Source organism: Gouania willdenowi, chromosome 22 (assembly GCF_900634775.1).
Source record: "Gouania willdenowi chromosome 22, fGouWil2.1, whole genome shotgun sequence".
NCBI lineage: Eukaryota > Metazoa > Chordata > Actinopteri > Blenniiformes > Gobiesocidae > Gouania > Gouania willdenowi.
Window position 1 is genome coordinate 4,662,055 of NC_041065.1, and position 72,089 is coordinate 4,734,143.

The 72,089-nt window shown below is 39.9% G+C and overlaps 1 protein-coding gene and 3 pseudogenes across 3 annotated transcripts; all 4 read left to right on the top strand.

Annotated features, from left to right (window-relative positions):
- Positions 1-25,585: 25,585 nt before the first annotated feature.
- LOC114456987 (uncharacterized) lies at positions 25,586-25,720 on the top strand (annotated as a pseudogene).
- A 1,467-nt stretch (positions 25,721-27,187) lies between these two features.
- Positions 27,188-29,940, top strand: LOC114456285 (uncharacterized; annotated as a pseudogene).
- A 209-nt stretch (positions 29,941-30,149) lies between these two features.
- On the top strand, positions 30,150-30,328 carry LOC114456992 (uncharacterized; annotated as a pseudogene).
- Positions 30,329-36,701: 6,373 nt separating this feature from the next.
- Positions 36,702-54,368, top strand: LOC114456492 (zinc finger protein 525-like). 3 transcript variants are annotated; one of them, XR_003672832.1, is made up of 3 exons: positions 36,702-37,205; positions 52,600-53,569; positions 53,658-54,368. XR_003672832.1 is itself a non-coding variant. In XM_028438276.1 (2 exons), the coding sequence occupies exons 1-2, from the start codon at positions 36,963-36,965 to the stop codon at positions 53,431-53,433; spliced, it is 1,077 nt and encodes a 358-aa protein (XP_028294077.1). In that variant the 5' UTR covers positions 36,702-36,962; the 3' UTR covers positions 53,434-54,368. The 3 variants fall into 3 exon arrangements, 1 of the variants encoding a protein (XP_028294077.1); XR_003672831.1 differs by having other exon boundaries at positions 53,661-54,368; XM_028438276.1 differs by having other exon boundaries at positions 52,600-54,368.
- Positions 54,369-72,089: the final 17,721 nt, after the last annotated feature.

The following is a 72,089-nucleotide window of genomic DNA, read 5'->3' on the forward strand; positions in this document are numbered from 1 at the left end:
CACATCCTCTTTGTTCAAGCCAGAAGAATGCCACAAGTGTCAGATCATTGCCGAATGCGGCTCACATCCATATGCTATCTATGATATCCATTTTTGGTCCGGTTTTCTTCCAATCGGCCCGTCCACCCTGACGAAAGAACTCATTCTCGCAGTTTGGGTCATTTCTCAAAGCTCATGACCATAGGTGTGGGTTGGAACGTGGATTGACCGGTACAAAGAGTGCTTCACTTTCTGGCTTAGCTCTCCCTTTTACCAAATGGACCGGTTAAGGTCCGCATAACTGCAGACAGTTCAATCAACTAGTTCCCTCACTTTTCAAGAAGACCCTGAGATACTTGAACTGTTCCACTTGTAGCAACACCTCTCCCTGGACCTGGAGTTAACAATGCACCCTTTTGTAATTGAGTACCATATCCTCAGACTTGGAGGTGCTGATCTTCATCCCAGCAGCTTACCACTCAGTGGATAACCATCCTAAAAGAAGCTGAAGATGTTTGTTCAACCGGATCAAGAGAAAAACATTGTCCACAAACAGCAGAGAAGTTTATCGCTCATTGAGGTCGCTTTGATTCTAGTGAACAGCCTCTTTGATTCTACTGATATCCACATCTAAAGATAATGTCTACGAAGTAAAAGCTTAAGCGTTTTTTCCTGCAGCAGCTATGCACATTTTTTTACGCAAATTCTCCCATCCATACTCCTTACACGTCTACCACCAAATATAAATAAATAAATACTGATAAAGCACACTTTTAATGTGAAAAGGCCTTATCTGTTTATGAACAATGTCAAAGGTTTATTTGATAAGATTATTGCAGTGTGCAGATCGGCCGCATTTTTATGTCCAAGCCACAGTTAAAATCTCATAGTATAACTTACAGGAAAGGTTATTTTTTAGTTTTGGGGATCCCCGTTACCTTTTTTCATAAATTATCCTGTAAGGAAACAGATTTACCATCAAATAGAATGTATTCATTGTTTGTGTGTTAAAAAGCTTTATTGGTCTTGGACACACCCACACACACGCACAAGGAGACAAACACACTGTGCCTCAGGTGTTAAAGGTTTAAACCAACAATGGTCAGTGCGTTTTCAGTCACTCCTGCTGCTGTTTAAGGGTTTAATGAATATACTTTGGTTTCTTTTTTTCAGACAAAGATGTTAGGAGCTGTTTTTACTTTACATGTTTTAATCGTCGTGTGCAGTCTTCCTCAGATGCGTTAATTATTGCTACGTTGTCCCTGTCTATGATGTGGTTTTGTCATTTGCAGTGGTCCAATATTGTTGATTTGATGTTTTCCTGTTTTGCCTTTTCTTTTCTTTTTCTACATGTCTTTGTGAGCTGTCCTGCTTTCTCCTTCTTGCATTGTTTTACATCAGAACCCTTCCCAACCCACAGACCTAAAGCAGAATTGAATAAAGCCAAATAAACTGGTTTTCTATGTAAACCTCAATTTGGAATTACTGTTACCAAACACGAAACAGAACACTTTAATTTTGAATAATTTAATTAAGAATGACTAATTCCCAATTTAAAAACCTCATGTAACCATTGCCAGAATGTGTGCTCTCAGGAGGGATAAGATACATTTCTTTAAGGTAGTGTTTAGAGGGACATCGTGGATAAAGAGGGAACAGTGAGACCCAGAACAACAGCGAAAAGGACAATGTAATAGGTCATACCAGTGGATCTCCCTCCCTTCTTTCTCCCCTTTCAAACTGAACAAATGGCCTGCCGGAATTTTACAAACCTTGTCGTTCCCTCCACAAGCCAGAACCACGCTTTGCTGCTCAGACTTTTCTTCAACAACCTGTCTCCATACCTGTCAAGTTTTGGATTTGAAAATAAGGGAATCTTTCTGGCTCCCACTACCAGCCGTCCCACCTGCCCAACCAAGCTCCAGTATCCCTTATATTATAAGATAGATGCACAAGAAATCTAAAACACCCACTTGTCAACCACTTACTAAATACAATGATGTGATTAGAATCTGGTAGGTCGACCTTTATTAACATTGAAATGCTGTGAACATTCCTACTAGGGCTGGTGATATGGACCAAAACTCATATCTCAATATATTTTCTCAAAATGGTGATATATGATATAAATCTAGATAATTTTATCAAATAAAGTCTGACCAGAAAAACAATTCTGGGTTAAATTTGCTGATGCAAAAATGCTACACAGGAACATTTATTAACAAATAGCTGCACAATATGTGACACTCATTACGACTCCTAAAACTAGTATTTTGATAGATAATAAGCTATATATATATATATATGAAACATTATAGTTTTCTATATCGCCAAAATAGGAAGCTTGATACATCTTGAATCTCGATATATCGCCCAGCCCTAATTCCTAAATTATAAAACAGCCTAAATAAAAACATAAATGGGTTTATGAAGCACATATGTTTATTTAATTTACTTACAGTTTATATACAAGTCAACACGTTGCATATTTACTGTTAATTTCACGTTGCTTGTCTTTAAGTGAGACATTTTATTTTCATTATATATTTTCTTTTAGTTTGTCATACTCACTCATGTGATTCTCTGGTATTCACTAATGACTTATTAGACACATTTGTTGCAGACTTTACATCCTTTAACACTTTTATAAAGCAGTGTATATTTGTGTTGCTTGTGATTGGTTGATTTTTCATGGTGACTTACGTGGTTCCTTCCTCTGTGGGAGACGTTAAAATCTCAGTGATTAATCTAACAGAACGTGTAATTGTGTCCCATCCTGCTGCTCTTTAGGAAGATAAACTATCTGTCCCATTTCACAACAGATTTGCACAAGTTCTTTGTTTTTTTCAACATTCAGCATCTCTTTTCTGAGTTGTTTCCGCGAGAACGGGAAAATACAAATATGGGAAGATGGCGGGAAAGAGAGGTAAAATACGGGAGTTTCCCGGCCAAAACGGGATACTTGACAGGTAGGGCCGTCTGCCACAAGAGACGGACCACCAACCATGGACTCATCAGAACTGAGGTATCTTGGATCTCAAATTCCGATTTGGCTTAAAGTAACTGCAGTCACATGGCTCCATCTCCACATTCATTTTCTCATAACACACACAGCTCTGAAATTCTCAAGGATTTACTCTCTCAATAAATTTTTGTCTTCGGCTTGTGCTGCCTTTTCACTAAATTTTATAGAAAATTTCCAGCGTCATCTTTTTAGAGCAGATGGACTGTGTCTAAACAGGCTGGAGTGAAACTTTTCACATCCAACTTGTTTTACTTCACACTGCTATCAGTCCTGATAAAGAAAAATGAAGCGGTCAACTCAACCCCCACATCTCAGGACCCACCTGCTTCACCCCAAAATTCACCTACTTCCACCTCATCCAGCTTCTCTCCTACCCCTGCCTTCTTGGATTTAACTGCCCAGATGAACGAGCTGGTTCTGACTGGCACAAGACTGACACCCCACCCTTTATCCCACCATGGTCCCATCTTATCTCCTCGAAAGAACCAATCAGCACCACCCATCCCTCCTCGATGATACCAGGCCCAGGATCACTCTTCTCCTCAAGCCAGCTGTGTTCATCTTAGAGCGACATAGGTCTGACGTGTGCTGGGTCCGGACTGCAATAGCTCTATTTTTAGGAACAACCAGAAAAAGTCAAGGCCCTATGGAGTTAATGCAGCTTCTTTAATTCCTGTGGTGACAGGTAACACAGGTAAAAAATACTTTTCTGAAATGATTGCCAAAATTGGACTTTGGACTTGATTTTTATATAGCGCTTTATCACCACACTGAAGCAGTCTCAAAGCGCTTTACATATCAGCTCATTCACCCATTCACTCTCACATTCACACACCAATGGGACAGGACTGCCATGCAAGGCGCTAGTCGACCACTGGGAGCAACTTAGGGTTCAGTGTCTTGCCCAAGGACACTTCAACACATAGTCAGGTACTGGGATCGAACCCCCAACCTCTCGATCAGAAGACGACCCTCTACCACCTGAGCCACGGTAGCCCCTGATTTACTGTCAGCTGTAAAATGCAATGAATTTACTGTATATTTTAATGAAAAAATACAATCAATAAGGTCAAACATCAGAACAAACCAGCAAAATAACAAAAAGCTTGACCAGTATTAACCACTAAAGGATGAGTCAACTACAATGCTAGAGTTTATTACAGTGAACCCAAAAACAATAGAGGAAATTGTTCAGCAGCTGAATTAATCAAACTTCTTTAAAACTATTGTAAAGTCAATTGTCACTGATTTGTGTCAGATATTTAACTGATCATTCCAATCAGGCACCGTATCAAAATCCCTGAAAGTAGCTGCTGTGAAACCTCTGTTAAAAAAGAGAAGACTGGATGCCTCTATACTGGCTAACTATAGACCAATCAGAACCTTCCATTCACAGTCAAGATCATTGAGAAGGTGGTCTTCAACCAAATGAGTCAATTCTTAACATTCAACAAAATATTTGATAAATTTCAGTCAGGTTTTCATCCTCATCACAGAACAGAAACCGCTCTTATCAAAGTGATCAATGACATAAGAGATCGGGCGTTTTCAGGGTGGTATGGCCGTAAGCGAGAGAAGCTGCCACTAAAGGCCTACTTCTAGCTCCGTTTAACCCACAGCTGTGCTGTGTGTCTGTGGCACGGCTCACATTGATCCTTTTCAAACACTGCCTTTTTCCCTCACACAAAGTGCGCCTGCGCTCACAATTGCTGCTGCTTCCTCCACCTTCCCTCTGCACTGATCAAACTGTACGCCTGTGTTTTTCAACCTTGGGGTCGTGTCCCTTCGTGGGGTGGCCTGGAATGTCTAAGTGATTAATGAAAGAAAAAATACTGGTTCAAAACTTTTTTTGGAATTTTTTTAGGATATTATTGTTTTTCAAGTTTAAACACATCACACATTCTCAAACAACTGTATTCTATACGTTCACTGGCTCAAATAAAAATGTAGTTTAAAAGAAAACAGTGAAAAAATTAAATCATTAATTAGTTAATTAGATAAACAAAAATAAATAAACTATATTTGTATTTCTTGAAGAGTTTTATTCTTTTTCAAATTAAAACACCATCACACAATCTCAAAGAACTGTATTCTATACGTTCACTTCTTCAAACCTAAATCTAGTTTTAACATCACTGAATGCCCCTCAGTAGGAAATACAACTGAGCGTCTGTCCTCCATGGGTTGTCAAAGAGTTTTTGTTTTCCAGGCAAAATGCAAACCTGGAGTAACTTTTTACATAATTCCTGACCATCAAGGAATACCAGGAAAGAATGAACCCTAATCCTAACACTAACCCTAACTCAGGATGCACTAATTCTTTGCTTTTCAAACCATAAAAAATACCATTGTTAAATGTTCCCATGAATTTGCCATCTGTCCACAATAAATATATTATAGATTATAACTAATCTACATTCAATTAGTTGGACTGACAGTAAGCTTAAAGTATAGTTAAAATCGGGAATCAGCATTAGGTGCAAATTAATAATAAATTTGATTCACTTCCTTTTTCAAATAATATCACGGGAATAATATGGCAGAATGACAAAATAAACGTATTTTGATAATGTGCCAAGCTCATAAATAATATGACAAAAATATATCATTATTATTATAATGTTGTTGTTGTTATTCACTTTTAAGCAAGTATTTAAAGCCATACTATTGTATTGCATTGGCACAGAGTATTCCAGTATTGGTTTTCCATGAATCTTTTGAAATAGCTGTTAACAGCATATCTGAGAAGGCCACTGTAGGATGTGGTTTGTTCTTTTTCTGTGCTGCCATGGAAAGGTCTTTGAATGTGTCACTCACCAGTGTGCCTAAAAAACATACGTACAGTATTGTATTCATGAAATTTTCAAGACAAATTAATATTATCCCATGTTTAATATATTGTTTTTTTTGTCTATAGTTTTACCTGTAATGAATCGATTCATGTGTGAGTGGAAGTTCTCCAGTGATGTTGAACCACGGGCACTGCGGTATGTGGGAAGCACATGCCCACCCTTGGTGACTGTGCCAGTGAGGATGTAAAGCTGGAAGCCTGGTGAGTGTTGAAGGCAGTTAATGTGCCAGCGTTGTGCTTTCTAGATCTCTGCCATTCTGGCAGAGTTTATCAGTGGCACACCAAGAGAGTTGCAGCAACGATCTATGTACATCATAGGCTGCAAGTAACTGTACCAACATGACTTCCATCTTTTTTGTTTGACGCACAGCTCTCTTGCAATGGCGTTGCATCTCCTTCTTTGTGATGCTATTCATCACGTCATTCACAGACGGATGCAAATGACAGGCCTCCAGCTCAGCACGCTTGGCTGCAATGAGCTGCTGAAGATCACTCTGGTCCCACACAAACATGCAACAGCTCAGCGGAGCCATGAAGCCACTGTAAAGTGCATGCGAGTCTGTGGTACAGCCAACGGCAATCCTCCTCATAAAATGCCACACATCCAGCCAAATGCACAGGTTTGACCAACCTCTGAAGATCTTATGTACAGTATATATATATATATATAAGTATGAGTTTTTACAGCAGTCCGGATCTGTGTAAAGTACTTGTGGGGGAGCAATGTTTGCCTGTCTGTATCTGTTTACAAGACCCTCTGCCATTTTTGCAAGTCCCCAACCTTCACTTGATGTGAGCACAGTAATGACTACATGTTCATACTCATTGCCAACATTTGTAGCCCAGGCAGCAGTATAACAAGCAGAGCCAGCTAGTTTCCTCACTATTTTTTTTGTTGAATCCAGTTTCAGTACCTGTCCAAACTGAGATGTGATGGAAGCTTTTATCTCACCTAACCTGCTCAGGACATCTTGTGCATAAACCTGCATTAACCAGTGGTGCTTTGGCACAGTAGGCGTAAGTGGCAGATCAACAAGAGGAACAGGTAAAATGAGTCTGCTCGCAACAGCCTGGACAATTCCTTTGTATTGTGTAAGGATTTTAGAAGTGCACATGCACTGCCTGTTACAGTCGCTCCTGCTTTTTCAACCTTTAACTTGTTTTAAGTGGTTTTTCTTCAGTTACTTCCTTATTTTGACTTGCTTACCTACACTTTTTAATAGTTTTTGTTTAAGCAATTTCCCCTGGGATTAATAAAGGAATTCTGATTCTGATTCTGATTAATTTGCTGCTCGAGCCACCTCTCTGCATGCTGCTCCTGAAGTTGTCTTTTAACCTGACTGCCGCTGTTTCTTAAACCTCTCTGTCGCATTAGACAGACAACTTCAGTGTCACACCCTAGATTTATTGTCAGCTGACAGGGAAACTGAATCCAATGGCCAATGTTAAGCTGTGAAACAATGGGAAGGCTCCAAACAATCACCTTCCTTTTGCAAGCTTTACAGGCAAGGGCATCTGATGCCATGTAATAACAGTTGCATAATGATGGGCGAGGAGGATACAACCCCATTCTGTCCACTTTATCAAGGTCTAGCTCTGGCTGATTAGTGCTAAACCAATGAAACAGTTCCTTGCAATCCAGCGCTGGTCAACTTCTGGCAATGTAGTTTGCCATCCAGCAGGCTGGCAAACTCTGGGTCCTATAGAACAAAATACAGATCAGTAAATCATGTGAAATGCAAAATGTTATGCAGTAGTGGAAAGAAAGTAATAAAAAAACTCATGTTAATGTAATTGATCATTTGCCTTACCTGTGTATCTGCTTCCTTTAAACGGGACAAACTAATTGACTTTTTAAAATAAAAGTTTAAAAGTATGCATCAAAAAGTAGCAAATGTATTAACTAGTGATTTCAGTAGTATTTTTATGTATGATTGTTAGTTTTACTCAACTACATAGTTGGAAGCAGTACAAAATTAAACTAAATAAAATTTAAACTGTAACATTTCACTTTTCTTTACCTCAGTATAGATTTTTAGAAAATCAAATATAGCCAGAGCTTATTTAGATATGACCAAAACATACACATCATATGTTGTTCCTCCACCTGAGCAGCCTCTTCCATAAGTTCAGCGTCATCTTGCTCTACATGGATAGACTCTGAGGAGGGCACACAAGAAGAACAACCTGCTGTAGCGCCACTTAATGAGGAAGGACCTGCCATGGTGGAGGAAGGCATGTTGGTTTGTGACTGCCTTGTGCGCACACTGGCCAAAGCTAAAAAAAAAACAACACACATTTATAGATTACATAATACTGTATGTATGCATGTATGTGCACATACACACAGTATAACATGTACTTACATGATGTGGCTTTACTTGGATGAATAAGCCTCTTAATGTCTCGAGACAGATTTGGGGAATCTTGAGACTTCCCAACTAAAAGGAAGCGGAGCGATGAAACTGGAGCCGTCTGATGGCTTGGCACTGTAGTGGTACTGGGCTGCCTGGCAGTGGTTTGAGGAGCAGTGGTACTGGGCTGAGGAGCTGTGCTCCTGGGCTGACTGGCAGATCTGCTGTGCTTTTAAATCAATTGCCATTCTCCCATAGCCAAACAGTTCCACATATTCTTTAAATAATTCTTTATTGCTAAGGATGTCTCCTTTTTTTTTTTTCCTTTTTTGGTCTTGCCAGACTCAGACTCCCTTTTCATTGAATTAACCAGAAAGGCTAAGTCTGCCCCCAATAAATCCCAAATAAAGTTTTCTGTTATTTGGGTCTCCACTGTTTTGTGCAAGTGATTTTTTAGCCCTACCAAGGACATCCTGAGAAGAAAGTGGTTTCCACCATGGTCTGTTCTCACGTTTCACTCTTATGGCTTCTGAAGTATCAAAGAGGCTTGGTGTGCCAATAGATGTTTTACAAAAGTGTGGCTTCATGTTGAATGCCTAAAGATGAAGAATAAATAAAATGTCATTTTATGTCATTTGCATTACATATATAGCATGCATGACACCAGTGTTGGGAGACTGGAGTAACTACTTACATTTGTAACTAGTGTTAGAGTTTTGAGCTAACTCTCATGTTCAGTACCTAAGATTGCATACAGAGAGACCTAGTCAGAGAATTTGCTTTGTTGAATCAATCAATCAATCAATCAATCAATCAATCAATCAATTAATCAATTCATTACAGATGAACAGAAAATAAATAAACAAGTCATATCAAGTCAATAGGAGAAACAGGCACTTATCTAATGCACAGCTATGGGCATCAATGTCCGGCTCACTCCCTGCTCCCTGATTGGTGATTTCTTAGCGTTTTTATCTCATTTTGTTATCTAGTGTTTCTTCTCTCTTTGCTGGTACATTACCACAAGGGTTTCCAAATACCACAAGTGTGTGCATCCGTTATTTTAGAGTAATTTGGTGTTGCAAATTGTTCAAAATGTTAATTTTAAGATTACAGCACTCTTGGTAATGAACGCGGTTTTGAACGTGCAACTTCCCGTTCCGGGTCATGACGTCACTGTGTCGCAGTTTGTTTTGGTTTAAAAGCCAGAACAGAACATTGCACTTGAAGGAGACGTTCCTAGACTGTGGGGTGATGTCAGCCATTAAGGAGTGGATCAGTCCTCTACCTGATAAGTCTCTGCCTATTCTGAACATCAGAGAGGAGATGCTGAAGATCCTACAGCAGGTCTCACTCATCTATCTGATGCTCCATCTGATCCCTGTGCCTCTTTGTGACCTTTAACCTTTAACCCCTCCTCTCTGTGTTTAGCTTACCAGCGTTAGCCAGCAGACCCTAAAGCACAGCGGCATCGGCAGAGCCGTCATGCTTCTCTACAAACATCCCAAAGAGACCAGATCCAACAAAGAGCTGGCCCTCAAACTCATCCGTAAGCCCCGCCCACGCTCATATCAATCAATCAATCTTTTATTTGTATAGCACCAAATCATAACCAATGGTATCTCAAGACACTTTACAGTAGAGCAGTCTTAAGGATGGACTCTTCATTTTATGGATACTGTCATGGACCAAACAGCAAAAGCAGGAACACAAGTGTAGCTTTCAAAAAAGATGATTGAATTTATTAACAAAATATTTAAGTTTAACAAAAATTCACCTATAAAGTCAATTCAAACAAAACTAATGAACTGAGGTGAACACAGGAACTTTACCTTTCCCCACTGACCTCCCAATGACAAATATGGTGCTCTTTATAAACACAGGTGACTGGCCAACAAAGATAATTAGGGGGTGGGAATTTACAAACATACAGTGGTGAAAACCTATAATTAAACTAATAGAAGCAATGTATCAAACTAAACTATAAACATAATAAACCAATCCAATATAACTCTAAACTAACATTTCTAATTCACTATTAAATCACTAAACAAATTAAACAGACAGCTTCCTCCCCCCCCAGTGGCTTCCCCAAGATGGTAGCTTCTGCTTTAACTCCGCCCTCCTTTAGCAGCCATCTTGGATGATGCCACTCTTATTGTTCAGGGGAGAGCTGCAAACAATACAAAACAAAACATGTTGAGTTTCAACTGAAAGAAATATTGATGTGAAGTAACTGAGAAAATAACTTAACTTAAGTGGAGCTACATAGTGTGGCCTCCACACACTCCCCCTCCTCTGAACTCTCGCTGTGGAAGCGAGAGAGATAGTCTGCTGTAGCATTCCTCTTGCCTGGTACGTGATGGACTTCATAGTGGTAGGGCTGCATGGCCAAGTACCAGCGGGTAATCCGACTGTTGGCATCCTTCATTCTATGTAGCCATGTCAGGGCCTTGTGATCGGTTTCAAGAAGAAACTCCCTCCCAAGAAGGTAGTATTTTAGTGAATCCAAGGCCCATTTGACTGCAAGGCATTCTTTTTCAATGGTGGAGTACTTCCTTTCTCTTGGAAACAGCTTCCTGCTTATGAAAGCCACTGGATGACGATCATTTACAGGTCCTTGAAGCAGTACTGCTCCTAGCCCACGGTCAGAAGCATCAGTCTGTAAAATAAATGGCTTCCCAAAGTCAGGACAATGCAAACATGTGTCACTGGTTAGTGCTTGCTGAATGTCCTTAAATGCCTTCTTTGCCTCCTCAGTCCAGCATAGCAGCTTTGGATGTCGTAGGCTCACCATATCTGTAAGCAGAGCAGCTCGAGCAGAGTAGTTTGGAATAAATCTGTGGTACCAACCTGACATGCCAATGAATGACCTCAGCTCAGTTCTAGTTCGTGGCAAAGGGAAGGATTGAACTGCCTTCATCTTCTGAACTTGGGGTTTAATGACACCACCTCCGATGACATAGCCAAGGTACTCCACTTCTGTTTTCGCCAGCATGCATTTAGCAGGGTTGATGGTGAGGCCCGCTTTCCTGAGACACTCAAAGACAGATTTAAGATGTTCCAAATGCTCTTCCCATGACAAACTGTAAACGACAATATCATCCAAATATGCTGAAGCGAACTCTGACAGACCATTCAGTACCTTGTCCATTAACCTTTGAAAGGAAGCTGGTGCTCCATGCAATCCAAAGGGCATCACTGTAAAATGGAAGAGGCCCCATGGTGTGCGGAAGGCGGTGAACTCACGGGACTGCTGAGACAAAGGAACTTGCCAATAACCCTTAGCAAGGTCAATGGTTGTTAGATATCGGGCCTTTCCCAGTTTGTCGATCAGCTCGTCAATACGTGGAGTTGGATAGGAATCAAATTTTGAGATGGTGTTTAAGTACCTAAAGTCAATGCAAAATCTAAGGGTGCCATCTTTTTTTGGTACGAGAACGATAGGGTTACACCACTCACTCTGAGAAGCCTCAATGATTCCCATGGACAGCATCAGATCAATCTCTTTCTGAAGTGGACCAAGCAACCGTTCAGGGATTCTATAACTCATACGCCTGATGACCGCATCCTCCTTTAATGTGATGTGATGCTGCATGATGTCAGTGTGACCTGGGTTGGCTTGGAAAATATCAGGTGTGCACAATGCCCTCACCTGTAATTGCTGGATTCCAGATAAATGTCCAAGATCTGCAGATGAGGAACATTCCTCTGGCAGATATTGTTCTTCCACTTCTTCATCTGTAACATTCCTGATGAGTAGAACACTGGAAGACTTCGCTGGTCTAGGGACCCACTCCTTTAGCAGGTTGACATGCAGGGTCCTCATAGGACGATGGTGACCTGGGATTGAGATTTGATAGGTTGTAGGACCTAGCTTTTTAATTACCTCATAGGGCCCCTGCCACTTGGCCAATAGCTTGCTCTCCTTGGTTGGCAACATCACAAGAACTTTTTGGCCAGACTCAAAACCTCTTTCCCGAGCTTTGACATCATACCAAACCCTCTGCCGATGCTGTGCCATTAACATGTTCTCCTGGGCCAGAGCAGTCATCTTCTCCAACTTTTCCCTCATCTGGAGAACATATGACACAACATTAACAGGTTCTTTGCCAGTATCGTCTTTCTCCCAGATTTCCTTCAACAGTGCTAAAGGGCCCCTGACATCATGACCATAAAGAAGTTCAAAAGGTGAAAAGCCAGTTGAAGCTTGTGGAACTTCTCTGTATGCGAACATGAGGTAGGGGAGCCAAAGATCCCAATCAGAGCCAGTGTCGTTAACAAACTTACGGAGCATCTGCTTAAGAGTTTGATTGAACCGCTCTGTGAGTCCGTCAGTCTGTGGATGATAGGGAGTTGTTCTCAAACTTCTTATGCCCAGCAGCTTGTACACATCCTGCAACAGTCTGGACATAAAGTTAGAACCCCTATCTGTCAGGATCTCCTGGGGCAACCCAACTCTTGAAAAAAAATGTACAAGACACCATGCAATTGGTTTCGCCTTGATCGTTTTAAGTGGAAACACTTCAGGATATTTAGTGGCATAATCTGTTATTACCAACATGAACCGGTTTCCTGTCTTGCTCTTATCCAATGGGCCCACAATGTCCATTCCCACACGCTCAAAAGGTGTTTCTATTATTGGCAGAGGTTGGAGTGGAACTTTGGGCGGAAACCTAGCTGAAGTTTGTTGGCATTGAGGGCAGCTCCTACAGAACTGTGATACATCTTTGCGCAGACCAGGCCAGTAAAAATGACGTTGGATACGGGCTGAGGTTTTATGCTTCCCTAGGTGGCCAGCCCAGGGAATTGAGTGACCCAGTGTCAGGATTGCATCCCTGGCATCTTGTGGAACCATCAGTTGCCTGACTGACCCATTGCAGCGGTAAAGAACACCATTCCTGATATCATAGCCCACAGTCTGTTCCGAACCCCCATTAACCTCAGCATTTTCTTGGGCCTCCCTTAGATACTCAGCTAAGCTTTCATCCTGCTGCTGCAGCATCCTAATGTTGTCTGGGAGTTCAAAACCCAGTGGCAAGTCAGGGGCACCACAGGGCTCATTAACAGTGTGCCTAAATTTTTCTTGGCGTCTCTGCTGTCGGGTTTTTGGAGTCTTTGTGGGGTTTATTTGGATCTCTGCATTATAAAATGGTAGAGTACTCAAAGTTTGACCCACATCATTTACTTGTTTAGCCTGGGACCGTGTCAGAGCTACGTTACAGTGTTTCACTGGGGCAATCAAATCCAAAAGGACTGGGAGATCATGTCCCAAAATGACTGGGAATGGCAGATTGTCTGTTACACCCACTCTCAACAGGTAAGTGTTTCCTTCAACTTTCACATAGACGTTGGCTGTAGGATATGGTTTTTCATCTCCATGAACACAGCAAATTGGAACCAACTCAGTACTACAAATAACATGTGCAGGAACATACCGACGATGCATCAGGGTTTGGGTACTCCCAGTGTCAATGAGTGCTTGGAGAACTTTCCCATTCACCTCAATTGAGGTCACTTTCAGTGATTGAGGTCTTTTTCCGGGCTCACACTTTGCTCTTGGAACGTAACACATTTGTGTTAAAGTCACAACATTTTGTGGGCATCTTGGTTTTGTATGACCCTCTTGCCCACATAGATAACAGATTATGGGTTTAAAGTTCTTTGCAGACACATTAAGAAATGGTTGATTTTCTTTCACAGGAAGCTTACCGACCGTAGGGGCTGGCACCATGGTTGGCGGAAGAGTTCCTGGTTTTGGAGTGTACCTGGTTGGTTTCCAGGATGTAGAGGCCCATGATTGGTGCCTCGGACGTGCAGCCACAAACATATCGGCCAGCCCAGCAGCCCTAGCTGCTGTCTGCGGGTCCTGCTCCTTGATCCAAACCTGGAGCTCAGGAGATAACATTCTCAGATATTGTTCAAGAATAATCACCTCACCAATTTCATCCACTGTTTTGTTTCTTGGTTGTACCCATTTCCCATATAGATCTTTTAGTCTTACATACAGTTCTTTTGGTGTTTCATCAGCCTCCACCTGCAGAGCTCGAAATCTTTGACGATATGACTCTGGATTGATGTCATATTTCCTAACAATTACAGCCTTCACCTGGTCATAATTAAGGCTTTCATTAACATCCATGTGCACAAAGGCACTCCTTGCTTTACCCGTTAACAAGGGAATTAGCTGAAAAGCCCACTCTGACCTAGGCCACATGCAAGCAACTGCAATACGTTCAAAAGTTATAAGAAAATGTTCAATATCATCAGAATCTGTTAGTTTTTGCAGTTTAGGATCTCTAAAGAACCGTGACTGACCTTCATTAGCTTCAGCAGTTGCTGAGGGTAGCGGACTCTGTGCTGGTGCATTAATTGGATGGCCATCCACCTGGTGAGAAATTGACTGAACAGATTTCTGTCCAAAATCAGCTCGGGTGGATATTTCCTGCTGGAGAAGAGTAAATTGATGCTGCAAAGACCTGAATCTATTATCTTGCATAGCCATCTCTTTGTTCCATTGGGCATCTCGTACTCCTTGCTGTTCCATGAAGACTTGAAACATTTGAGCTAGATCCTCAATTGATTTTCCTCTGTGTACCTCTTCATCCGTTGCTCCACCAATTGCACCAAGCTCCTTTCCATCAGTTTCTTCTGGCTCCTTCATTTCCAATAGCTGCTCTCGGTTGCACTCTTCTCTGGCTCCTTTTCTTCCTCTACCTCTCATTTCTCAACCTCCAAAAAAAAAAAATTTTGGAGGAAGAAAGCAATACACCTGGTTCTTTACTGGATCATCCCACCACTGCCACCAATTATGTCATGGACCAAACAGCAAAAGCAGGAACACAAGTGTAGCTTTCAAAAAAGATGATTGAATTTATTAACAAAATATTTAAGTTTAACAAAAATTCACCTATAAAGTCAATTCAAACAAAACTAATGAACTGAGGTGAACACAGGAACTTTACCTTTCCCCACTGACCTCCCAATGACAAATATGGTGCTCTTTATAAACACAGGTGACTGGCCAACAAAGATAATTAGGGGGTGGGAATTTACAAACATACAGTGGTGAAAACCTATAATTAAACTAATAGAAGCAATGTATCAAACTAAACTATAAACATAATAAACCAATCCAATATAACTCTAAACTAACATTTCTAATTCACTATTAAATCACTAAACAAATTAAACAGACAGCTTCCTCCCCCCCCAGTGGCTTCCCCAAGATGGTAGCTTCTGCTTTAACTCCGCCCTCCTTTAGCAGCCATCTTGGATGATGCCACTCTTATTGTTCAGGGGAGAGCTGCAAACAATACAAAACAAAACATGTTGAGTTTCAACTGAAAGAAATATTGATGTGAAGTAACTGAGAAAATAACTTAACTTAAGTGGAGCTACATAGTGTGGCCTCCACAGATACACACATATGCATATATACGTATATACACATACATATGTATCCCACACCCAACATGAATTCATCATGGCGGCAAGGAAAACCTTCTGTTAAGCAGCAGGAACCTTGTGTCCCATTCCTATGATGAACAGCCATCCACGTTATGCTGTGTTGGATGTGTGCAGAGGAAAGGCTGGAGACAGAGTTGTTGAGACTCTGTAACTCCACACTGAGGATCCCACGGACCTGCAAGACAAAAGCGAGAAGGAGTACAGGAGCAAACACACAAGGGAAGAAGCAGACATAGAGGGAGTGTTAGAGAGAGGAATGGGACCCTCTCCAGTCCCTCTCTAACCTAAATGACCTCTCTCTTAACGCCCTCTCCAACCTCTCTCCAACCGAGCATGCCAGACCCCCCGGCAGTCTATGCCTATTGCATCTTAACTATGAGCTATGAGCTGGTTCCTAACTAAAAGCTTTACCAAAGATAAATGTTTTGAGCCTAACCTTAAAGGTAGAGAGGGTGTCTGCCCCCCGAACCGTGGTTGGTAGATGGTTCCAGAGAAGTGGGGCCTGATAACTGAAAGCTCTTCCTCCTATACTACTTCTAGAGACAAATGGAACAACGAGTAGGCCAGCATTTTGAGAGCGTAGTGTTCTGGGGGGATTGTATGGCACAACAAGCTCCTTGAGATAGACTGGTGCCTGTCCGTTTAGGGCTTTATAAGTGAGAAGAAGAATCTTGAATTCTATTCTATATTTTATGGGAAGCCAATGCTAAAAGAGAATTACAATAATCCAGTCGAGAGGTAACAAAAGCATGGACTAGCTTTTCGGCGTCGCCCTGAGACAGGATAGATCTGATTTTAGCAATGTTACGGAGATGAAAGAAGGCAGTTCTTGAAGTTTGTTTTATGTGAGAGTTGAAGGATAAATCCTGATCAAATAGAACCCCAAGGTTTCTAACAGTTGTGCTTCGTGCCAGAGTAATGCCATCTAGGGCAGTTAGGCTAGCATAGGTTTCTCTAAGGTGTCGTGGGCCCAGTACAATGACCTCAGTCTTGTCTGAGTTAAGAAGAAGAAAATTTTGGTCCATCCAGGCCCTAATGTCCTTTAGACAGGCCTCAAGTTTAGATAGCTGATTTGTCTCGCCTGGCTTCATTGATACATACAGTTGGGTATCATCAGCATAGCAGTGAAAGTTAACAGAGTATTTTCTCATAACATTACCAAGGGGGTTCATATAGATACAGAAGAGGATTGGACCTAGCACAGAGCCCTGAGGAACCCCGTAGCTTACTTTAGTGTACACAGAAGACTTATTATTCACGTGTACAAACTGGTACCTATCAGATAGGTAGGACTTAAACCAGTTTAGGGCAGTCCCTGTGATTCCAAGTAATTCCTCTAATCTCTCTAGTAGAACATAGTGATCTATAGTGTTAAAAGCTGCACTAAGATCTAATAAAACCAGCACTGAGAGTCGTCCTTCATCTGAAGCCCAGAGTAGATCATTAGTTACTTTAACTAAAGCAGTCTCTGTGCTGTGTTGAGCTCTAAAACCTGACTGGAAGTCCTCGAACAGGTTGTTGTTTTGAAGGAAGTCACAGAGCTGAGCCGCCACAACTTTCTCAAGAATCTTTGAAATAAAAGGAAGATTAGATATAGGCCTGTAGTTTGCTAAAGTGCTGGAATCAAGAGTAGGTTTTTTGAGAAGGGGTTTGATTACAGCTACTTTAAAGGACTGTGGCACGTAGCCTATTGACAGGGATATATTTATTGTCTCCAACAAAGATGGGCAGACTAGGGGAACAACTTCTTTAAACAGCTTAGTTGGGATCGGATCTGAAAGGCAGGTCGATGGTTTGGAGGATGAAATAATAGAGTTAAGTTCCTGAAGTCCTATATGTGTGAAACAATTTAGTTTAGGCCTATTTACATTTAATGGTACAGCAGGCCCAGGTGAAGGCAGGGAGTGGCTAATTTTATCTCTAATCTTATGAATTTTATCATTAAAAAATGTCATAAAGTCCTCACAGCTGAGCGCTAGAGGAATCATGGGCTTAATAGAGCTCTGACTTTGTGTTAGCCTGGCTACAGTGCTGAAAAGGTACCTCGGATTACTTTTATTTTCTTCAATTAGTGAGGAGTAGTATGTAGATCGAGTATGTCGTAAGGCTGTCATGTATTTACTATGGCTTTCTTGCCAGAGTATTCATGACTCCTGTTTTATTGGAGCGCCACATTCTCTCTAATTTACGGGTTGTTTGTTTGAGTGTGTGAGTTTCAGAGCTAAACCACGGAGCTTTCCTCTGACGTTTAATAGTTTTTTCCCTCAATGGGGCAATTGAGTCCAAGGTGGATTTAGACTAGCAGAGCTATCGACAAGCAGATCCAGTTGAGAGGGGCTATAATTAATATCATAGTTATTTATTGGATGGTGCACTGAGTTTAAGGCAGCAGGAATGGCCTCTTTAAATTTAGCCACAGCACTATTGGACAGATTTCTACTCGGAACTATTTTATTGCACAGTGCGAGATCCTCTAGGATAATGTTAAAAGATATTAAAAAGTGATCTGATAGCAGAGGATTTTCAGGGTAGACTCATGCCTGTGTACGGTGTACGGCTTCAGCTGGTCATCATGACAGATCATGGTTCCTTCCTTCCTTTCAGACGAGTGGTCACGGCCCATCTTCGGTGTGACTTCCCACATCAGAGAGATGACGAGGGAGGACCGACAGCAGAGAGATCTGGACCAGCAGATGCCTCAGAGAAGCTGCCTCAGGTAGGACCACAACCACATCCAACATGTTGGATCACAGCGGGACATCCAACCAGTGACCAGCAGGGGGCAGCACACACCACTGATCCTCTCCATCATTTCCTCCTTTATCATCCTGTTGATGTTCTCTGTACTTCCTGTTTCATTTCCTGTTCCACGTCTGAATATTCCCTCCTATCTCCTTTCCTATCCACTTTTCCTTAACCTCGTGGATGAGGTCATGGGGTTAAGGAAAAGTGTTAGGAGACTTCCTAAAGGAGTTAGGGAAAGGCCATCACGTTGTTTTGACAATCAGACGCACTTCCACTAGGTGACGTAATACTGTAATCCAACGGCTGTGACGGTGAAAAAAACTACACATTTCTGAAAATGGGCTAAGTTATGACAATTTGTTTGCAGATTTTTTAGGATTAAAACAAGGGCTGCTACACCGTAATTTCAGGAATGTGAAAAGATGGTGGGTGTGCTTGAAGCTTCATAGGTCAAAAACAGTTAAAGATAGAGAAAATGTGAAGATAGAAGTTAGAAGACAACAGATTTGTGAAAATTTTAGAAGTTGAATGGTTTTAATCGGTTTAAGAATGGCTGAACAGTGGAACTGGAGGGTTGAAAGTTGAATTTTCTCAAAAGTGGATGGCAAAATGAAAAGGAAAGTGAAAAGTGAAAAAGTTAAATCGTTTAAAAAGTTACAAAGTTACAAAAAAGTTGAAACAGCAGAAGAGAGAAAAATTAGCTCAACGTTTTGACACTAAACTTGTTAAAATCGGTTGAAACCTGTTGGAGTTATTTGCAACGTCGGAAGAATAACTACTACTATAATAATAAAGTTTAACAATTACAATAGTGAGGCTGCCAATGCATCCTCACTAATTATGAGGATGTATGCAGTTGAGCTAATGTATTTTGATGACAGGAAGTGGAAAAGTTTATAACAGCATCCCTTTAAGCACAAACCCATCTACATCCTGCAAATGAAATGTCTGCATGTTGGAGACACTGTATAGGAAGACCTTTATCTTGATGAAGGATTATCTTGTTCAGCATATTGTAGCTGCTGAAATCTCTATTTCATTATGGCAGCTATTTTAAGTTAAAAGCTTACAATTTCAAAGTATAATCCCCCTGGCAAATTACCTGAAGTGATGCTAGTGCTTCGTCTGTAACGCTCAACCCTTGGTGCTTTTATTAATAAAGTAAAAACTGTTTTTTGGAGAATCAAACATGTTCTGAAGAATATGCAAATAATTCTTTCTAATACATATATGTGCATGTGTTGGTTATTTACAGATCACAGTGGATCGACCAAGACTTGAAGCTCTTAGGCACAAGGTATCTGAGACTAAGCATTTTATGATTTTATTTACTTTTTTATCTATTCTAGAAATTATTTATCGCTCAACTGGTGCATTTGTAGAATCATGACATGAGCACCTCCGACAAGCACCGAATTTCTTTGCCAGATATTCTCATGTACAATTATTCACACTAAAAGACTTTAAAGAAATATCGTTCTTATTAATAAGAACAATATTTGACCAGTATTTGTCTGGTCAGTGTCTGTTTGGTGAGTATTTGTTTTGTCAGTGTTTGGTCTGTGTTTGTTCTGTCAGTGTCTGGTCTGTGTTTGTTTGGCTTGTGTTTGTTGGTCAATGTGATAGTTAGCTGCTGTTGTAGTTAGCTGCTGTTATAGTTAGCTGCTGTTGTAGTTAGCTGCTGTTATAGTTAGCTGCTGTTGTAGTTAGCTGCTGTTGTAGTTAGCTGCTGTTGTAGTTAGCTGCTGTTGTAGTTAGCTGCTGCTGTAGTTAGCTGCTGTTGTAGTTAGCTGCTGTTATAGTTAGCTGCTGTTGTAGTTAGCTGCTGTTGTAGTTAGCTGCTGTTGTAGTTAGCTGCTGTTGTAGTTAGCTGCTGCTGTAGTTAGCTGCTGTTGTAGTTAGCTGCTGTTATAGTTAGCTGCTGTTGTAGTTAGCTGCTGTTATAGTTAGCTGCTGTTGTAGTTAGCTGCTGTTATAGTTAACTGCTGTGATAGTTAGCTGCTAGTTTGTTACCGTGCTAGCCAGCAGAGGGCAGCAGCTGGAAGAGTCTGCTTGTTGAAATTAAACACCTGAAATGTTCAGTTTGATCAGAAAAACATTGGTTTGGTGTCTTTTAACGTGTCTCATACGATATATTTCTCTACCAATTGTATTCATGTTCCAATGTAACCACATGAAGCACATATATGAGTGTAAACCTTTGATAAAGAGGTAGAGGAACTGATAAAGCAGCTCATTGGGCCTCATGTGTGACATGTGTAATCACAGAAATACATGATGGGAAACCTGAACACTTTCTTCATGTTGTAACTATTATGATACGCCGATCTGTCATTAAATCAGTCAGTTTTGTGAACATCTGATAAGTGTTGTTATTGATTTCTGTCTATGGATTACAATGAAACTTGTTGCTGTGTGACCGTGAGTCTCTTGTGTCTGTCGGTGAATGACCTCCCTAAGTTCTCTGTGTACAACTCATACTTACCTGGCAGGGGAGACACCTTGATCATGAAGGAGGGTCACCTGTTGTCCTTCTTTGTCAATGTTTCGAGCATACAACCTGTTCCTCTACTGGAAATCTACTGAACAAAACTCACCTTGCAACGATGGCATTGACTGGTTCTAGGAGGAATGCAGTTCGGTTTGAGCTTCAGGGAGACTTGGAAATGGATCGACTACAATTCAGCCACCACATCGTCCAGAAAGAATTGGGATTCATCCCTCTCCAACTTGACTACGCGTTCGCCCTACCAGGAAAAAAGACATTTGAGGTAATTTTCACAACCTTCAGCTTGTTTGAACAATGCTTGGAGCGGTTTCACCAGAGAAAGGACAGCCCAAGGCTCAGTAAAGTGCTTCTCATTCCACTTTCTGAAAGAGAACCAAAAACTGTGACAGTGCTCATGTATTCTGAAAAGGTGGTAACGGAAGACATAGCCACATGGTTGTCTTTTCACTGCACTGTTTTAAAGAGTATGGACATGAGAGATGAAGATGGGATTCGAACTGGGGCCAGGCGCTTCTATGTGCGGCTAAAGAGAGAAGCTAATTCAGAGCTACTTCATCATCTGCCCTCCACCATTCAGCTGGGCCAACTCCGAGGTCCTGTGTTCTATGCTGGGCAACCAAAGACATGCAGAAAGTGTGGCTGCTCCTCTCACCTCGTAGTCAACTGTGATGCCACCTACTGCAGAAACTGCAAAAGTTCAGCACACAACACCAAGGACTGTAACCAACCAATGAAATGCAACCTCTGTGGGTCAGATGCACATACTTTTAGGAAGTGCCCTGAATCCTATGCCAACAAAACAAGACAGCCAAACACAGGATGGGATTATCATGTGCCTCCATTAACAGAAAAACGTAATGACCCAGTGGAGCCCACCAAGGCAAACCAACAGGATCCAATTGACCCAGAGCATCCTGAAACAGCCAGCTTATCGTTTCTGCAGACAAACACCCAACAACACCTCGACCATACACCGCCAACCTCTCAGGAGGTACAGCAAACCCAGGGAGACCTGCCATCAGGCCAACCTTTGGCGACGGACCCCCACAGTGCCACCTTGTCAACGAAGGAGTGCAGAGATCTTTTGAATCTGATGCTGACGGAACTACCATCCCCCGTGACTACAGGCAACCCCCTTCATCTGACCAACCAGGATCAAGTTGGGGACAACGGTGCAACTCCTTTGTCTCCTCTGTCCATGGATGTCCCCTTACCTGACACACCATGTTGGAAAAGGCCTCAGGAGACATCTGAGGACTCCTTCACATCGGGCCCAGATTTAGGGAAGTGGCTTGACCCTTTGTCTACCTCATCTCCCTTTCTCAACCCAGAGAGCCTGACAACCTTCTCTACTGCCACTCAAATGAGTGGAGGTGTAGAAAAGATGCAGGGGAACTGGACACTCCACAAGAAAAAGAAGAAAAAGAAAAAAGATGCCCCCCCTCTAACAGACTGAGATATGCCTTTCATTGTGTAGCAATCTAAATATTCTTAACCCAAGAACAATGTCAGCACTAAAAATTGTCACCATAAACACCAGAGGCCTTAACGAACCTGTTAAATGCCGGTCGGTTTTTGATCTTCTAAAAAGTGGTGGAGGGGACATATTCCTTCTTCAAGAATGTTCCATTGGTTTTAGGGAAAACTACAAACGGTTTGAAAATCGATGGACATATGGACAGTCCGTGTGGTCGGGAGACAATAAAAATAGAGCCTCAGGGTTGGCAATCCTTTTTAACAATCACCAGCTCTAGATCCAGAGGGTGGAGAAAGTTATAGATGGAAGATTAATGGTTGTGGATATTGACGGGAGAGGGTCTAGATTAAGAGTCATAAATGTTTACTGTCCCACAGAAACTCAAGATCACCAGTTGGTCATACAGACGATCCAAACTTTGGTTCACTGTGGGAGAGAAGTAATAGTCGGAGGAGATTTCAACTGTATTGTAGACATAGCTGAAAGAAGATCAACATCATAAGATAAGTCTACTAGATAACCCACAGGTTGCATCAAGATACAGAGAGACACTCAATCAGTGGTCTACCTTGCAGCCTTTATTTAATTCAGTGGACAAATGGTGGAAGGACATTAAACAAAAAACAAGAGTTTTTTTCATGGCAGAAGGAAAAAGGGCAGCTGCAAAAAAAGAGCTTTCCAAAAGAGAATGCAAGGAAAATTACAGCGATACTACCTTATGTTACTGTCAGGGTTTGATGTGAATGAAGACATTTTAAAATTAAAAAAGACATGTCTAACCTGTTTAATGAGAAAAGTAGAGGGGTGCTCACAAGAAGTAGAGTACAACACTTGGAGGAGAATGAAAAGTGTACCCCCTACTTTTTAAAAAAAATTGGTTAAGTCCAGACACTGTATTGAAGTTGTCTTAGATGAAAACAGACAAGAGGTTAGAGACCCTCAAGTTCTCAAGTTTATTTCGTCATTTTACAGTGACCTATACCATGTAAAATCGATATCCGAACAGTTGATGGTTTACTTCTTGTCTCATCTAACCTCAAAACTTAGTGACGTAGAAAGAGACATGCTAGAGAGAGACCTGACCATCAGTGAGATATCCAAGGCCATGCAGAGTATGCAGAATAAAAAATCTCTAATCACTAATGGCCTCCCGAAAGAAGTTTACAACACCTTTTGGGAACAGCTAAAAGAACCATTACTGCATGTATTTAAAGAAAGTTTTTTCAAAGAAACACTACCCCCTCTTTAAGAGTAGGATCCATTTCTCTTCTATTTAAGAATGGAAATAAAAAAGGTTGGCTGTGACGTAAAGATACTGTCCAAAGCCCTGTTCTTTCGTATGCAAACTGTAATGGACAAGCTCATTGGGATTGATCAGACATGTGGGGTCCGTGGTCGGTCCATGACAGATAGTTTGGCCCTTGTTAGGGATTCTTATCTCTATGCTCAAGAGCACCATCTCCCTCTCTGCCTGTTGGGGTTAGATTTGGAGAAGGCCTTCGACAGTATTAGCTACCTATTCTTTCAGTCTGTTTTATCAAAATTCAATTTTGGCACCAATTTTAGAACATGGGTAGATTTGCTGTATTCTAATATTTTCAGTACAGTCTTAGTAAATGGAAGCAGCAGAGAACCAATCAGTGTGAAATCAGGGGTACGTCAAGGCCGCCCACGTTTCCCTTCATTATTCATTCTGGCAATAGAACCCTTAGCACGTGCATTACGGCCTTCCAATTCCAGGGGCAACAGGGAAAGAGGCTAAGCTAAGTCTTTACATGGACGACCAAACTCTCCTCCTCAACGACAATAAGTCAATAAGTGAGACTTTAAATATCTGTGATGATTTCACCTTGGCATCTGGTACAAAAATCAATAAAAACAAATGTGAAATATTGTACCTCAACTGCAGAGAACCCATTGAAAATCTCGGCATCCTCCAAAAAAATTAAACAATCAAAGTGTTAGGAGTTCAGATAGGAAAAGACATGGAGAAAATTAACTGGGAGTCAAAATTACAAAAAATTAGAGGTAAACTCCTCCAGTGGAAAGACAGGGACTTATCAATGATTGGGAAGTCCTTGTTGTAAAGGCTGAAATCATCACCTCCCTTACACATTTGGCGGCAACCTTGCCCATTCCCTATGGTTGTATGGCATCACTCAGAAAGATTATCTTTCAGTTTATGTGGGGGGGACAACATGAAAAAATAAAATGAGAAATAATGTATAGGCCATTGGAAAAAGGAGGCAGGGGTGTCCCAGTAATTGAAAGTAAACTGAAGGCCATGTTTGTGACGCCAATGTTGAAAGCATGTCTGACCCCACAGGGAGGCTTAAGTTGAACCTTTTTGACATTTTCTGGGTTGGCAGGGGTGTTATTAATGCGTGGGGGAAAAGACCTCCCCAAAAGAGACCTTATGCAGAAACCTGCCCCAAAATGTATAATGTAGTTTTCCAAGTACTGGGAAAATGTGCAATGGAACTCCCCTCTGACAAAATCACAAGAAGAGGTGTTGAAGAGATTCTGTCCCCTGAACTTTCAAGGTTAACTCCTGCAGGCACACTAACCGAAGTAAATGCAATAAAAGTTTGGTCAAATGTTAACAATCCCATACTATTAAATAAGCACAAAGACTTGGCTTGGAAAAGGCTTGGAAAATAGTCCACCGGGTTTTGCCCACACGAGACCTTTAAAAAGACGAGGGTGCTGCAGCAGTTCCAAATGTCCAAGGCCTACCTGTGGAGACAGAGAAACTGTAAAACATCTTTTCTGGTCATGCCCCACTGTTAAAGGAGTTTGGTTTTTAGTATCACCATGGTTAAAAGCTTTATATAGAGATCCACTCTCTTATGATGAGATTGCTATGCAAAAAAAAAAATGGTGGGCAGTCATTAACCGTGTAAAAGAAAGTATTTGGAAAGCAAGAAATGTATATGTTTCAAGAAAGTACTGCATGCCAAATGATGTTGTCATTAAGTCCATGTTAAATGTTTTTAATGACTATTTGTTAAAAGACATGTGGGGACACAGGGAAAAGAAAACCATGTTGTGGAAAGTACCAAAAACCAAAATATTTCAATAACTGAAAGTATTTCCCCAGTTTTTTTTGTCTTGTACTATTGTGACTTTGCACTGCTCTTGAGAGCAACCCTGCTTTTGGAAAATAAACGTCTAAAAATTGAATTGGTTCACCGAGGACGAGGCTTAGCCATTGCACTGCGGCTGCGCTGACTTTTACGAATTCCCCAAATGTGGAAATCTCGACTGCATAATTTCTGGTAGTGGGGGACTGCGTTCGCGCTCTCCCCTGATCAATATGTCAACATAACTTGAAAGAAGTATCTCTGTTATGTTGTCCATCAGTAACGGAAGTTGACTGCCAAAGACGTCAATTGTGTTTTTTGGCATGGGTTGCTAGGAGATAGTGTGACGAAGCTCTCCTGTGAATATCGAGCTTGTACCATGATGTAGTGACCAACTGGTGACATGTAGGTGGCAGCAGCGCACCTTTGGATGAGAGATCACCCATGTTGGGCAGAGCTCAGAGGAAGAGAAAAAAAGTTAACAAGACAGAAAATGGTGCTACGAGTCCACTGTGTCTGTTAATGTGCATTTTTTATTTTTTTTTTAAATAAACATAATATAATTTTTAAAAAATGGAAATTTGGTTGAGCTAATAAGAAATGTAAAATTCAGCCAAATTAGTGTTGTTCTTTTATATTACGTTTATCATCATATTTACCTTTTTGTCCATCTGTTAATAATTCAAATACTTTGTTCATTTGAGTTTTCTTGCAAATATTCAGCTGTTTTAAATACAAGGGCAGGAGCTACATTTATTTGTTGTGATACCCATAAATGTCTACTTGTTAGAGACAAATCCTTGTTAGGTTATACAATGGGAGTTGTTTCTATGAAGTTATATTTCAAGTTCTCCATTCACCTGAGGTTATTGTGAGTGTGTTCGTGTTTAGTGAGTGCCTTTTTAGACATATTTACGCCTGAATATTACTTATATTACACATTGGTTGCTTTAAGCAGCTACAGCATTGTTGGTTGTCCACTACATGGAGGCAAAACACATCACAGGCGATGAAGACTGGACAAACTAGCATCACTACATTCCATCAGATAAGTTATATCTGTGCCCCACAATCCACATTAAAGTCGTATTATGTACCATCTACGTTGGTGTTGTACTATTTCTCTTGTGTTTATGTATCATGAGAACTCTGTTTTTGTAGCTGATGGCTCCTATGCTTTCCATTGGACGAGATTTGGTCACGTCATCTCACATAAACTTGATCAAGACGTGATTTTTGTCTCAGTTACCGGCAGAAACGAAGGAAATCAACGCATCCATGTTAAATAATTACCGTATATGTGGTGTTGTGACTCGGAAGGTGATGGCGTTAATCTTTCACCGCGAGAGTAAAGGAGGTTTACGGGAATGATTTTCCCTGTTTGTGACTGAGCCCAGGTATCGCTTCTCGGCCCCTTGGCTAATACAGCGATTGCCTCTTTAAGGTGGTGACAGTCTTTTGCCCTTGTGGTATTGACTCTGCCAGGTGTGAGGAGGTATATTCTCTGTCTGTTCAATAATTGTAGTAAAGCCAGCTTCTTCATAGTTGGTTGACACCATTTTTGAACACTCATTTTATCTTTCCCCCAACTTTTAGTTTTAAGTGTTTTTATCTTTTCTGCATTTGTAGTTATTTTAATTATTTATTGGGTTTTAAATTGGTTTTATTCCGTTTAGGCCTGTGGTACCTCCACCATGTCGGTCAACCATGCCGGCATGCGGAGGTACCACAGTCTACGTTTTACCTTTAAAGAAATTGATGGAAAGTCTTTTTCTATGTCTCGTTTAGACTTCTCAAGGAAGATTGTCCAGACCATACTCGGATTCACACCAAAGGAATTGAACTGCATCCTGACCCTTCCTCTCAACAAAGGTTTTGACGTGAGTTTCTGCTCTGCTGCTCTGCTCAAGCAGTTTTGGCTTAAATATGAAAGTGTGAAACCCCAGCTGTCTGCATTTAAAGTGGAAAACTTGACTGACAATTCTATGAAAACAGTAATTGTCAGGATGTTCAATGAAACGGTGAATGCAGAAGACATTTGCTTGTGGCTGGGTAGATTCTGCACTGTTAAAGGCCAGGCTACCAAGGTGAGGGATGAAGATGGCATCTGGAATTGTGCTTGGAGGGTTCCTATCCAGCAATGGCAGGACCGCCAAGGCTACCAGGGCCTGAAGCATCTCCCCTCAATGATAGTACTGGGAGAAAATAGAGGCTACATCCATTACCAGGGACAGCCAAAACTGTGTCGGAAATGTGGGGAGCATGGGCACCTAGCAGAGGCTTGTGTTATCACTATGTGTGGGAAGTGTAGAGAAATTGGGCACACTTTTGAACAGTGTCCCAATGGCAGAAGTGCAACCTCTGTGGTGAGGCAAACCACCTTTTCAGAGATTGTCCGAAATCTTTTGCCAACATGTTGAAAAAGAAAAAAGAATTGGTTGTGGACAGAGTAACTGAAAAAGAAAATGGACAAGAGCAAATTGGAGAGGCGAGGCCAGAAAATTCAAATCTCCCTCCAAAGCCTGTATTTGGAGGAGAGAAATCAGGAGAGGGGGAGGGGCCTATTGCCTCCTCAACACTGGAGAGTCCTGAAGGTGGTGAGGTGAGGCAGGTAGAAGATGGAGAAATAACACAAACTGAGATGAAAGATAAAGCCCCTCCCCCAAATGGCCAGCCTCATAAGAGGCCAGCGTCTGAGTTGTCCCCTGGGACCCCAGTGGCCTCAGAGGGGAAAAGGGGAAGAGCTGAAAATCTCTCCAACAGATGGTCTGTGGAGGATCCCAGAGTCTTCCCGCTCGACTCACCCAACGAGGTCTCTTTCCTAGAAATAGCTCTTCAATCAACCCCAAAGGGCGTAAGGTTAAAAACTAGAAAGAGGCAAAACCTGCAGGTCCTGGTGGGGAACGGAGCTCCCAACCTTCATTCTTCACCAGTTGAAGTTGAAGAGAAGCTCTGTTTACAAGACATCACATGAAGCTCTCGTTTTTTTTTTTTTTTTTTTATTGCAAAGCCTGTTTTACAAAGTAGTCTTTTAAACTTTTATACCTGTCATATTTAACATATATATACTCATGGCTCTCACCTGCTCTACCATCAATGTGAGAAGCGTGAAGTCGAGAGTTAGAGCCCAGAGTATCTTAACCTTTCTTAGCTCTTTTAAGTCAGACCTGTTTTTATTGCAAGAGTGTAATCTCCCGTTTTTAAAGAAATACACACTGTGGGAGGAGATGTGGCCACACCCATCAATATGGAGTGGCTCAAATGAAAATAAAAATGACGGTGTGGCCATTTTAATAAACAACCCCCATCTCGTGGTGAAGGGCAGCACAGTGGTGAAAGACGGATGGGAACTTTTAGCAAACCTGACTTTTAAGGGGCAAGATTTTAGGCTTTTGAATATTTATGGTTTTAATGACAAACGAGACAGGTCTGTTTTTATTCCCCCCAAAAGAACCCTGCTGGAGGTAGAGAGAGCCATTTTTTACTTCCTCTGGGGCTCCAAGTGAGAAAGACTGACAAGGGCCGTAATGAAGAAAACCAAAGAAAAAGGAGGCAAAGGAGTCCCAGCAGACCTCCTATTGTTTTTAGGCAGTAAATATACAGCACTCCACTTTAAAAATGCCACTGACAAGGAAAAAAACCCCAAAGTTGTAGCTTTTACCAGATTTTGGATGGGCACTTATTTACGAAAACTTAAACTTTTCTTTTAAAATGCCACCGTTTTATCTATTTATTGAAACCTTTTTAAAACGTTTTATTCTGGAAAATGAAAATCTTGAAATCTTAAATCAACACAAATCAATTGTGTCTCTTGTGCAAGAGCGGGATACAGTGAGTCCAGTGCGCGGGCTCGCACTTGGTGAGCCCTCAGTTGTTTGGTGCAACGCAAACCACCCTGCCCTCCCAAACAGACTCCGGGACCTGTCATGGATGGTGGCTCATGAGATCCTCCCAGTCAGGGCTGTGATGCACTCCCGGGGCATGACAACGCACTCAACCTGCCCTCGACCAGGCTGTAGAGCACCTGAGTCGGTGAGGCATCTGCTCTGGGAGTGCAGCGCTGCACTAGACCAGTGGGCAACGGCCGGCTCCTTACAATTCCCGTACTTACCAGCGGGGGAGGTCCTCACTGCACAACTCGTGCTGTACGGGGTGGGCCTGCCAAGAAACAAGGAAACCTTTGGAAAGCAATGGCTCACCCTGGCCGCCATCAACGACGCTGTATGGACCTCCAGAAACCTGCTGGTAAGAAAGCACATGCAGATCCCCCCCGTGGCTGTGCTCCGTAAGGCCGCAGCAACCATAAAGACGGCAAGAGCTGCAGGCGGCAGGCCCTAGGACACAGCCACAAAGAACAATCGCCTCTGTGCCCATTCGGATGAAGGAGCCGGAGCCACACGAGAAAGGTCGAACCGGCAGCAGACTGGCAGGCGGAGGAGGTATCTGAGCACCTGAGACATGCTTCTGGAGTCCAAAAGTTTGGGAGGCAGAGGTGGAAAATTTTAGATAAGACTCACCCCGCTCCTGTACAATGCTCCAAAAAAAAAAAATTGACAGTGTAAAGTGTTTTCTAGATCATTTGGATTTTAACCAATTCTTGACTTTTTACTGTTTTAAAATGTGTGACTGCTGTATATTTAAGTAAACAGTGACAATAAACTTTTTTCGAAAGAAAAAAAAAATCTGTTCTCATCAGTTTAAAATCTGATATGTCCCCTATCTGGGGACCATATATTAAATTGATTTTTGGAACTGGGAGATGGAATAGGGGCTTGCTCCATCCACTCCATGCATTGACCTGGTATTGCAGTATCTCCAGGAATGGTGCACCCCCTCACAGTGGGAAGAGAATACAACAAATGTACTCTCAAAGAAGTAAGACAACATAAGCACTTAGTAAACTAATATGTGGGAAAATCCACTTTAAAACAATTCATCAATTCATCAATATTATTTTTCCAAATCTTTGTTGTACATTGATGAGTGTTAAGGATTTGAGTATTGTACTGAATTATAGCTCATTCTTGAGCCCAGAAGGCACACTTTTAACTTGAATACTTTTTTTTTTATTATGAGTTCATTATTTGATGATTTGAGGTTTTATTATAATATTTCTGTTACATAAAAACACAATAAATGTTGTGAAAACAGTTGAACGGAACTCCTGAAAAGGACTAAAGCAAAATCAGTGAAGGTAGATAACATGATAGAAAGAGCAGTCTATTGTCCAGACGTTGTATTAGGTGGTGTTGAAATGCAATCCAAGCATCTTAAAGACTCTTTTCTTTTTTTTTTTTTTAGAACTTTATTTTTCTCTTTTTAGTGGTAAACATGTGAAATGACGTTACAGAACGTTCCTCTACAGCAAGACAGAATATACATAACAATGTAAAAAAAAAATTTAAATAACAAATTTGAATAGTACATTATGATTACAAAGGATAATCAGGACTGCAGAAAAGATCATTGGTGTTGATCTGCCCTCCATCCAAGACTTATACCTGTCCAGGGTCAGGAAACGGGCAGGTAGCATCACTGCAGACCCCTCACACCCTGCACACAATCTGTTTAAACTCCTCCCCTCCGGCAGACGCTACAGATCACTGTACGCCAAAACTACCCGCCATAAAAACAGTTTCTTCCCCCAGGCTGTCACTCTGATCCACACTAAACAGTCATAGAGTGTCAGACCTGTTTCTCTTACTGTGAAATAACCATGGAACTAAACATAACAACCCTGGATCAACCTGTCACTGAGATTGTTCATGGACATAATATTTTCATTTAAATGTTCACCTGCACTACTTATCAATGCACTACTGCACTATTATCTTATTATTATTATTGTATTTTTATTTCATTTCATTATTATTATTATTATTATTATTATTATTATTATTATTATTATTATCTTGTTATTTTATTTAGTTTGCACATATTAGTCTAACTACTCTTTACATTTATGTTAATACTTCTTTTTTTATTTCTTTTTCTTTTTTCTTGTTGATTGTTATTATTAGTCTAACTACTCTTTATATTTATGTTATACTTCTTTTTTATTTATTTTTCTTTATTCTAGTTGATTATTTAACGTTTACACTATCAGAGAGAGCACAGTTCACCAAGACAATTTCTTCGTGTATATTCAATACATTACTTGGTCAATAAAGTTGATTCTGATTCTGATGAAATAAAATAAGGAAAAACATGTTGGATCCCAGAAAACCGAACAAAGCCGACATGAGACAAATACACAAATAAATTGATGGCCAATCAAAACATCACAGAAAAGTGTAGGTGACCCCTCAGTTACACAGGTATTTCTCTATGGGTAACCATCTCCTCATGAAGACCTCAGACTTCAACTGTAACTTTGCTGTTAAAGCCTCCATTCTATACACCTCTCTCACTCTTTGTTTCCATTGTTCCACTATTGGTGGCTGTGAATTCCTCCACTTTATTGTTACCATTTTCCTAGCAGTCATCAGGAGCACATGTAATAGGTGCCGTTGATCTTTTGTAGAAATGTTTTCAGGAGTCAAATCAAGAAGAAACTGGCTTGGCGTGTATAGTAAATCAACTCCCAGAACCTTATCTATCTCCATTTTTACACCCCTCCAGAAAGGAATCAAGATTGGGCAGTCCCAGAATATATGAGAATGGTCACCAACCATTCAACATCATCTCCAACATTTTCTTGCATCTGGATGGTCAAAAAATTTAGAAACCACCAAAGGTGTGTTAAAGAACCTTTTCTTTGTCTTCCAATCAAACTCCTTCCACATGTTAATAGTAATTCCTTTATGGCAACCACTACAAATTGTTTCCCACTCTCCATCCTCTATTATAATATTCAACTCCAGCTCCCATTTATTTTTAATATAGTGAGTATTATCTGATGTGTCCAGTAGCAGGTTTCTGTATAAATGGGAAACATGCTTTTTGTTGGGCAGATGATGTTTTATTATATTAATCAGGTAAGTTTCAACATATGATGGGGTAGTTTTAATTGTATTCCATTTTTTATGGTTTGTGATATAGTGTCTAATCTGAAAGTAATGAAACATATCACTTTGGGGTAAAGAGAACTTGTCTTGGAGATTTGAGAATGGCTGTAGAACGTCATCACAGAACAGCTGATCAATAACCTTTAGGCCTCTTCCCATCTCTTAAAGGTTGTGTCCACTGTGGAGGGGGGGAAATCTGGATTTCCGATTATCTGCATTGCCCGTGAAAGACCGGCTCTCTCTTTAATTCCTTTCTGTACTGTTGACCACACTTTTAAAGTGTGCTTTATCCAAATATTTTTTATTTCCAGTTTCTTCTGGGACTGCTTGCCCAAAAACACTAGGGTGGACAGTGGTGTAGCTGGCAGTGAGTTTTGCTCAATGTTCACCCATCCTGACTCCACGTCATTGTTAACCCAGGCTACCACTGCTGTTAGTTGTGCTGCCCAAAAGTAGTATTTCATACTAGGAAGGCCAAGTCCACCCTTCCTCTTTTCAAGAGTAAGCGTTTTAAGTCTCACTCTTGATCTCTTATTTTGCCATATGAATCTAGATATACAGTAAGTCTGTCCAGCATTGTAAAAGCTGATGTTGGGACCCAGACTGGGAGAGACTGGAACAGGAACAAAAGTCTGGGAAGTAGGTTCATTTTAACAGCTTCCACTCTACCTAGAAGAGATAACGAGAGCACATCCCATCTTGCCAGTTCCTTTCTAAAAGTTTGTTTGGTTCTGCGATAAGACACTGTGTCACTCAGCTGGTCAGGCCACACCCCTGACACCATCAATGCCCCTGATTTGTTAGGGTTAACTTTATAGCCAGACACTACACCATATTCATTAAGGTTTTTTAAGAGAGCAGGGATTGAGTGAATGGGATTTTTAATGAACAGCAATATGTCATCAGCATATAGAGCTATTTTATGTTGGTTTCCACTCTCATCTCTTATTCCTTCTATAAGGGGATTGCTCCTGATCAGTTCTGCAAGGGGATCAATGCTAAGAGCAAAAAGGGCTGGTGAAAGTGCATCCGCCTGTCTTGTCCCCCATCCCACCTCAAAAAATTCGGATCATTGCCCGTTGACCCTGACTCTTGACCTTGGATTCATACAGAACAGTCCAATCCAGTTCAGAAAAGTTTCGTTAAACCCCATACGAGCTAACGTTTGCTCTAGAAATGTCCAGTCTAATCTATCAAAAGCCTTCTCACCATCTAAGCTGAGAAGCATTGATGGAGTCCGTCTATTAGAGGCAATAAATTGTAGATTTAGAGCTCGTCTAACATTATTAGTGCCTTGCCGTCCGGTAATGAACCCTGTTTGATCCGAATTAACTAATTTCCGAATGTGTGTTTGTATTCTGTTTGCCAATATAGAGGTCAATTTTTTTCAGATCCTGAAAAAGCAAACTTATAGGCCGATGTCCCATACATTGAGTGGGATTCTTTTCCATCTTTGTGTATAACGGAGATAATTGCTTCTGACCAGGTTTTTGGGGGGTCCCTGCCATCTAGTGTGTAGTTGTATACCCGGCATAAAATTTGGGCTAACTCGTTACCTAAAACTTTGTAGTATTCTTCAGAGTATCCATCAACACCTGGAGATTTGCTGTTCTTTAACTTACTGATACTATCTGTTACTTCCTGTATTGTAATAGGGGAGCTCAACCTCTCAGCCTCATCCTGTGTCAATCTATTCAGTTGGACCAAATTCAGAATTTCTGTTATTTTCTCCTCCTTCCCTACTAATTCTTGACTTTCATAAAGTTTCTTATGATATTTAGCAAACACCTCTGCAATTTCTTTTGGTTGGGAAGTAATTCTATTTGTGTCAGGATGTTTAATTTTAGGTACCACCCGGCTTGATTGAGCCTTCCTTAACTGAAACGCTAATAATCTACTTGCTTTATTACCCATTTCATAATATTTTCTTTTCACAAACCGGAGCATTCCCTCAGCTTTATACGTGAGTATATCGTCTAATATTTGACGCTCCTGTTTTAGTAATTCTAATACATCCCTTCTTCTCGATATTTTGTGTTCCTTTTCTAACCTCACAATTTCAGTCTCCAGAGCAAGTGCCCTGGCTTCCCTTTGCTTTTTTAATCTCGATGTAATTTGGATTATATGTACCCTCATAACAGCTTTGGCCCCATCCCATAAAGTAGACTGGCTAACCTCCCCATTATCATATATATCCATGTATTCTTTTAGTCTGTCACGTAGTTCCTGCTGGATTAGGGGATCGTTTAATATTGAGACATTAAGTCTCCAGTATTTGAATCATTGTTCTTGACCCAACTTTATTTTAATCTTAACAGGGCCATGATCCAACAAGGTTATGGGTTCTATGTTGCTCTCTAACATTCGATGTCGATCAGCCTTTGAAACCAGAAACATCTAGTCTGGAGTAAGTCCCATGAACCTGTGACCTATACGTATAGTCTCTGCCTCTGGGGTGATGATATCTCCACACATCAATCAATCCCAATGCATCCATCATTCCCAAAACAGCAACTGATTTACGAGTTTGAGGTCTCTTTTCAGTAGGTAGTCGGTCTACATTCGAGTTCAGTACACAGTTATAATCCCCTCCAACCACAATGATTCCCTCCCCTTCCTCTGCCAGTCTGGATGCCATTTTCTTGAAAAAAAGTGGACAGTCCTCATTTGGTGCATACAAGTTACAGAATGGAAATCTATTCTCCCCAATAGTACCTACCACCATGACGTATCTGCCTTCTTTGTCTTTCAGTACCCTTTCGCAGTTAAAGAAAACACTCCTACTTATCAAAATGGCAACCCCTCTTTTTCTCCATTTTTCATGAGATGCGCTGTATATTTGCTCCACCCAGCCTCTCCTTAATTTCAAATGTTCCACCTCTGACAAATGTGTCTCTTGTAACATTGCAATTGAACAGTGCACTGCACTTTTTATATTGTATATTGATTTGCCTTATGGAATCATATAGCGTTTGATCTTGTAATTATTTAAATATTATAAATGCAAATTTAAATAAAAAAAATAAAAAATAACAATAATAATAATAATAATAATAATAATAATAATAATAATAATAATAAATAAACCAAGCCTGCTCTGAACTCATTCAAAAGCTCCAAAATAACATCGCTGGGTAAACCATATGGTTCATAAAAAGACAATCTCCAACTCATGTGTTTACTGTATTTTTTTTCTACACGTGAACATTCATGAAATCATGCCTGCAAAGAAGAAACATATCCTCACAGTGCCACCTGCTGGTCATTTTTGTTTTAACTACGTTCGTGCGTGCTGGTTGCTAGCATCAGCTTAATCCATCCATCTTCATACCCGCTTATTCCCGTTTTATCAGGGTCGCGGGGGTCTGCCGGTGCCAATCTCTGGCTCTCATAGGGCGCTGGGCGGGGGTACACCCTGGACAGGGCGCCAGTCCATCACAGGGCAACACAGACAGAGAACCACTCACTCATTCATTCACTCCTATGGGCAATTTAGAGACTCCAATCAACGCATCAGCTTAATTTCATGTCAAAATAAAAAAAATGTATTTACTTTATGTAGCTTTTGTAAACCTTTTTAATGATCTATCACCCTCTGTGATAGATCATGTACCTGCTTTATATTCTCTCTCCCTCTATGCTTTTATTCTGACACAATCACTTCCGCATGTCGGCTGAAAAAAAACCAGACCACGTGACCTCGTTTTTCATTTCAGAGTTCAGAATGGAAAAAGGAAACAGCTGATTTTCTATTTTCAATTCTAAAAGGGGAAAGGAGAATGGAAAACGAAAACTGCTGTTTTTCAGTTTTCAGTTGTAAAAAGGAAAAGGAGAAAAGGACACACGTCAATCGAAAAAAGGGATAGTATTAGTTTATTTTATGTTTTTTTTTTTTTTATTATTAAAACGGTAAAGCGGTTTTCTTGTTTTTTGTTTGAAAAGGAGAGGAAGAAACACCGTTCTTTTTTTTGGTTCACAGATGAATTAGGGATTATCCAATGATACCCAGACCATCTTGGTCCATACATGACAGTCACTACTTTATTCACTGTAAAATCACGATTAAACGTTTTTTTTTCAAAGGATTTTGACAATAAAGTTATTTGTTATTTTTAAATGATTGTGACGTCAGAGGAACTTTGAGCGTGGTTGCCAAGTTGAGTATTTTCTCGTTGCTTGTGAGATTTAAAAAGGAACTTAATTAGCAAATAATGAATAAGTTGGTCAAAGGTGATATTTATGTTGTTGTTTGGACGCTGAACGGATGGTTTGGGGGTCATTTCCGTGGTTATCAACATATTTCATGCGGAGAATGGCTGTATCTGGCAACTAGTGTAGTTCCTGACAACAGTGAGATGGCGGACGGCCAAAGACGGAGGCGCTAATGGTCGCTGTCTAAAAGTTCTAAAGATTGTAAAGTTAGCATCAGGACAGCTGCAAACACAGTGGGAAAGAAAACACAATGGACGCTAATGCACCAACGAGCTGGATGATGACTGCCGTCAAAAAGGAAGAAGAAGTGTTGAGGGAGCAGAGCTCAGTGAAGCGGAGTGAGACGGACAGTGATGAAGGCTGCAGGAGGAAAGCTGTGCCGGTGGAGCTTCTATGGGACGGAATGTTTGCTCATAACGCAGAGAAAAGCTTCAAAGAAGAAACTGAGGAGTTTCCGTCCAACGCCGCAGATCAATACTCTGTGAAGGAAGAGGTAAGAGTGCTCCTCACAACTAGTTTAAATACAGTCATTAAACAGCTCAAAGTTTAACGAGGAGACAATATATATATATACATTGATACGTGTAAATGGATGCATTTGCATTAACATGATATGAAACGCCATGATAATCAGAAGTGATCAACAACATTACTATAGGGACGGTCGGCGTGGCGTCACTTCCGGGTTATGTCAGTGACAGCTTGGTGAAAACTAGAGCCGCATAAAGAGTTTTTTTTTAATTAATCAAAGGTACAGAATATATACATATAACTAGGCACTTGAATGTCATAGACAACGTTCGGAATTACAATAGATAGAATACTAAAGTCAAACCCACAAATTCAATCTCTACACAGAGGAGCAAAATAGAAAGAAAGAGAGAAAAAAAATCACACAAATAAAGACAAATATAAAATAAACAAACACACATACATAGGGGCTTTTAAAGGGAATAAATCAAAGGTACAGTAGAATACAGATTTAATGGGGGCTATGGATTTTCTGTCAGTGTAAATTCTTCAATCATGTTTAACAAATGATTTGCTTTATTATTATTATTATTATTTCCATTTTAAGGGATTTAAAATATCGTGAAAAGTGAGGTTTGATTTTTAAGCATTTTGCTTTGTGTATAAAAAAGAATAATGATATTTATAAGGAAGTCATGGTATGAGTTTTGCATTATAAGACCAAAAATAATATCCTTTTCTGAAAATTTTTTTAGTTGAGAACCAGTTATGAATATCAGACCATAGAGCTTGTGAGAATGTACAGTGGAAGAAGATTCATCATCAAAGTGGGAACGCGTCATCAAAATGTAGCGAGGTGTTTGAGCTCGCCCTGCAGTAAGAAAGGAGCAAATCACCCTCTAACTAACGATTGAGGTAATCAATGAAAAAAACACTTCTATCATGTTTAAAGCACAGGAAAGTTGATTTCGCGCAACATGGGCCTTTTAAGTTGACTTCATTTATTTTATTTTGACAGTTTACAATTTTCCCAAAATTCCCTTATTTTGAACTTCAACAATTCCCAATGAGAAATGTAAGTCAACTGAGTCATCTTTCATAATTTTCAATATTTAAGTTGTAATCCTATTACAGGGGTGGCCAATCCTGGTCTTCAAGAGCCACAATCCAGCATCTTTTAGATGTTTCCCTCTTGCAACACACCTGATTCTAATGATGAACTCATCATCAAGCTCTGCAGAAGCCTGATAACGATCCTGGTCATTTCAATCAGGTGTGTTGGCAGAGGGAAACATCTAAAACATGCTGGATAGTGGCTCTTGAGGACCAGGATTGGGGACCCCTGTCCTATTACAAAAAGTCTCATTCAATAAATTTGCATTGAATTTCCTATAGCTTCTGTTTCTGGGTTTGAAGATTGGAGGTTTGAATGTCAGATTAATTTCACAATGGTCTGTGAGAGGAGCTGCTGAGTTGCTACACTCAGACACACATGATAACAAAGAGCAAGAATTTAACCAGAAATCTATTCTTGATCAAGTAGAACTGTTGGATTTATGCCAAATATACTTTTTGGTTTCTGGAAAATTGAAGCACCAGGGATTAAGTTGAAATTGCTACATAAATTAGCAATAACGGGATTAGAAGAGTTTTATTTTTTATGACCTTTTGTGGGAAATCTATCTAGGCATTTGTTATCAACCATATTATAATACCCACCTATAATTATATTTTCTGAAAGAAATTTAATTTGTAGTTCCTCAATAACTCGGGAAATATTCCCAATTAATTATTCATTTTGGAGCAAGTTACTGAAACCATAGACATTAACCAGGAAGTAATGGAGATCATCAGTAATAAGCCAATGTCCAGTGTTACTAAAGTTTAAAGTTTTAAGTTTTCCAGGAGAATTACAAAACAGAATTGCTAAGCCAGCAGATATATTAGAGCCATGGTTGAATCTTATTTTTATTTCAAACTTATTTTGTCTAATTCCACATTGTTGGATGAAATGGCATTAATATAACTGAACCTTGAGGTTAACGCTGTTACTTTATCCAATAATGTGAGCAAATCCTTACCCGTTATCTGCTATTTATCCCTTAAAATCTACTTGTTTAGTGGTGGGATAATCCACTAACATGCTTTAATGAACACGTTAATGAATTTATATACATTGATAATAATAATAATAATATCAATATGATTATTTAAATGTCTTACTGTTCAAAATAGTGTCACAAACTCTCTCTCTGCTGTGGCTTCAATAGGCTTCATCAGTGAACTGATAACTTCCGGGGAACAAATGCGAGTCAGCATGAACTGCCATTGCTGTGAAAAAACTGAACCATTGGAGTGAACGGAGTTGATGCAACTCTCTCTCTATACGGCTCTGGTGATGACAAACCACTGTCAGCACTGAGGGGTATTTCGTAAAGCGGGTTATGTTCATACTCTGAGTATATGTTCGGCCTCAAATGAGGGAAACTCTGAGTATCCCATTCCTGAATGCGAGGTATGTTCTTCTCTGAGTTTGTCACCATGGTGACATAGTTCATGAACTATGTCACCATGGTGACATAGTTCATGAACTAAACCTCCTCGTTGACAGGATTTATCATAGAAACCCTGGGTTTCAACCTGGCTCCGCCCACCTGAACACCGTTTCCTAAGGAACGCTTTAATTTACCTCGACACTCTTATCTGACACACATTAGTGACATCACACACCACAGACGTGCTCACATCATTACAAATGATTTTTTTTTGCAATCAGTAATTTTCTGTATAGCTTTGTGGATGCAGATCATTTAGGGAAAGACACTGAGGTTGATCTGTATTAAAACATCTAATGACATTTGTAGTAAAGTTCTCTGGGTACAAACCTGTGGCAAATGTAAAGGGGGAGGTGACAATTTAAATTAATACACATTTAGGGCTCAACATTGAAATTACTTTGTTTCATACTGTAATACAGCTTGATGTCTGGCCATTACTGTGGCGCTGTGAGTTAAGGCGGTGCTCTTTGGAGCATTAGGTCAGGGGTTTATATTTAGGGTCAGTCATCTTTTTTTTAGACGTCGAGTAAGGGTGCAACAATTAGTCGACAAAAAGCAATAACAGAATGAGTCATTTGTCGACAATTGTCGGTTACGTCATCACCGTCTTCTAATTGCTGTGGATGGGCTGGACATTGTTTTTTCATGAGGAGTGGCTCATCCCACCGTCTATTTATCTTTGCTCTGAGAGATATGTCATCAAAAACATTCCCACTGATAAGAATATGCCCCTCTTACCAGGAGCTCAGCGCTGTCGACGCTGCTCACACACGTAGCTCTGCTACCTGGTTAAGACCAGAAAACCCTCCAACAAAGTGAACTCCATCAGATCCACCCAAAGTTCCCACAAACACAGTGACAGAGAGGAACCTGCAGCAGCACTTACCAACTGGAAAGAGGACTAAAGCTAACTCACCGACACAGAAGACTGGGCTCAGAGCTAATGCTAACCACTTAATGAAAGGAAGAGACGAGTAAAAAGTTCACATCTTACTGTCATTACAGGGCTCTACACAAACTTTTCCAGTGGTAGCACTGGTGCAACTAACCTTCTCAGTTGGTCGCACCAGCACAGAATTTGGTCGCACCATTTTTTGTTTTAAAGCGGGGGGTTGTACAGCATAGCCATGCATGCTGATGAATAGTTCACTTAACTGGCGTACCATAGTTTTGTATGACGTAAATATTGACAATGACTTGAGATATTTGCAAAAGGTTTTAATGTTTCAGTGACAATATTACGTTTTCTGGCAACAAGCAGTGGCTGAAATAACAGGTCATTTCTTTTGTATAATTTTAAAAGAAGATGCATTGCTTCACCCCATGGAATTAAATTCAGAGGATCCAATTCTTATAGTGGGTCTACTAATCCTCTTCCCCTGGTCAGGGGTCTGCAACCTTTACTTTACAAGTAACCATTTAACCTCATCTCACATGGATTAAAGTCTTCCTGGGAGCCAAAAAATACCTTATCAATGAAGACAATACAGTGTATTAAATTCTATACAGTCAAAATTATATAGAATCATGTTTAATTTAAATTGACTTGATTTTCATTGATCATGTAGATGGCAATTTAAAAACAGTTTACATGAACACAATGTTATATCAAGAAGATTTTTTTTTAGTTAATGTATTTGAAAAGCTACAAAAGTAACTTGAGTTTATTAACACATGATCATATGATCAACACATGCTAATTACTCTTTTCTTGCCACACATAAAACATACATATTTAACCTGTACATTGGTGGTTAAATGAATCTGTTCCCACACAATTAAAATCTTTATTTTCTTCCAGAATAGTGTTTATGTTGGTTTAGTTTCTTACCAGTGATTTAAAACTTAAGGTTAGTCACAGGTGCAGGAAAGTTGATGGTCTGTAGATGTTGCATGAGGTGAAGTAGGAAGGTGCTGAGTCATTGTACAAAGTGATTTATTTTTAGGTTAACCAATTGTTATATCTTGATTTTACTTGTCATTAATCATTAATAGCCTCTTTAACAAAAATAATAATAATTTTTTTATTTTAATAGTTTTTTTTTTTTTAAAGCTATTGGGAGTCATTGCATAAGAGTCAAAGAGCCACATGAGGGTCCAGAGCCGCAGGTTGCAGACCCCTGCCCTGGGAGAACCACAGCTGAGCATCTGGCCTTGTATCATAGTCCATCAGTTCTGGTCCCTCCATGATGATTCTGATCACAGCACATTCTTCCTTTTTACTGCTACCCTCAATGTGAGCGTTCACTCAGTGAAGGGCTCATTATGCCTGGCTCCGTGAGAGAGAGAAGTGCGCCGTCCAAAATAAGGTCATCCATATGAACTCGCACAGATGCGACCAGATGAAATTTTCACTCGCACACACTGAAAAAATTGTCACCCCTGTATCATCGTCCATCAGTTCTGACCCCCCTGATGATGTCCTCCTCTTTGGTGTGGAATCGTGTATGCACTGCGAGTATATGCTCTTCGCATTCCACACTCGGCGCATTTGTTACGACCCGAAAGGAATGAACATATTTATAAAGGACACAGGAAAACCAGGATATACAATTTTAACATTTTTATTTATGCATTGCCAGGATTTCTGGGTTTCCACTGCTTCCTGAGGAAAAAGGAGCAATCAACAAAGCCCTAAATCCCATGTCCCAAAACTAACAAAAAAACAAAGAAAGACAAGGTAACGATTTACAAAGTAAGAACTGAAAGTTGGACCTGACGAGTCAGCTAAACAGAACAAAAAGGTGCAGTTCCAGGTTAACCCTGTACAGGGCCTGCAGAGCTGAGGCCACACACAAACTAAGAAACGAAAACCAACCCCGTCTAAACCCACCCAAAGAAAACATGAAAACAGTACTACCAATCCCGCCAGGTCTAAACCCAAAACATAACCTTGTAATCAAAAGGATCCAGCAGTGTCCAGCCAGTCAAGGCGCGGCTGTCAAACTCTGAACAGGCGAGCACACGCCCGCAGACGAGGCGCGCCGCCGCCAGCAGAGCGGAGTGCAGCTGAGTGGCTATCTGAAGATGGGGAGGGGTGAGTTACCCTACTGCCAGCCTATTTATAGGCAGGATAGGTGCGCTGTGCGTAACAGCATTCTTCCCCGCCTCCCCCCAGGTGCGATAAACACGCCCCACATGCGCTCTGTCACTATGCTCGGTGAGCTCAGTGCTCTCTACCTCCCCTCAGATTGAACTTATGGAAGGATAAAAGCTAACATGTCAAATATTTTTGGCATAAAACTATCGTCTATATTCATCCGTCCAAACTTGTAAAACGCACTATTTTTTAATTATATTTCACGTGTTCACACAGACAAAGCTGGCCCCATTAGACAGTAATGCAAATATTGTGACTACTAAACCAGAATATCCCATTAGTACTGCTCTCAGTATATTAATGATTAAAACATTAAGGTTGATGTGGTTTAATTATAGTAAATCAGTGAGATATTTATCAATCATAACTTTATGTAACTCATTATCAGATATACAATAAACTAGATTCAGCAGCAGTGGTTTATATTAATCAGTAAAAACACTATTGCGGTTACTAGTGTTAATGTACTCAATTTATTTTGTGTTTGTAAGGAACCTGTTTACACCTTAAGTTGGAAATTGTTTTATTTATTTATTTATTGTTTTATTTGTCGTAATTTGACCCAAGCCAAATTTAAAACATTGTAGCAACATAGAGCAAATAATTGTACGATTTGACATCCGATTAGTCGATTAATCGTTTTACAATAATTGATGACTAGTCGACTTTTCGCAACTAACTGGGCAAAAGAAAGTGGAATACTCCTTGAAAACACCTTCTAAATGTTGCTATATTTTAGGTGAACTCATCCTTTAGAAACTCCGTAAGTTGAGCATTTAAATTGTAAGTACAAGTGGAGCTGTTTATTATAAGAGCCGCCCTCTCTCTGCAGCAGCCCTCTACGGCTGCTCCGCCCCCACAGACATATATTATTCACACACTAATCCCCTGCCGTCATGTCACTGAAGTGATGAAGCAACCAAAAAGCACGACTAATCACAGATGATTTAAAAGGCTATAGTTGCTGAAGTGGCAGTCTGTGTGAATTCACCTTTAGAACAGGCTCATATTTAGGGTTGGGCATAATCTAGATTTTAACAATTCTGATTCCAATTCTCAAATTTTATTCCTGTTCTAAATAGGGATGTAATGATTAATTGTAAGGCAGTTAAAAATCAATTCATAGGTATCACGGTTCACATCGATGCTGTGAAAATTGAATCGCAGTACTTTTTTTAACCAGCAGAAGTGGAGGCGGCGGGCGGAATCGTCTATTACTTTCTTTCTGGCCACCTTCTACTCTTAAACATGTTCATAAATGATTCCTTACCCCTTTAGCACTGAAAGAATATCTGTAATTTTAGGTGAATATATGTAAAAGTCACATTTTTCTATTAGCTCTGTCTGCTAGCATAGCATCTCTTCTTCACTGCAAGATATCTGCATGCCAACCGACCACTGGGTTACCAGCGCCCTCTGCTGGTCCAAATAAATATCTGATGCAAATACAGTGCAATGTGTTTTTTTTTTTTTGAAGTCCAATTGTTAAGGCACAAAATACATTTTCGGTTGCACTTTTAAAAAGAAAAAGAACTATTATGCAGTTTTGTATTGTTTACTATAGAACCAGAATTTAAATGAATAGGCTTCTTCATGTATATTATTCCTTTATTTATTTCATTCAAGATTTATTTTTAGTTAAATTGCATTGTTTTGAAAAGTTTATCAAGGGATTCTTTTGACAATGAAAAATAAAAGGAAAATAGTACAGTATTTTTCCCAAAAAAATAAAGGAATATTTTTCAGTCATTTATGTACAGTCCCATTTTGTAAAATAAATTGTGAGAGAATCGTGTCATGAACCCAGTATCGTGAATCGAATTGTATCGGGAGTTGAGTGAATCGTTACATCACTAGTTCTAAATGATTCTCCATTCTGATTCTTTGAGTTGTGCAGATAAACAGGTCACAGGTTTCACAGGATATTTTTTTCATTTGAAAAAGCCTTCACACAGGCCATTTTTATTAATTCACTTAGTTGATACAATTTAATTTGGTTGATGAACTGTAACTAGGATATTCAATTGCAAAGGTCCCCAACTGTAACTGTAAAACTGAAATTTGCTGAAATAACACTACAAACAAGTTGGCAGCAGTCGAAAAAACAAAGAGCTACAGCCCAGGTAGTGGTGAAACAAAATAAAACAAACTCAAACCATGGAACAGTCATGTGACAAATCAATTTTGTCACATGACTAAACAGACTCCAGATCGTTCAGAACGCTGCTGCCAGACTTTTAACTGGTGCTTCCAGAACATCCCACATTACCCCCATTCTTGCTATTCTGCACTGGCTTCCAGTTAAGTTTCGAATAGAGTACAAAATATTAGTTCTAATGTTCTGAGCGTTACATGGTCAGGCCCCTAAATATATCACGGATTTGTTGTGCCCCTACACTTCAGGGCGAAGCCTTTGGTCTTCAGGTCAGTGTCTCCTAAAGATCCCAAAAACTGAATCGAAAACCCGAGGACACCTGGTGTTCCAGACTCTGGAACAACCTGCAACAGTCTCCCAGGGAGCTCAACTGTGTGGGCACTATTAAGAAACTGTTGAAGACTTTGCTTTTCAGAAAAGCTTTTAGTTAACTGGATTTAACATTTTTATTATCATTTAATGTTGCTGCTCTTAAGATGTTTATGCACCTATGTTTTATTATTCTATTATGATGTTGCACTTGTATTTTTTACCACAACTTTGTGATTTTATCTGCAAAAAGCGCTTTATAAATAAATTACTTACTTACTTCCGCTCAGTGGTCCAAACTGAAATCGTGTGTTATCTAGCTGCTGCTCCAAGACTACAATCAAAATAAAAGCGAGAACAGTTCTCATGTGTGGTTTTCTGTGTTACAGCTGACAATAAAAGGTTTGTTGTGTTTTTCCCAATAGACGTGATATCTCACATTCTCCCCTTGTCCAATCAGAACCCTTCCCAAACCCCAGACCTAAAGCGTAAATAAATAAAGCTGAATAAATCGGTTTTCCATGTAAACCTCAATTCGGGAACTACTATTTCCATGTAAACACGAAGCAGAACACTTTACTTCCGAATTATTTAATTCGGAATAACTAATTCCGAATTAAAAAACATCACCACTGTGCACTCTCCACCAGGCCAGTAGATCTTCATCTCCATCAATGGTCGGAGTCATCAAGTAGTTGTCCAGTTCAGCTTTATTGGCATCCTTTACCTGCGTAGTGGAAGGAGGAGGAGGGACAGCCTTGCTCTTGAAGAAGCCAATGACTGCTTTCCCTTCCAAGCCTTTGTTACACCCTGGGGCTTGGGATTTGTGGTGTTGACACGAGTCCTGTCAAGAGTAGGGGTGGGGGAAAAACTGATTCACATAAGAATCGAGATTTTAATCATCCACAATTCTGAATCGATTCATTAACTTCAAAAATCGATTTTATAAAATTTCTTTTACATTTTTATTTTATTTTTTCAAGAAAAACTCTGATACAGAAGATCCGCTTAGAGTCTTTACTCAGGAAACACTATAAACTGAACATACAAATACATATTAGTGTTCTTATAAAAAGAAAATAGCACTATACAAAAAGTCTGCTAGCTTCATGCAAGCGTCTATGGGAGAACCCATTTATATACAGCGATCAGTGGTGATTTATATAACACACCGTTTATTTATGCTTAACTTTCTCAAACAGTCTTAGGAGTGTTTTCAAACAATGCACTCATACTCAAAGCATATGTTTTTTCAAACCGTAGTAGAGACTACCAGGCCATGGGTTTTCAAGATGGCGACTTCCGACTACTACGGCAACAGTGTTAGGTCAAAACACACAAACATTCTCAATCGTTGTACTCAGCTCCTGCTCAAACTGTGCAACTCAATTGCAGAGCCCTAATGTGCGCAGCTCACAAATCATGTTCTCACACTATACGGAGCGACATTCTGACACGATCTGACTGCTCACACTATACGTCCATACATGACACGTTAGGGTCTTGTTTCCGGAAATGCAACATACTGTACAAATTAGGGCTGCAGCTATCGATTCTTTTTGGAATCGATTAATCTAGCACTTTATCGATCGATTAATCGGATAAAAAAATTTTTTTTGCGTTTTTAAGCAACCAAAACAAATAATGCATAACGAAAATGATGTGGCTGTAAAATGATCAAGCATTTGGCTTTTAGTTCTCAAAAAAAACAGAGGTATTTATTCTAACTCCGACATTGGCTCCAAAACTAAGCCCATTTATTGTAATTTAACCATTTAGTGTTTATAAGTGCCAGTGCCAACAATTAAATAACAATACAGTTAAGTCAACTTACTGTAAAACATGTAAAACTATGAACTATATTTAACTTGAATAGTAAAGGCCATTTAGCCTTAGTTTTGTCTTAATACAATACAGCATTACAAAAAAGGATTGCCCCTTCTGCAAATTACCCACCTGAGAACAAAGAATGAATATAAATTAAAATATTAAGCCAAACAGGTACACAGTGTATACATTTTTTAAGAAATAAATGTAAATAAAACAATTATAAATAACAATCAGACCTTTTCAGCTGTAATCTCAAATTTTGTGTATTTCTGTTGTTTTTTGTATAAATGTTTAGTGTTTTGTTTTGTTTTACTTTACATTATTTTAGTATATTTTTATTATAAATACCTTATGTGTGGTGAGGACATGTTTTGAGATGTGTGTCCGTGTCCATGTGTGTTTGTGTGTGTTCATGTTCGCATGTGTGTCCGTGTCTGCGTGCGTTTGTAATGCGAGTGATACTTTAGCACATTTGCCCTCTAGTTACTTATGCCTCATCACTATTAACTCATAATACAGGATAAAATGCATTAACTTGTGGAGGCTCTGACACCACTTGCAGAAGTGGCATTCACGTGAGGAGGTTTTCTTTTCAGCTGCTGCAGTATTGTGGAAGTCCTTGGAAGTTATGGTAGGCAAGATCTATCTACACTGGACTACGTTGTCTGCGTTGTGAAGCGTAAAAGGTACCACACTTAAGACATTTTCTGGATTTTTCGCATTCCACCGGTGTCCTCGTCGTACACTAGAGAGAAAATGATGCGCGTCAATTAATTCAGTCCAGGTGAAACCAGAGACTGCGTACAATGCGGACGTGATACGGACTTTGCTGACGTCACATGAATTAAACGAAGCTTCAAGGCAGAGAATTTGCTTCGGATAATTCTTGTAATCTAATAATTTTAGTTATTCGAGGAATCGTTTCAGCCTTAGTACAAATTAGAAGAATAAGAATTCTGAACTGTCGCCATTAAAACGCAATTACAACAAAGTCATCTCAAAGCGCAAAATATAAAGTCCATAATAAGAAAGAAAGAACACAACAAGATCCACATGAACAAGCATTTAACAACAGTGGGAAGAAAAAACTCCCACTTTTTTATAGGAAAAAATCTCCAGCGGAACCAGGTTCAGAGGTGGCAGACATCCGTTTTGACTGGTTGGGGTTAGTGAACAGAGGGAAGTACATCCTAGTGTCCTAGACAAGTTGAGCCGTGAGCCAATGATCAGTCCATCCGAGTGTTGCAGACTAGTTGAGCCTTGAGCCATCGATCAGGAACCACCAGCTCCAGCATCAAGACACCTGAAACAGAAAAGAGGGCGGAGGGCGAGGAGAAGGCACAGACTGCAGGAAAAACATGATACACTTGTTCCTAGTGGTTAGGTTAACAATAAACGTCTTGTGGTATCCTCCGTGCTACCACTACAGACAAGGTTTCGTAAATGGTGTGAAGCAGTGTGAGCAGTATGATGGGTTATGCAAAGAGGGACAGAAATAGGGGGTTGTCTACTACCCGGCACACTGTGTCTGACTGGACATCATCCCATTGCAGCCCATTAGAGCTATGTGTAGATGGTGGATCGTGTTTGAATATAATGTTGGTGTTCTATTTTATAATCTTAGTTTTTAGTTCCTATTTTTAGGTTTAAGGCTTTGTTCCTAGTGGTTAGGTTAACGCTCTTATACGGTATATGCTTTAGCAAATAAGTAGGTTTTGAGTTTAGCCTTAAAAGTGGAGAGTAGCAGCCTCCCGTACTAAGACTGGGAGCTGGTTCCAAAGGCGAGGAGCCTGGTTGCTGATTGCTCAGCCTCCTGTTCTACTTCTTTAGGAACTTCCAGAAGACCAGCAAACTGAGAGCGGAGTGATCTGATAGGGCACTAACAGGTCTTTAAGATACACAGGAGCTTGATCATGTAGAGCTTTGGAGGCTAACAGGAGGATTTTAAACTGTATTCTAGATTTTACAGGAAGCCAATGAAGGGAAGCCAATACTGGAGAAATATGCACTCTCCTGTGAGTAAACAGAAGAAGAAGAACCCGGAAGTGGAGAGACACTGGCAAATGTCAGCAAAGCTTTAAAAAAGAAAAGACAGTGATGTGATGGACCTGAAATTGGCTGGACAGACGTGGGTAGTACGGGAGCTAGTTGTTAGGTGTTAATCGCTTCTCGTGACCCCATGTATACTAAACGACACAGGATTGAGGAGAGACTCTTTAAACCATTTATTTATTTATTTTTTTCCCACACCTTCAAAAAAAATTGCAAGCACAGTGCGTACAGGATTCCGGCTGGCGGCGCCACTGATTCACCTAACATGGAAATTATAGGGCCTTACTGTACTTGAGGGAGAGAACCTTTTAACCACCGATCGTACATTAACATTTTTGGCTGTTTGTTGTTTGTTTTTATTGTGTAGTAGGCAACACGCTCTCTCCAAGTGTGAGTGGGCATGTCGGTATCGGTGTTGTGAGAGGTGCACAGAGAAGAGGAGAAATTCATTTTAATAGGTGTCATGAAACAATAGCAATGCATTACACTGAAATTGCACAAATTAGAATTAACTTTTTTATTTCATAAAACAACTGTTCTAGGCCCTTTAATATAAAATAACAAATTATCAGAATATTTTTTTATAATCTACGAATTGAAATTCTGGGTGTGATCCTGTTGAGGGGCTGAGGCGCCCTGCAAAGGAAAACACTGCCGGTAATCAAGTAGCACAACAAATTTTTATTTATTTATATGATTCTCTTGAGGATCATTTTACCGTTTAAAAATCAAGGGGTATACTGACACAAAAAAGGCTCAGACATGACACCAAAAATATTAAAAATGTAAAACTTAGAGCTGGAACAACGTGGCTATGTCGGCATCAACATCAACGTTAATTTTGGTGGAGATGATGCTATGGAAATCTAGCCGCTAAGCCACCAAATGCTTAGGACGAAGAAGAAGAACTCGCATCAACAATAACTAGTACAGTGCCCGTCGGAAGTATGCATTCATGTGGGAGCATAAGTACAGTTGTCAATTATGACCAAATGAGTATGTTTGAAGGTTGGATGTACAAAGAGGTGTACATAGGTGTTATAAAGGGGTTTATTTGCAGGTGCAAAGTAAAATAGTGTGTGCGATTTCCCTGGTTTAATTTCATGGGACATGTGCATGATAAAATGGACAGCTAGCACGGACAGTGCTAACGGTGAGCTGGGTTTAGACCGTCGTGAGACAGGTTAGTTTTACCCTACTGATGATGTGTTGTTGCTCAAACTCACTGGATAAATATTATTATATGAAGGAGAGAAAAAGCATCAAGTCCAGTGTCAAAAAAGTGTTCTCACTGTTTATGATGTGCTAACTTGTAGCACTACATATGACGTTTCTTTTCATTTGTATTTTCTATTATTTGAAGATTGACAAAAGTACACATCAATATGGCACTTGGGACTCATCTCAAGTACAGCGAAATGTAAATGGATACGCCTGCATCTGTTCGTTTGTTAAAAACAAACAGTAAATGACTATAAAGCCACTTTATTATAGATCTGTGTTTTGCCACAATAATGTAGTTTAAATGAAAAAACCTCAAGTTGAGGGTGTTTCTGAGCAATTTTAAGTGTGATTGAAATATAAATTAATTATATTAATTAATTACAGAGCATAATTAATTAATCATAATTTTTTTTAATCTCTTGACAGCACTAGTTATCGTAATAGATGCTAACAAAAAGCTAACACAAGAGGAAGATTAAGTTCTATGGTGTTTTGCTCATTTCAGACTCAGAATTTGTGATTAATTGTAATTGAACTTTAGTAATTAAGAACATAATTGTGAATGACTTTCAGGGGATAAAACATAACCATAATTTAATTGTAATCTGGATAAATGCTGATTGCTATAATTGTAATTGAATTGTAAGTGACCATGCATAGTTGAAGACGTAATTATAACTGAAAAATGGAATTGACTCCAACCCTGCTTGACAAAGGTTGTTTGTAGTTTTCAAGGTAATAGATTAAACTTTGAAAAATTTATTGCTAATAATTATATTATTAATAGATGCTTACAAATAATAATTCATTTTTCTTGATATCTTTGCTGTACTGTAATTAGATGGATATTTAAAGAAAAGAGTTCTCCAGTGATTAGTGAATACCCATTTATATGAGACAATGAGGGTAAAGTGCCTTGCTCAAGGACACAACAGCAATGACTTGGGTAGAGTGGAAGTTGAACCACCAACCCTTTTGTTATTGAAGTAGGTTCATATGTGTTCATTACTTAATGAACACATAAGTGACATTAGACATTTTATTTTATTTTATATAGGGCTTTGTTGGGATGTGCTGAATAAATATTTGTATTTGTTTTGAAGCATTAATAATAGAGATGCACCAATACCACATTTTTCCAAACCGATACGATACAGTTACTTAGATCTGCATACTTCCAACTAAAATTTATTTATTTTAATTTTTTTTCTAGGTTTTTTTCAAACTGAAAACACACAAACCTATGGTCCAGTCCTTTGACTCAAGCAAAATATTAAACTTCAGTCAGCATGCAATGGTATGTCTGTGAACTAAGGCCTTTTTTTAAATAGATCCATAATTTCAAGCCATATCACGATACACAATATAATTTCAATATATATTGATTTCTGTGATGTAATTGAGGTCTAAAGCTGAATTCATGCTGCTGATGCATGGTTTGGATTTTTGGAGCCACGTGTCAGTGGTGAAATAGCCCCTAAATTGGGGTCGCATCAAGAAAAACATTTTGATATTCCAAGAAAAAGTAACCCTTATACTATGAATTAAAACAGAGATCAGATTTGTCTCTTACATTCCCACATGCAGTTATGGGCCAGTGAAAATAGTAAAAAAAAAAACGAATCAGTGATCTGAACAGTCTGTGTACATAGCTCAAGGCTGATCAAATTACAGGGAGCTGAGGCATATGCTAAGTTGTTACTGAAGGCCCAAACATGTTCGAGCCCCAAACCCCTACAAAGTTTTTTTTCCAATTTTGAGGAGCTGGCATGCCCACCAGATAGGATGTATAGCAGATATGTTTGTATATTCTGAGACAATAGGTGTGCTGTATTACTTCACCAAATTTCAGTTTCCTTTGTGGTGTAGTTCCTAAGATATTGGAAGTGGAAAATGGAAAAAAATAAACACACAAATGACATGGAATGACCCTAATGTAAATAAGCTTCACAGTGACTTCATTTTTAATCAAATTCCCTTCATTTGATCATAAACGTTAATATTTATTTATTTATTTATCCCTGCCACTGAGACGTGGAGGCAGTGTGATGCTTTGGTCAGTGTTCTGCTGGTAAACTTTGGATCCTGACGTCCATGTGGTTGTTCGATTGACGTTGAGCTCCTACTGAAGCTTGATGCCATGTCTGATCCTTGTTCCTTCTCTGTTTAATCTCTAACTGTTCTACAGGACTCTGGAAGACAGAACAAAGTGATGCCCCGATGCTCTCAGGAGGCTGAAGCTCAGCCAATGCAAAGAAACAAATCTAAGAGCAAAACTATTCAACAACAGAGCCAACCTGTGAACGCCAAATCACATACATGTGACCAGTGTGGAAAGGCCTTCACCAAGAAATCAAACTTTACTGTACATCAACGAATCCATTCTGGAGCCAAACCGTTCAGCTGTGACGAATGTGGAAAGTCTTTTATGCAGAAATCTCACTTAACAAGACACGAAGTTGTTCATACTGGAGTTAAAAAGTTTAAATGTCACGTGTGTGGAAAGGCTTTTACTCAAAAGCAGCACCTGAAACCTCATCAGCTTCTTCACAGTGGAGAGAAACCACACACGTGTGATGAATGTGGCAAGACCTTCACTATGAAGAGCAACTTATTACAGCATCAACGTATCCACAGAGAATTAAAACCCTACAGATGTGAGGAATGTGGAAAGACTTTTAGTCGATCTGGAAGCCTCAAAGATCATATATTAATTCACTGTGAAATCAAAGCGTTCAAATGTGAGGAGTGTGGAAAGGCTTTTACACACAGATCATCTTTAAAGTTGCACATGACGACTCACTCAAGATCAGAGTTGTATCGCTGTGACCTCTGTGGAAAAATATATTTCTACAAACAAACCCTCACCCAACACCTGAGATCTCACACTGGACATGAAGTATGTCGCTGTGACCAGTGTGACGGAGTTTTTACAACATATCAGCAGTTTAAATATCACCAAATCAGCCACTCTTTAGAAAGACACATGTGGCAAATCTTACAAGTACAAACATCACCTTGATCTCCACCAGCGAGTTCATGAGAAAAAACCTTTCAGATGTGACAAGTGTGAAAAGGATGTGATGAGTTCTGAGGAGCTAAAAGTCCATAAATGTACCCACAACAGGAAGAGTTCCTCCAAGTGTGTCCACTGTCAGGTTTGTCAAAGATCATTCAAATGTAGCTTCCAGCAGAAAATGTCTGTTTGTGAATGAATCAGTCTCACTCTGTGTCTGTGTTGGACAGCAGAGCAGCACACATGGAGCCTCGTCTCAGCCCTGTCAGCACTGTGAGGACAGGCTCTCCTCACCAGGTAACGGAGACCGTATACTTCAGCTGCCCTCCACTCACAGTGTTGTGTTTGAGACAGGGAGCAGAGATCAGGCTTCCCAACATGTTCCAGGGAGTGCAGTCAGCACAACGGGGAAAGAAGAAAAGAAGAGAGTGAAAAATGATGGACGGGCAAAGAAAGGTGTGGCAGAAAGGGTGAGGAAGCTTTAGACCAGGGTTGCACAATACGTTGATCGCGATCCACCGGTGGATCGCTGAGGCTTTTTTTGTCGATCGTGCACATGGGCCGCAAGACCTCAAATTAATGAGAACGGCACAGTCACACACAATTGTCCCTCGTTTATTCGGGAGGTGACTTTCTAGAAATAACCTGCAATAGGCCAAATCTGCAAAGTAATCAGCTTTATTTTTTTCACAATTATTATACATGTTTTAAGGCTGTAAAACCCCTCCCCACACACTTTATACACTTTTCTCAGACAAACGTCGACATTGCGGGATTTGTCGGGGAGAAACCTTGCAAACATACACCACTTCAGATTACGCAGGATCAAAAAATGTCTGAAGTTTGCATTTTGAAGCGAAGCCCCGCCCACCAGCGACACATCCAACTCGGTGAGTTTTTCTCCTCTCATAAACATAAACCACCAGTGAAAAAAGAAGGTGTGATTAGCGGCTAATGCTAACCTTGCTCAGTGCTGACTTTCAAAGATGAAAACTACAGAGAGAACTTTTACCTGCTACTACCACCTGCTCTCTGATTCTCCTCCACGCCAAATCCTTCCTAGTCCAGTCCCGGTTGTAAAGGCTGTGTCATACAGCTTCAGGTGGTCACACACAGCTTCTACTCTATGGTTGAAAGGGTGAACAGACCGGTGTCTGTGTTGACAGCCTGACGTCATTGTCAAAAAAGACTCTGGTTAGCTTTCGTCATGCAAAACAGTCGCAGGAGTTCAATATTTTCAACTCCTGCGAATGTGCGAATATGACAAAAAAATCGGGAGCGCGCTCACACGGCCAACGCTCTTGATGTGCGGATCGGACCGCACCGCCGCACAGGAAAGATTTTGCATCTGGGCCGCGTCTATTCATTGACTTTGTATGTAATCTGGACGTACGGGCATTTTGTGACGCATCCGGTATGAATGCAGCAGCCAATCAGCACGCAGCACACAATGCGTTGGTTCTCCCTTAGCCAGTCAGGATGCAGAACACAATGCACGTTCATACGCTGTAAAAAAAAAAAGCATGCAGAATTACACTGTAAAAAAAATCTGTGAAACACAGAGGCCACGAAAGGTGAACCGCGCTATAGTGAGGGACAAATGACACCTAACAATTCAGTTTCTACCTCAGTTTGAGGGGGCGCTACCGCACTAAGACAACCTACGTGTGTGGAAGCTATTGAAGTTGTTCTAAAGAACAAAGTGAGCTACAAATACTGAAACGCTCTGTGTGCGACTGACTGGCACCGGTGTTTTTCATTGTGGGTCTGTGTTTGGTGTTTTGCATTTTCATAATATTTTTCTTCATTGTATCTTTAAAAATATATTTTGATCGAACTCAGTTTTCGAGTGCTACTGTTTCAATATTATTTTTGTATTTTAATACAAAGAAGTGGAACAAACTACTAGCAGAGCTGAAGTCAGCATCCAATGGAAGCAATTTTAAATCCAAGTTAAAGGCGTTTTTTTTTTTTTGCTCTACTGTGTACGATTTATGAGCCTGGAGCAAAACAATGTGCTTGGTAATTGTTTTAGATGTGTTTCCCTAAACTTTCACACAGTAAGTCAGTATGGAAGTGAAAAAGAACACTACAACATACAATGAATTTAAATAAAAAACAACTTTGGTTTTATTTAATATAGAGATTACTTTGATATGTATATATATATATATATATATATTTTTTTTTTTTTTTTTTTGCAATAAACAGGATTTGTTATCAATGATTTCTATGAATGTATTTTTTCTTATAACCTTTACCTCAGTATTTTTTTCATTTCACGTAATGATAATTTATTACACCTTTGATTCATTCACGACTGTATCAAGAAGCTGATCCAGGATTGTACTGGAGCAAAACAAGTTTTTGTCGTACAAAAAAATTCTAAATAAATTGAAACATTACAAATATTATACAGTTAGGAGCAAGCAATGACTCCAAACATGACCTGTAACATGTCACACTGTATGTATGTAGGTATGTTTTTATTTGTGCTGATGTCTGTTTTTCAGGAAGCTGATGAGACATTTATCTGCTGTTCCTCTGTACTTTGTACTTTAGACAGCAAATTATTATTTTTTTAATTTTATAAAATACTGATTGTATTTTCTTTACTGTGTTGCTGTCAATCGTCTTTCAGTGAGATCTATGACTGCCATTGATGTGGAGCAGTTTGATCTAAAGTTGTACTGATGTTCAATCACTAAGTTATGTTTCTCTTTTTCTAATATTTTTTTTTTTTAAATCTCTGGAAGTAAAGACATTGGTGTGTACACCTTAATTTATCTGATTCTATTTAAGAAAATAATATTCGAATTTATCTTAATGATATTTTATTTACATCATCTTTTAACAGTGGATCAACATTTTCTTTATCTAGATTATAGCCAACATTAACAAAATATGAATTGACTCTATTAGCAGTTTCTATAGTTTCAGTTTTAATGGACTGGTTGTTTATATTAAAGTGACCTGGATAAAGACATTTGACTGTGCTGTTTTTATTTCTGCTGTTATGAACCTTCCATCGACCAAAGTAAAAAAAAATAAAATATTTTGTCTAATTATACTAGTTAGTTTGTTTTTGTAATTCTTATATTTACTTTCTGTCTCTTTTGTTCTTGATTGAAGAAATAGTTTATTAAGTTAGTTTTTCTTGACTGTTTGTAATAGGTTTGAAATGTGTATCTAAGCCATCCCATAATATTCCTCCATGGATTGAAATGTACAGTACAAACTCTTTAATGTAAAGTCCAGTTCATCTCCCATTTTATATAGTCCTATTTACATTTCTATGAACTCTTTGATTACACTTGTAGTTTTCTTCTAAGTGATATTTGTAACTTTGAAATGTTCTTTAGCCTGTCCAGCCTTACTTTAGAACCTAGGTTCCCAAAGTGGGGTACAGGTACCCCTAGGGGTACACGAATTGTCAAAGGGGGTATATGAACAGTGTTGTGCTAGTGACTGAAAAAATCATCCACAAAGTAACTCAGTTACTATTTTGATTACTTAACCAAAAAATTAATGCGTTACTGGAAAAAGTAACTTTTCTTTAAAAAAAAATATTGCGTTACAGTACTAGTTACTGTAAAAAGTAACATTGTACATAAATAAAATAATTACATTTGGAAACTAGAACATAAATGGACCAGGAGCCTCCATGCATTGTCACAAATGACACGTTAGCTGGTTTAAAACTACATATGGTTACAATTATTATTTTTTATTATCATATATTATTCCTCAACAGAGTAGGTACAATTCATTGACTCATTTCACTGTAGGGCAACATTGTATGTGACATTACATCAGTGGTTTTTTTTATAATATCACACATTTTTGGCGTCTCCAGAGATTTCTAGAATTAGATTTTGATGTTTGTTGTTGCCAGGATTAATTTAGTAACAAAATGACAGATATTTTCATGCAGCATTTTATTTTAACTAGATTTATATTTGAGAAAGTGAAAGTAAAGAATACAGTTGTTTAAGATTGTTTTTTGTGTGTGGTGTAATAATTTAAAAAATAATAATTAAAACATTTTAAAAATAATTTTTTAATCAGTAGTTTATTAATCTAAATTATTAGACATTTCAGGGGACCCAGTTTATTTATTTTTCTTTGTCTGCACATTCTGTCAAAGGTCAACGCTACAAGAAGTGCAATGCATGTTTTATTAATGAATTAAATAAATGAATTTATTTTATTGCATAATTGTGACCATCACCAGCCCTCCCTAAGGAAGGGTAAGAAACACTTTATTAAGGGAATATATAAAAAGAGAGGGCAGTGTTACACCTAGGTGAAGGGGTGTGGGGGAGGGGGAAGGGAACAGGGAGGAGAGACTCAAGATAGGAAATGGTAAGGGTGGGCAGGGGCGCTTCTCAGCTCCCTGGGGGCCCTAGGCAAGAAGGACTATGGGACCTCCCGGCCCCAGAATGATGATGAATGAAGTCCAGGACGATGGATCAGTAAATAAATATTTTATTAAATAATCAACATGTAAAATGAATAACGTGGTGACGTATCGATCATTTCCTGTTTACGCTCTACCGCTGCTTGCAGCGCTCTACTACTGTGTTCTGCTAACGCTAATCAAACTTGTCATTGATATTCTAGCCTTGAAAACACCTGTTTTAATTTTTTACCGTACAGTTAAACGTACGAAGGTTAAGTAAAAAGCAATCTCGCCTCTTAGAGGCAGTGTAATCTCCTTTAAACTTCCTTTTGTCCTTAGCTTAGCTTAAATTTAGCACCTATGGCTTCTCTCTCCTCCCCTCCGCTCTCCTGCCCGGTGTGTCAGATGTTTAGTTACTCCTCGTCCTCCTTTAGGGACAATGGTAGTTGCATAAAGTGTAGCGTACTGTTAGATATGGAGGCGAGGATCAACAATCTGGAGAAGCGGTTCCGCACCCCTGATACCAAAACCGAAGCTAGCAAGCAGGACCTAGCCGGTGCGGACCGTGCTAGCTCTAGCTTAGCTTCCCCCCCTGCCAGCAATGACTGGGTTACTGTCCGTGGTAAGCATAGTCGAAGGTCAAAAAGCCGCTCGGGACACCACCATGTTCACGTCTCAAACAGGTTCTCCCCCCTCCGTGAGGACAACACACTCACCGGGGAACAAACTCTGATGAAGCTAGCGAAGTCAGCGGGCATCGTGAGGTGCATCCCAGGGGCCAGAGCGGGCGACATAGAATCAAATCTAAAGTTGCTGTTAAAGAGTAAACGTAAGTTTGATAGGATAGTCCTCCATGTTGGCACTAATGACTCCCGACGTCGTCAGTCGGAAGCAACCAAAGTGAACATTGAATCATTTTGTGCTTATGCTAAAACAATGTCGGACTCCGTAATTTTCTCTGGTCCCTAACCAAATCTGACCAGTGATGACATGTATAGCCGCATGTCATCATTTAACCGCTGGCTATCGAGGTGGTGTCCAGAAAACGAGGTGGGCTTCATTGATAATTGGAGATCCTTCTGGGGAAAACCGAACCTGATAGGAAGAGATGGAATCCATCCTACTTTGGAGGGAGCATCTCTACTATCAGAAAACATGGCACAGTCACTGTTATGACATCTCATGAATGAGACCATGTTACAGAGGGGGAGTCCTCCACGCCCCTCTGCGCTTGCCTTAGGACAGTTTCCCTCCCATTGCTATTATGATAGCTGTGTTCATCGCCATGACAACTGTTGTGATGGTGATGAATATTATTTTATAGAGACGGTGTCTGTCCCCCGACCCAAATTTCACAATGATTTTAACATAAAATCAAATAAAAGAGCTATCAATTATAAAAATCTGAAAAAAATTAAAATCTCAAATCTAGAAACACCAAAACATAAAACCATTAGATGTGCGCTATTAAATATTAGATCACTGAGATCCAAATCTCTACTAGTAAATGACCTTATCTCAGAAAATAACTTTGATTTATTCTGTTTAACTGAAACATGGCTGTATCAAGATGAATATGTTAGTTTAAATGAAGCCACTCCTCCCAGTCATTTAAATACTCATATGCCACGAGACATAGGCCGTGGAGGTGGTGTAGCAGCTATTTATCATTCCTCTCTCCTAATCTATCCTAAACCAAAGGCCAGTTACACTTCCTTTGAAAGCCTGGTTCTAAATTTATCTCATACCGAATCAAAAACCTGCCAGCCAGTCTTATTTGTGATAATTTACCGTCCACCAGGCCCTTATTCTGAATTTCTATCAGAATTCTCTGAGTTTATATCAAACTTAGTCCTCAGTTCTGATAAAATACTGATAGCAGGAGATTTTAATATCCATGTTGACAAAGATAGTGATAGCCTGAGCTCAGCCTTTATGTCCCTAATAGACTCAGTTGGCTTTTTTCAAACTATTAATGAAGCTACTCATCGTTTAAATCCAGTGACGTGCCGTCAGGGTAGGCAAGGTAGGCAGTGCCTACCCAAGGGTGAATTGATATTTTGATTATTTAATAATAATTTTTTTTAATTTTTTTATATTATAAATTATTTATTATTCCATTTCCAATAGCCTACAGTACCTATAAGTTTGAAAGTGTCCAAATTACTAAACAGTGCTGTTTCCTGGAACAGTTTTTTTTTTTTTTTTTTTTTTTTTTTGCTCCGCTGTAAGGCAGAGGGAGGCCACGCCCCCTCCCAAAGGCACGTTGCTCCTCTGCCTCCGTTCTCATTGCGTGATTTTACGTGTTTGCGCATGCGCAGTCAGGTCCCCAATGTGACATCAATTTACGCGTAAAGGCAGCGTAGAGAGCTGCCTTTGCACGTAACTGCGCTATGCTAAATGTTATACGTAAGTTCACACCACATTAGTGAATAGATGACACGTGACTGCTGCTGCTACGTTCTTTAACTAGTGGGCGGGTGACAGCGCTAGAGATGATAGAGAAACTTTGTTTTGAGGAAAAACGACAGCGTTTGAAAGATGGAGACCAACTCCTGAGTTACCAGACCTTCAGCAAAGATAAGGTCAGAACATGTTTCATATTTTTCACAGTGAATGGTACAAAAGGAAGGATTGGCTTTGTGGATGCTCCTCACTGAGGCTGTTCTAAGTTGTCATTTTCTCTGTGTTTCTGTGTTTCCAACACAAACAATGGATGTGCTGTCGTGTCATGAGATATATCTTGTTGGAGAGTATGGAGGCTATATTAAATACTTGTTTGTGTTTCTTTAATGGTGTTTATGATGTTGATTTTGTTAGATGGCTAAACACTTTTTCATGTGGCTCTTATTGGGTTTTTTCTTTCTTATTATGAATTTTATATTTTGATAAGCGCATTGAGATCATTTTGTTGGAAATTGCTTTATACAAATAAAATTGATTTGAATATAATTAACACTTGACAGCAGAAACATATGAAATTGTCATTGGTGGTCTCGATTTGCAACGTGCCTACCCAGCCCTAGTGGTCACGGCACGTCACTGTTTAAATCATACTCTTGATCTTGTTCTAGCATATGGCCTTGATATTAATGAACTAAAAGTCTACCCTGAAAATCCTCTGCTATCAGATCACTTTTTAATATCTTTTAACATTATCCTAGAGGATCTCGCACTGTGCAATAAAATAGTTACGAGTAGAAATCTGTCCAATAGTGCTGTGGTTAAATTTAAAGAGACCATTCCTGCTGCCTTAAACTCAGTGCACCATCCAATAAATAACTATGATATTAATTATAGCCCCTCTCAACTGGATCTGCTTGTCGATAGCTCTGCTAGTCTACTAAAATCCACCTTGAAATCAATTGACCCATTGAGAGAAAAAATTATTAAACGTCAGAGGAAATTTCCGTGGTTTATCTCTGAAACTCGCACGCTCAAACAAACAACCCGTAAATTAGAGAGAATGTGGCGCTCCAATAAAACAGGAGTCACGAATACTCTGGCAAGAAAGCCATAGTAAATACATGACAGCCTTACGACATACTCGATCTACATACTACGCCTAACTAATTGAAGAAAATGAAAATAATCCGAGGTACCTTTTCAGCACTGTAGCCAGGCTAACACAAAGTCAGAGCTCTATTGAGCCCATGATTCCTCTAGCCCTCAGCTGTGAGGACTTTATGACATTTTTTAATGATAAAATTCATAAGATTAGAGATAAAATTAGCCACTCCCTGCCTTCACCTGGGCCTGCTGTACCATTAAATGTAAATAGGCCTAACCTAAACTGTTTCACACATATAGGACTTCAGGAACTTAACTCTATTATTTCATCCTCCAAACCATCGACCTGCCTTTCAGATCCGATCCCAACTAAGCTGTTTAAAGAAGTTGTTCTCCTGGTCTGCCCATCTTTATTGGAGACAATAAATATATCCCTATCAATAGGCTACGTGCCACAGTCCTTTAAAGTAGCTGTAATCAAACCCCTTCTCAAAAAACCTACTCTTGATTCCAGCACTTTAGCAAACTACAGGCCTATATCTAATCTTCCTTTTATTTCAAAGATTCTTGGGAAAGTTGTGGTGGCTCAGCTCTGTGACTTCCTTCAAAACAACAACCTGTTCGAGGACTTCCAGTCAGGTTTTAGAGCTCAACACAGCACAGAGACTGCTTTAGTTAAAGTAACTAATGATTTACTCTGGGCTTCAGATGAAGGACGACTCTCAGTGCTGGTTTTATTAGATCTTAGTGCAGCTTTTGACACTATAGATCACTATATTCTACTAGAGAGATTAGAGGAATTACTTGGAATCACAAGGACTGCCCTAAACTGGTCTAAGTCCTACCTATCTGATAGGTACCAGTTTGTACACGTGAATAATAGGTCTTCTGTGTACACTAAAGTAAGCTACGGGGTTCCTCAGGGCTCTGTGCTAGGTCCAATCCTCTTCTGCATCTATATGATCCCCCTTGTTAATGTTATGAGAAAATACTCTGTTAACTTTCACTGCTATGCTGATGATACCCAACTGTATGTATCAATGAAGCCAGGTGAGACAAATCAGCTATCTAAACTTGAGGCCTGTCTAAAGGACATTAGGGCCTGGATGGACCAAAATGTTCTTCTTCTTAACTCAGACAAGACTGAGGTCATTGTACTGGGCCCATGACACCTTAGAGAAACCTATGCTAGCCTATCTGCCCTAGATGGCATTACTCTGGCACGAAGCACAACTGTTAGAAACCTTGGGGTTCTATTTGATCAGGATTTATCCTTCAACTCTCACATAAAACACACTTCAAGAACTGCCTTCTTTCATCTCCGTAACATTGCTAAAATCAGACCTATCCTGTCTCAGAGCAACGCGGAAAAGCTAGTCCATGCTTTTGTTACCTCTAGACTGGATTATTGTAATTCTCTTTTAGCAGGCTGCCCGAGCAAGTCGCTTAAGACACTTCAGCTGGTTCAAAATGCTGCAGCACGTGTACTGACTAAAACTAGGAGAAGAGATCACATTACTCCTGTATTAGCCTCTCTGCATTGGCTTCCCATAAAATATAGAATAGCATTCAAGATTCTTCTTCTCACTTATAAAGCCCTAAATGGACAGGCACCAGTCTATCTCAAGGAGCTTGTCGTGCCATACAATCCCCCCAGAACACTACGCTCTCAAAATGCTGGCCTACTCGTTGTTCCATTTGTCTTTAGAAGTAGTATAGGAGGAAGAGCTTTCAGTTATCAGTCCCCACTTCTCTGGAACCATCTACCAACCACGGTTCGGGGGGCAGACACCCTCTCTACCTTTAAGGTTAGGCTCAAAACATTCCTCTTTGGTAAAGCTTTTAGTTAGGAACCAGCTCATAGCTCATAGTTAAGATGCAATAGGCATAGATTGCCGGTGGGGGGGGTCTGGCATGCTCGGTTGGAGAGAGGTTGGAGAGGGCGTTAAGAGAGAGGTTATTTAGGTTAGAGAGGGACCGGAGAGGGTCCCATTCCTCTCTCTAACACTCCCTCTATGTCTGCTTCTTCCCTTGTGTGTTTGCTCCTGTACTACTTCTGGCTTTTGTCTTGCAGGTCCGTGGGATCCTCAGTGTGGAGTTGCAGAGTCTCAACAACTCTGTCTCCACCCTTTCCTCTGCACACACCTAACACAGCGTAACGTGGATGGCTGTTCATCATAGGAATGGGATCCACACAAGGTTCCTGCTGCTTAACAGAAGGTTTTCCTTGCCGCTATGATGAATTCATGTTGGGTGTGGGATACATATGTATGTGTACATACGTATATATGCATATGTGTGTATCCATAAAATGAAGAGTCCGTCCTTAAGACTGCTCTACTGTAAAGTGTCTTGAGATACCATTGGTTATGATTTGGCGCTATACAAATAAATGATTGATTGATTGATTGATACTTGGATATATAAAAAACAAAGCATGATGATTTCATACCTTTGTGGCCAACCACGTTCAGAAGATTCATAGGAGTTCAGACCCAAAACAATGGAGATACGCTTCTAGAGGCTTGACTCCCAGCGAGCTTCTGACATCTACTTGGTTCACTGGCCCAAAGTTCTTATGGAACAAGGAAATTAAGCTGCCAGCAGATGAAATTCCAGAGTTAACGATCGGAGATCCAGAGGTCAGAAGTGCCCTAGCACTCAGCACAAGAGCTACAGAATGAGTAAGCCTTGTTGATCGTTTGTCAAAATGCTCATCCTGGTCACTGGCTACTCAAGCTGTTGCGCTTCTTCTAAGATGTTTCAGCAAGGACAGATCCAACATCCTTACTACGGTAACAGAGAGAGAAGAAGCAGAAACACTGTATAATCAAAAACCTGCAGACACATATCAAGACCAGCTAAAGATGTTGAGCAAGGGCATCCCCCTACCATCCCACGATTCACTGTACTCCCTTGATGCTGTCCTTGGTAAAGATGGTGTTCTCAGGGTGGGAGGAAGACTGCACAACTCATCTCTTCTTGACGCTATCAAGCACCCTGCAGTCATCCCCAAAGATCATCACATCTCAAAGATGTTGATTGCACATCTCCACGAAAGGATGAAACATCAAGGTAAAGGTCTAACCATAAACCGAGCAGTAGCATCCTACATTCGTCAATGCGTCACCTGCAGACGGCACCGGAAACCAACAGAAGAACAAAGGATGGCTAATCTACCCCCTGAACGCATAAAGCAAGGGAGAAAGGAGAACAAGAGGTACGGTCTTCTCTTCACTCGTCTCAGTTCCCGTGCCATCCATATGGAGATGCTTGAAGAAATGACAACGGATGTTCTAACGGTTCGTCAGATTAAGTCAGATCAAGGGAGCAAAAAACAAACTCAAAGAAGATCTCTAAGAAGTCAATGCCGACCCACTGGCTGTATTTCTTGCAGAGAAGCAATGCGATTTTAGCATGAATGCTCCCTACTCCAGTCACGTTGGAGGCGTGTGGGTGAGACAGATCAGGACGGTGAGAAGCATCTTGAGGTCCACACTTACCCTTTCCACTGGAAGGCTGAGTGATGCATCGCTACGGGCTTTCCTCTATGAAGCTATGACTATCGCAAACAGTCGCCCACTGACCGTTGACAACCTCAGTGACCCTCATAGTCTTGAGCCACTCACCCCCTAATCACCTCCTGACTATGAAAACTGTTAAGGCCGTACCTCCCCCTGGTGAATTTGCCAGAGAAGACGTATTAGGCAGAACAGTACTTTGCCAACATCGCTCTCAGACAACGTTGGCATACCCCTATAAGGAATCTGCAAGTCGGAGATATTGTGATGTTGAAAGGAGAACATGCACACAGAAATGAGTGGAGATTGGGCAGAATCTCAGAGACTACTGCTCACAAGGACGGATTGGTGAGGAGAGTGTAGGTCTGCCTCGGTGACAGGAAGCTCGGTAGGAAAGGGGAGCGTCTCCACAAGATGTCTGAAGTCGAGCGTCCTGTTCAGAAGCTAGTCCTGCTGCTGGAGACGTACTAAATCTGCTCTCTCTTTCAATGGTCTAAAATCCCGCTCCTTATAGATAGTTATTTCAACATAGTTATGAAAGTTTTCTAATGAAGAGGTTTTCTACTTTTGACATGATTATTTATGTTGTTTAAAGGGTATGTTGTTTCTTGTTTAAAAAATCATTTTTCTCATAACATAATCTGTACCGTTACATTATTTACTCATGATTGGTGGGAGTGTAAAAGACTTAAAAACGAACTTTATTAATACAAAGTGTCATTTCAGTTGTGCCATTTTTAATTACAATGGGTCTTTTATTTTGGTAATCTCTGGGCGGAAGTGAGTGTCTTAGCTAAAGGTGTTCAAATTGACAATCAAGGAAAGCGTGTGAATGGAGCGGAGCAGAGAATGAGAGAAGGAAAAGGAGATGAAAACTAACTTTTGTGTAAACCAAGCGCCTAGCTGGAACCGGGAACAAGATATTTTATGTTTGAACTGTTTCACTGTGTGTTGCCTGAACTGTAATGCTAATTTTGAGTCATTTTAGCACCTTAGCATTGTAGGCCATTAGATTCAAATTAAGCATTTAGTGTTTATTCATTTTGAGATGTGAGAATATTGTTTCTTAGTGGTTCCACACAAAATGCAAATATTCATATTTTCAATGCCATGATAAGAAACACAAAGAAAGCTTCCTGGGCTTTGACAAAATGCAAAGCTCATTTTGACACAGAACCTTTAGTCAGGAAGTTTGTACTTATAAAACTGTGAATATTCAATTACAGGAGTTACTGCCGTGTAATCAGGAAATCTCCTCTTATCGCTTTGTCTAGAATCCTGATCCGTGTTTCCGACTGTTCCAGACATGCTCAATTGATCTGCTTTGTGTTCCCAAAGGATCAGATCAATCTGAGGTTTAGGTTGGCAGAGGTTGTGACTGGAGGGGATAATATACCAAGGAAAATCTGTATAATTATATACTAACTAATATACCAGCTTACCATTGTGTGCATTTTTACCCAACCATAGTAAACACACTGACGAAACAGGGAGTGGGTGTAAACCCGGAGATGAGTCTAAACCCAAAGAACACTAAAATAGGAAAATAGTTAATAATAATAAACACAGAACATCACCAAACCGGGACTCAAACTTCCAACCCTGGGCATGAAAATCCAAAATATTACATAGGAGAGTGGTTTCCAAACTTTTCACAGTCCCGTACCCCTTCAGACATTTAACCTAAAGCCATGTACCCCCTACACCTCCACACTTAAAAAACATAATAATGGAATGTCATATACAGTTTAGCCCTACAAAGGAATTTTTCTCAGAATTGTACCTATCCGGTAGAGGAATAATATATAATGGATAAAAATAACAATAATCTGTTAGCACATAAGAAAACATCTTATTCAGAATTATCATTTGTTTGATGTATTTAATTATTTAGCGTACTGGCATTTTTAGTAGTAAACCTATTTCCTCTTTGTTTTAGAAAAATAATGTCAATACTTTTGCTGTTTTTTTATCCTGCAATACGAGACAATGCAACAAAATTTTGTTCTTATCTGTACTGTAAAGTTCAAGTTTGAATGACAAAGAAAGTCTAAGTCTTGATTGAACATATCACAGTAATACAGCATATTGATCACCCTGAAACTGTGAAAGACAACTCGCTACAACTTAAATAAGATGGATGAGGTTGAGAGGATGAACAGAACTCTGCAATGTTTGGCTAAATTTGAGAATCTGAGTCTTTAAACGTTCTCCAGGTAAAGTCTGTTTCTGTTTTTCTGTCCACATTCACACAAGTAGGGGTCCACATGGTCTAGAGCACATGTGTCAAACTCCAGTCCTCGAGGGCCGGATTCCTGAGACTTTTAGATGTGTCCCTACTCAAACACTCCTGGTGGTGACCAATGTGTTGTGATCAAGCTCTGCAGAAGCGTGATAACGAGCCATTCATTTGATTCAGGTGTGTTGGAGCAGGGACACATCTAAAAGTCTGAGGAATCCGGCCCTCAAGGACTGGAGTTCGACACCCCTGGTCTAGAGCAAAGAAATACAGCTTTTGCCATAATTGCAATTTTTTTCACTGTCACTGATATTTCCATGCAGGAAAATACCAACAAAATTTGAAATGAGATCAATTTGTTGGTTAGTTTTTACTCAGGCCAAAATGTTTCATAATTGCAGGGGATCTATTGGGGGATTTACCATTCTGTTACATATTGGCACAAAGTGCACAACCATGTCCAGCTCATCGTGCCAATCAGGGAGATCTGCTGCACCTGTAGAGTTGAGCACGGCTGTGAGTCGTTGGCAATCATCTGGACTGGAGTTTATATAAGGAGGGTTTTCACTCTTAGTTCAGTTGCTGTGAGAAATCAGACTCAGAATTTTCTGCACCATGTGCTGGCTTTTTGTGCCTGTGAATAATTAATCCAAGTACTTATTTGATTGCTTGTGGTGAACAATGCCCTTTTAATTTTGTAGCTTCTACCTAATTATAATTCAGGTCCTAGTTGTATCCATCATTTTGATATATTCAGTGGGTGATAGAGGAGAGCAATCCCCCTGTCACCTTTTAGAGAGCAGATGCCATTTTTTTTATTTTGGTGTGCAATTTTGTTAGCTACATATGGAAGCCCGTTTCCACCACTAAAAAAAAATAAAAAATCCCCAAGGAAAGTGATAATTATGAGTTAGAAAGTCATATTTATGAGAAAGAAAGTCATAACTATGAGTTAGTAAAGTCACAATTATGAAACATAACAGAAATCTCCATTTGTTGTTCAATAAACTGAGCTACTTCAGCCACATCAGTTTTATCCTTTCGATGCCAGAGCCTCTTTTTGCTTAGTATCTTTTCAAGGGTGCGTTTACTCAGCATATTTCTATGTGAATTTGCAAACAAAGTATTTCATCATTTGTAAAGCCTGTCTAAAGTAGTCTTTGATAGTCTTATCAGCCATCTCTCAGTGTCAGCTCACCACATGAACAAGCTGCTGTAAATGTGTTTAAGTATCTCATAATTATGACTTTTTTTCTCATAATTATGACTTTTGTAGGAAGATGAGTTATTGATAATGGGTTGTATAAATAAGAATATTAATTATGAGTATGTATGTGATCTATTGTGGATGAAGTTTGCTGATGAAAGTTCATTCAGGTACCTTGAAGATGATGTCAGGGTTGGACCTGGAGGTGCTGTTTGAAGCAATGCAGCAGGACGTGCCACTGTTGAGTTCTGTTGCGATTCAACAGAGTATAGCCCCTTCAGCCGATCCAGGTGGTTCTGGCCTTCGCAGCTGGGTTAGAGAATGGCTCGTGGCTTACCCCAATGGGTCGCGGGCCGGGCTTCTTTTTCGGCTGTTACGCACGTCACTAGATGCTGGATTCGTCCGAACCAAGCAGCTGTTGGTTCCAAAAATCTAACTGTTTCAACTAAAAATAAAATAAAATAAATGAAAAGGTGGGGAAGGGAAACGCGTTGAGTATGAAACGCCAGCGTCCCAAAACTGAAGTTAGGAGCGGCTTTCTTTCTTTTAAAAGGTTATCTTTGGGACTTGCCTCCCAAGAAGGAAACTTCGTTGATTGGTTAAAAGTTGCCAGCATCTCAGCTGGCTGCCCTTGGGTGTGTCTGGGATGTGTGTTTATGTGAGACAAAGACAAACAGGAGGGATGATTCCTAGATTTACACATAAACCATAATACTGAGTTCAGCATATTCAAATAATCTTTTCAACATCACATCTTGAAATATCATGCATTACGAAAGAGTTTGATACGAAACATGACTGGAAAATAGCCTAGGATCACTTTAGGAACCGGTTAATGAATTTTACTTTACTCATAAACATAAATGTCAAAAATCATGTTATGCCTCTTCTTTACTATATGGTTGCAGTAGATACCTCAAACTAACTTTTGTGATGTTTTCTGGTATTTTTAAGCACTTTTTAAACGAAAGCTCCCACAAAGTATTCCAAACAGTATCATTTACATCAAATATTGAGCTTATTTTTGAAGAAAAATATTTTATATAGCGCTTTATCACCACACTGAAACAGTCTCAAAGCGCTTTACATATTAGCTCATTCACCCAGTCACTCTCACGTTCACACACCAGTGGGACAGGACTGCCATGCAAGGCGCTAGTCGACCACTGGGAGCAACTTAGGGTTCAGTGTCTTGCCCAAGGACACTTCGACACATAGTCAGGTACTGGGATCGAACCCTCAACCTCTACCACCTGAGCCACGGTCGTCCATGTGGTGTGGTGTGGTGCGTCCTAAAGACACACCACACTGGGTGTGGTTATTTAGGCTTAGCCTAAAAAAATTAAAAAACCTTAACTTCAGAATAAAAATCCTGAAATTAAAAGTAAGGATGTGGAGGGTCTCACAGCCGGTTTCCCTTGACGCTGATTTCAACTGCGTGGCACGTCACAGCCTGACGTCGAATGGTTGCTAGGTGACGCACTTGTTTGTCCAAGCGCATCATTCCATTCTTCGGATACTGGAAAACAAAACAAAAAAATGTTACAATCAGATTAAAACTGAAGGAGGAAAACATTTTAATTACACACCAGGACAGAAAACCACAGAGCTTTGTTCTTCCTCTGGGTGTATCACTTCATCTGGTCATCATTACAACTGGTGACACTTTAATGATGCATTCAGAACATTTTTACTACGTCTGTCCTTGGAATCAGTCACAAGATAATATGACCACCAGTCCAACCATAACACACATCAGTACAGACGTGTTCACAGCCTCATTTTTCTGGGGTTAAAACATTGTGCGTGTTGTGCAGTGTGTTCACGTTTTGTCGATGTTTCACAAAAACCAAACGTGTGTCCAGTAAGGGTGTAAGAAATATTTAATTTGGCAATTTATCGTGATATTTCACTGCAAGATTATCATTTTGATCCAAAAAATGTCCAAAATCAATTTTTTTAGTCATGTTTAACAATTTTCTTTTTATGTCGCTAACATTAGCATAGCACGTAAACGCTGGTCACGAGGTGTCAGTGAACGCATCATCAGACATTGTTACACTACCTCACTCCTCATTGCTTTTCAGCTTTATTTTCATAAAACATACTAAACACTTTGAAACATGTATGTGGTTAATTTTTATTAAAGAAATTAACAACTTAACAGAATCAAAATCTGTTGTAGAACGAAAAATTTAAATATAATATAATTATAATATAATTTGACACTTTGATAAACATGCCACTAGTTTTGGATATTGGTGCTTGAATTACAGTTACTATTTACTTGTTCTCACAAGTTTAAAAAAAGAAATAAATAAAGTATCAGTTTTTCTATCTGTAGTGATAGCAGATGTCCACCAGGTGGCAGCAGGTGTGTTTACAGCTGCTTCCTGTTCTCTCATTGGTCAGTGAGCTAAGATCAGGAAGGAGGAGGCGGGGCTACTCACCCTGTTATACTCTACGTTCCACTTGGGTCCCACCACGTAGACTTTGTTGCTCGGCATGGGGACGCGAGCACGTCGAGGGGTCTGACCGCCAGAGCTACACACACACACGGTCAGAACTCTGCTGGTGGTCATGTGACCTCTCTGTGTTACTCCCTCATCCTCGTATCCAGACTTGCTGTTGCTGCCGTTTGAGTCGTTGTCGTCATCCGACATCACTCGACTCTTCTTCACGGCTGAAGAGAGACGACAACATCAGGTGTGTAACTCCAACTGGTCACCATTATAACTGATGACTCGTTAAAGTTGGATTTTTAAAACCACAGAAATTGGTTAATATTTGCAAATTGTTGATTATGGAATTTTAAAATGTAAGGAAATATGGTTTAAACTAGCTAAAAAAAGGCATTAAAATATGTTAATGTGGTTAATATGGCAAGTTTAGTGTAGTTGCAGAAAAAGGATAAAAATAAGCAAAAATTGTCTCAAATTGTTCATAAAATACTTTTAGTTTCTTGAAGGCCTCTGGCGACCCCCTCCCATAGGGCTTTTCCACCAAGAGCACAGAGTTTTTTTTCGGAGTTGGGATTGGTGCCACAGCTACTTCAGAGCTCCTCCTGTTTTGCTGAAGAACCGGTTTGGTTTTCCACCGCAGCAGCGGCGAGGTGGGGCCACGTCCTTGCGTCACCACAGAACGTCAGTACGTCACTGCATACGTAGATATTTAACCATAAGCCCCATTACACACACATGCCACACAAGAAGAGTGCATGTTTGAGCAATGGAGGTCGCTGGATTTGTACAGCTGCTGCTGACTGTTTGGCAAACGTTCATAAAGACTAGGAGCGTTCGACTACAACTGCTGCAGGGTCTCCTTCGTCGTCGTACTTGAAGGGAAATGCGACAACGTTTGAGAAGACAGGTAATGAGATATGTTTTTGTTTGCATTGTACGTGTTAGCATTAGCTTTGAGCAAAGCAAGACATCAAATGCAATGACTCGATGGTGATATGTTTGTTTGCTTTGGGAACCAAAGAAATTGATATGTGTATGTATTTCCATGAATTTAATTGTCTTGTTCATTTGAAATAAAGAAAAATAATAAAGGGTAATGTCTGTTTTTCAATACATTTAAAATGAGAATCCAATACTGTTTTATTCAACATTGGGGTTGGGACCTCATGTGGGGGGGTTGCCTGAAATGTCCACAAATAAAATACAAAGACATTGCCGACTAAAATTACATATGCTATATGTTGTAACAAACATTTAAGCTTTCCATCGGGCCTTAAAGTATAGAGTACAGGAATTAAAGAGTGACAGAATAAAAAAGTAA

What these genes read in the sequence shown, in the direction of transcription:
- LOC114456492 (XM_028438276.1), top strand. Translation starts at nt 36,963, where the DNA reads ATGGACGCTAATGCACCAACGAGCTGGATGATGACTGCCGTCAAAAAG. An exon ending in AATACTCTGTGAAGGAAGAG is followed by an intron (nt 37,206 to 52,599) that starts GTAAGAGTGCTC and finishes ACTGTTCTACAG; the next exon opens with GACTCTGGAAGACAGAACAA.